The sequence below is a fragment of the Crotalus tigris genome, unplaced genomic scaffold (assembly GCF_016545835.1).
Source record: "Crotalus tigris isolate CLP2741 ecotype Arizona unplaced genomic scaffold, ASM1654583v1 scf7180000017600.4437325, whole genome shotgun sequence".
NCBI classification, from domain to species: domain Eukaryota; kingdom Metazoa; phylum Chordata; class Lepidosauria; order Squamata; family Viperidae; genus Crotalus; species Crotalus tigris.
Window position 1 is genome coordinate 294,566 of NW_024096504.1, and position 72,089 is coordinate 366,654.

Genomic DNA, 72,089 nt, shown 5'->3' on the forward strand with positions numbered 1-72,089 from the left:
AAAATATTATTTGTTCATGGTTTCAGTATAGACAATTATTGGAAAGGTGGAAGATAGATTGTAAGGTGGGTTTGCTTAGAGAGGATGAGAATTTGTTAAAACAAATAAAAGATCAAAGACAAACCCATATCAAAAGAATTTATGGGGTGTTAGTGGAACTGGATTCAAAAGCAGAACTAGTTAAAGATTGTATGGTTAAATGGGCACAAAACTTTAATGAATCGGTTCCATTAGATACTTGGGAGATTATTTGGGTGAGGAATGTCAAATTTACACAAGCCCAAAACTTACGGGAAAATTTTTATAAAATGTTTTACAGATGGCACCTTGATCCACAAAAAATGTCTCGTATGTATTCAAACTTGCAGCCTAAATGTTGGAGATGTGGTTGTTGGATGCTACTTATTATCATATTTGGTGGTTATGCAAAAATATAAAAGCTTTTTGGATTAAGATATGGTGGAATATTCAAAGAATTTTTAAAAGAAGGATAAAATTTACTCCACAATTGTTTTTGTTGGGTATTGTTTCTGATTGTGACAGTAAAGAAACTATATTAATGTTAAATTTAATTACAGCGGCTAGGTTGTTAGTAGGGCAATGTTGGAAGAAGGAATCTTTGCCTACTTTGCAAGAATGGTTTCTTAAAGTTTCCTATTTAGCGGAAATGGCAAAGATTTCGGCTTTTTTGAAAGATCAATCACAAGAGAAGTACCTTTTGGTATGGAAAAGATGGATAAATTTTATACAATATAAGTATGATATAAAAAAATATTACTTAGCTTTTGAATAATTTACATTTAAAGTTTAAGATATTTTTTAGATATTCTTTTTTTTAATTTTTTTTCTTTTTTCCTCTTCTTCTTGTTTCTTTTCTTTTCCTCTTTCTGTTTTTTAAGTATTGGTGTTAAAGTATTTTATGATTTGTTTAATTATTGTAACCAAATTTGTATATGGTTCATTTGTGTTTAAAAATTTTAATTAAGCCTGTATTCAGCTCTGGGGAGGTTGGGGGAGGGTTGGGGTGGGTTGGGAGGGTTTGGAGAAGGGAACTTTTTTTTGTAAAATTTTAAAAATTTTCAATTAAAAAAAAGAAAGAAAAAGTATTCAGAACATACCATGGTATTTGGGTAATCAGACATTCCAAAGTAAAAACAGAAATAAACAACTCAACTCAATACATTCACTGTCTCCTCTCTATTTCCCTCAAATAACATAATATGTTTAAAATATTCCATTTCTAAATTAAATTTCTATTACTACTAAACCTGTTTTAAAACTTTATCAGTTTACAATTACTAAAATCAAATTTCACTTTAACTCAACAAGTTATCACTTCAGGTATCCCTTCCAGATATATTCTAGTTCTTAATTTCTCTCATCCCTCCTTTTATCACCAATCTCATTTATTTCTTCTTCCATTACACAATAGCTATCTTAATTTAAAAATAGTGTTAATTCACTTCAGTTCATTACAGAAACTTCAAATTTCATCCAATTGATTGTCATACCTTATCACATCTATGTTATTGTACAAAAAAATCATCTAAGTTAAAACACTCCATTAATTATTAAAACCATCCCAATCTAAAAAATCAACATATTTTCAATTCCAATACATAATTTTCATCAAATAAATCTGTTATTCCAAAAAGTATTCTTAATCTATTTAAAATATCTTTTCTAAAAATCACATATCTATATCTAGATCTAGATCTAGATCTAGATCTAGATCTATATGCTGGAAAATTTGCATAAAAATACGACTCCTGGGCATGTCTATGGTACGAATAAAATACGATCATCAGGAGAATATAAATATAAAAATATACTTTACTAAAAGCTGCCAAGCTTTCGTTTGGAAACTCCAAACATCATCAGGGCTAAAGAGCCAGTAAACAATGATGGCTTAAATGGGTTTGGCTGGCATTTGCACCTGGCTCATGGACCGCATCACCGGTCCCGGCCGGTTAATTAGTGTTCCAGATGTTTCTTTATTACTCTCCTTGCACTTCCTTCTATGGTTCTTCTGGATCATTCCCCCCACCATTCCATTACTAACATTCATCTCCTCCACCACCCCTTTATCCTTATTTCCTTCCATAGTACTGACCCTCATCTCCTTTTTGTTTTCGTTTTCCACCCTGGGGGCATCCGTTTCTCCTCTATCAGTATTACAAGCCTCTCTGGGATCACAGACGCTCCCCCCCATGCTTTTCTCAATCCCTGCTCCACATCCTCTCTTCTCACCCCTCCACTTTCATGAGTAACCTTCATACGGGTGTTGCATGTTTGGGGGTCTATGCCCTTCTCCTCCGTCCTATCGTGTTGACAGTTCTCCACCATTCCATTTGTTTGCTGCGTGATCGGGTGCTTACTCCGCCTCTAAATTCATCATCCCCCCTCCTCCCTATCACATGCTCTTCCCCATTGCTAGTAGGAGCGGCATTCAGGCAGACGCCAGGTCTCCAGATCTCTGCATTCTGATTCCCTGCATTCTCACTCTCCTCTCTTGTGCTCATTTTTGGGGGGATTTCAAAGTGTTTGTCCCGGGGGGGGTATTCCTTGTCTGCAGAGGGTCAAGGCAGAACACCGTGTCTCTCCCTTTCACCGTATGCCTGGGCAATCGAGCCATGCTTTCATTCTTCTCCTCCCCCCCTTTTTTCTTTTGATCTCCATCGACGTTCTTCACAGTGTCGGGCTGTAAACTCCTCATGCTGGATCTTCTACACTCTCCATAGTTGTTGTTAAGTTCCAGGGGTGGGGGTTTATCGTAGTGATATTGGGGAAGGGGGAGGTCTTCCATCGGTGGATGATTACATGTGTTTAGCAGTGGTGGCCTCCCCAGACGTTCATTAGAATGGTATTGGTGTTAATCGGGCAAAACGGGGGTGCCCCTGGAGTGTCGAGGGTTAGCCAAAGTTCCATCTATCTGTTCAGGATGGAGGCCAGGTATCCCGTCACATTTACAGCTATACAAGCATTGTTCAGACCGCTTATAACAATTGGCATGGTGTTTAAAATCCCATTTCCTCAATGCTTGTTGCGCTGGATGTAAGTCAATGTGACGATTAAACCGTGTCTTTGTTGGAATACCACGCCTCTTTCAGTAGCCGGCCTCCCTTAGTGGCATCCTCAGACATAACGCGAACATTCACAAAGTCAAACTGGTGGCCATGTTGTGCCATATGCATCCACAATTGAGAATGCTGTTTGCCCCTTCTTATAGCTAACTGATGTTCATGCAGGCGAGATCTTAAACGCTTAGCTGTTTCACCCACATAATTGCCATCGCAGTTCTTGCAATTGATTTTGTAGATTACTGCTGATCTATCCATGGCAAGGAGTGGGTCCTTGGGGCGAATGACTTTGGACCGTAATGTCTGATTGGGTCTGTGGGCCACTTCTATTCCATGGGGGGCCAGCAGTCTGGCTGTTGCTTTCGAAACGTTATTAATATATGGTAAAGAGACATGCATTTTTTGTAATGATGGTTCCTCTCTCTTTTGGTTGTTCCGGGACTGGGGTGTAAGACCCTTCCTCTGTTTCAAAATGTTCTCAGGTTTCTAACTATCCTGTCCAATGTAAAGTTCTGAATTCTGAATTTGCATTTCATAAGACTTCAGGCTTTTTTTAAAAAAAAGCATTGTAGCTAAGAAAATAATGTAGAACCAAAGTCTTGCCATCCCCGCTTGGCATCCCCTTGTGGCTTATTAGTGGCAAAGTAATTAGCATCCAGGTCCATGTTCAATTGAGAGGAAGAAATAACTCAACTCTCATCTGCTCAAATCTTTTCTATGCTATACAGTTTACCAGACTCTTATACAAAGATGATCTCATAGCCATAAATGCAATACTGAATAATTAATAGATATGGCAAAGAAAGTAAACTATGTATTTTTTCCTACTGTTTGCCCACACTCAATAATGATGTCAGTTTCTCATTTTAAATTCAAGTTTATATAATATATATTTCTCAGTTGTTTTCATTCCTAGGAAATTAAAATGCACTTAATCTGATTTGTCTCAAAGTTAAATTAATAGATATTTTTGTGAAGGAGGGAAGAAGTATGAAAACTAATTTAGCCAAGACAGAAGCAAACAAGCTGGAACAAAACTATATAATATGGTAACAAAGAGACAGATGGCAATTCTTCTTCCCAAAAGGTGGGAGACTTGTTGTTCCCTGTGGGCAGATGAAAAAAGAATTCACTTGGAATTTACTATAAACAGTGCTTGCATTTTATACTTCAATCAAATGAAGCCTGATATCAGATTGGGTTGTGCACACTTTAAAAATAATCTACAAGTGTTTGGGGCATTAAGTGAATTTAAGCACAAAACATCATCAGCATTCATTCGTGGTGTTTTTTTTTCAAATTTGCATGCAATCTTGGAAAAAAGTTGAAGCCGATTTAATAAAGCTGTGATTAGCTTTACTAAATTGATTCCTTTGGTGAACAGCATGTTTTTTCAGCTTTAGTTAACTTTAGTAAATGCTTTCATAAATATGAAAGAACAATTGCACTTGTGCAAGGCCAAAAGGTTTTGTTCTGAATCATTTTCAAAGCATATAGTGTACATCTCTAGTAACAATCTATCTTCCAGTCATTATTTTTCAATATATCTACAGTTACTATAACAGTGGTTCTCAACCTTTTTAATGCCACGACCCCCAACCGGTCATAAGTCGAGGACTACTCAACCGGTCGTAAGTCGAGGACTACTCAACTGGTGCAGCACCATTTGCAAAATGGGACTTTTGGCGGGCTCAGCAGGGCAGAGACAGCCTGGACAATTCCTACTGGCTTTTGAAAAGCCAATAGAATTAGAATCTATTCAAGAGAGTCTATTCTATTAGCTTTCAAAAGCCAATAGAATAAAAGGGAGTAGCACAGCTAAGGAAAAGGGGGAAAAAATGGTGGACTGCATTGTTTGGCGACCCCCGTGAAATGGTCATTCGGCCCCAAATGGGGTCCCGACCCACAGGTTGAGAACCACTATACTATAAGGTGGTATCTCATTGATGATTGCTACTTGCTGTAGAACAAATTAGATGCTTACAAACTACATTATTTAGCCATTTTTCTTTAGATTATATCTTTACTTCATGACAGTGATACAGCACCAAAGGAACAAAAGTGATATTTTTAGAAAGCAAAAAAAAAAAAAATGTTTCATATCCAAAAATGACATTTACTGTAAGGTATTAAAACTCTGTAAAGATCTCAACTTTATTTCCACACATAATAATAAAAGGGATATTATGGTTCCGGCTAATGAAACACTTCAAAGAACTTCCAGGCATTGATTTTCCTAAAAGTCATTTATTGTTACAAAATGTCAGCACAAGCATAACAGAGGTATGCCAAGATCTAAATTCTCTTCCCCTGAGCAATTAAATTATCAACATGTTCCCTCCCTAAATTAGCTGTCATATATCAAGTTATCCAATTAGTGTGAAGGTCAAAGGTTTCCTTCCTCTCTCTTTCCTGGGCTTTTCCCTCCACCCTCTTCTGCTCTGCATTAACTCTAAAAATACCAGACAGTTCTGCATATTGTCAAAGCAAGAATATACAGTATTTGCAGTGTTGACAAGGGAAGCTTTGTTCATGTTTCACAGTAAATTTGCTTTGTAATTCTAACAGACAATTTTTTCCTGTTTTGCATTAGAAAACTTTATTTTTGGAATATACTTTTTCAAGATTGGTAATTTAGCTGAATAAAAAAATTCTGGAATTAACTAGGTAAGACACATCCTCAGTTTATTGGATTAACACTTGTAAAATATAATTACCACATTTATTGAAAAATTTCATTGAATTGAATGGAGCTACTTGGAAGTAGTTACCCTGCATGATAGCAATTGATAAATATGTGCTTACAGCGCTATCAAATAGAGAGTATGTTGAGTATGTTATTATTCTAATGCAATATTTTAATGATTTCTTTTATTACAATAATTGGAAAGGTCAACTTTTGTTTGAATATTTAGTCTCATGCCTCAATCAACTTAGCCTCAACCAATGAAAATATTTATAAACAAGCAAGAGTTCCTGAAGAAAAGGGTTTAGTACTTCCATTTAAATACAATGCCAAATATCTTCCTGAAATGATTGTTAGAAAGGAGAAATAATTTACAAAATATTTTTCCAGGCAATCTCGTACACTATATTTATCATCTAGGAAGATTTTTAATATACAATAATTAGGATGCTAGGAAATGTTGATTGCTAGAGATGCTTACCAGCATCAAATTCCTGGGTATGCAGTTAACAAATAGACTGACTTGGTTGCTCAACAGCGAGACACTGGTGAAGTGGGCGCAGTAGCGCCTGCATTTTCTGCATCACATGAGAAAAGCACATCTTTCCCCTGTCCTTACCACTTTCTACAAAAGGACAGTCAGGATCCAGTTATATTTCCTTTCTTTCTATCTCCTCTGATCTAAAACCAATTCTTACCCTTTCCTGGGTCTTGCCATACTTCCAAGGGGGAAGGGTTAATTACTTTCACTTCCTCTATTCACTACAAAATAACCTTTTGTTTATTCGCTTCTACTAATCATTACAATGTAACTATTTCCCTCTTATCTTATGCACTTCTGAACTTTTCCTCCTTACTGGGCAACTAGGAAAGGGGGGGGGGTTTGAAAAGGTACAGCCTCCGGAATCTGGTTTATTTATCCGTCATCAAGTAAGGAGCTGTTGCATGATTATGTACAATGGAGCTGGATTAATGTTATCTTTCCTGGATTTAACACCTAGAAATCTGCCAGTATGAATTGCCCGGAAGAACTGCGGAATGGGGGTTGCTTAGGGACACTTTAAAACATCAATTTGTGAGGGAATCCCTCAGATCCTGTCTATCATGCCTACTATCAATTTTTCTTAATAAAAGTTCCTGTTGGAAGAAACTGTTTCCAAGAGTTCTGCTTTCTTAAGATGTGGATTGAAGTGGTTCCTTACATTAGACAGTATCTGCAATAATAGTCAATCTGGAAGGAAGAATCTTGCCAGGGGACTTTGCAAAAAATACAATGTCAGACGATGAGGCAAGGAAGGGAGAAAACCCCACAGAGAGGGAGCCTTCCCCCTGACCGAAAACCTGCCAGCTGTCAGGATCTGAAATGTCATACTCCTCAGGAGAAGAAGTGGTGGAGACACATAAACACAAATCTTGGTGGTCAATGGGTGTTGGAAAGAAAGGTGAGTGGGGAAAGAGATTAAGAAAGGTGACCCTGAGAAGGGGGCCCCACCAAACAGAATGGAAGCAGGAGATGGAGAAATCCCTGCACATTAGTGAAGAGGAAGGAAGTTGGGCACAGCACTCGAACTGGATCCTAGAGAAAGTTATCGACCTGATGAAAAGAATCCTCGGCTCTCTGGGGAGGAGAATTCTGAGCACCACGGCTGTATCAGCACCTGGAGCTGCAGCTGAAAAGACACTGAGGGGGAATTGGAACCTGTAGTCCTGGAGATGTCCGCTGATCCAGTAGCAACCATTTCAGCAACCCCACTCCCCACTGACCCACAGATGGAAGACAATACCACTGGCAGTGAAGGCACCGATCCATTCAAAGACTCCTGCCGCTGGATGCGAAATTCAACGGGGAACCGACATGCTTGGGGTTTTTCCTAAACCAAGTCCTCAGCTACATGGAGGAATATGGGCGGCACATCCACAGCGACAAAGCCCACATCCATATCGTGCAATCCGCTCTGGACAGACCAGCCGCAGATTGGGTGGTGAATTTGCATGATTCCGATGCCCCAGAGCTCAACGATTTGAACTGTTTCATGTCCTCTTTGAGAAGGTGATTTGAGGACCCCCTACCTGATCACAAAGCCCACGAAAGATTCAAAATGGTGAGGCAGACGCCCGGTAGCTGAATATATGCAAGAATTCCGGCCATTGTCAACAAGCTGAACTGGCCGGAACACATCCTCCTTAGCCACTTCAAAGATGGGCTAAACTACGACGTGTATGACACTTGCCTGCCCTGGGGGGACCCACACCAACTCGATGAATAGTACATCCTGGCAGAGGAAGCAGAGATCGACCTACTGAAGAGGCACCACTGAGGAAAACCATGGGGCTGCTCACCGCCTGAGCCAACGCACGAGCCAGCGAAGCCACCAGCTATGGCCAAGAAGCCAATGGGCTGTTTCAAATGTGGGAGAGAGGGGCATTGGGCTATAAAATGCAACTTTACCAGTCCACCTATCCCTGGGAAACCATGAGGAATTCATGACGTTTGTAGTGACTCCAGGCATGAAATACCCAGTGATCCTAGGACTGGAATGGTTAAGGAAATGGAACCCCTGGGTAAATTGGAAGGACGGCAGAAATCAATTTCCCGAAGGGGGAACCTACTGACTTAAAACCCCAAGGGGATCTACAAAAATTAAGAAAGAAAAAAAGCATTCATTGGAGAAGAAAGCGGTCTACCTGAAATACCAGAGGAATACAGAGATCTTGCTGAAGTTTTCAGTGAGGAGAGGGCGGATCAGCTCCGCCCTCACCGACCCACGGATTGTGCCATAGAATTCAAGCCCAGGGCAAAACCTCTGAAGCCCAGATTATACTCCATGAGCCCTAAGGAGAAGGAGGAAATGGAAAGATTCATAAATAAAAACCTAGAAAGGGGATTCATTGAACCTACCAAGGCTAAAGTGGCCACCTGGTCCTCTTTAGCGAGAAGAAGGATGGCACTTTACACTTGTGCGTGGTCTACCGCCTATACCCCCTACCCCTCATGAAGGACATGTTATCCCACCTCTTGAAAGAAAGAATTTTCCACTTCCGGTTTCAGTTCGCGGCATCTCTAGTCGCACGGGGAGACTCCTTGTCAGCTAGCATTCCCTCCACCGACAGACCCTTATGCGGTCCAAAGTCGCCATGGAGGATGCGACTTCTGTCGAGGAGGCTTTGCTCAGCTGCTGAGGAGTGACGGCTCTCTCTGCTGTCTGAGCCATCTCTGAGGGCCGACGGAGAAGAAGATTGGCCAGTAAAATGGCCGATCATCCTGCTGCTTCAAATCGCAAGTCAAAGAACATCTAAGCTGTAAGAACCCCCATGGTGAATCTGGGTGAGACTTTTCTTTGTTATTCTCTCTATTCTATTTTCTTTTTGCTACCTGAAAGAGCCTTTTTGGAATTACTCCCCTGGCTTGAAAAGGCAGCTTCTACATTTTTTGGGGGAAGAAAGGTGTTCTATAAAAATAGGACAAAATTTTAAAGACTATATTTACTTCTATATTTTTTGGGGTACAGAAAAAAAAATTCTGTTCTTTTCCTCTTTTTCTAAGAACTGTACTATCATCCTATGGTGGAAGATTATTTCTTTTTCACATTATACTTTAAAAGATAGAAAAAGGGAAATGGCATTTGGAAAAGATCTTTTTTAACTTACTGAGGACATCTAGTGGCAAAAATTTAATACTGCAGCCTCTGGTTACTTGGTTTGAAGACAGCTGACCTTCAAAATACTTTTGAAGAGGAAAGATAAGCTGGGTAACTGTGGGGGTGGATATTGCCTAAATTACATTAAATATAGCCTCAACCAAAAAGAAAAAAGAGACTCTTTTTAATTAATATCAAAATGGAGAAACCTCAGTCACATTTAAACTGTATACTTATATTGGAAAAAAATCTATGAGGCTACTGCAGAAATATGTGCTACAATGAAGAAGTTTACTACAGAACTAAGATCTAGGGATTTCACTTCAAATGTTCAAATGGACGTCCAAGCTATATCTGACTACGGTATAAATCAAAATATATTAGAGGAGGAATCAACAGAGATAAAAGAGGAACTTATTCTATTTTTCAAACCTTCCATCTGCAACTTTGAGGAACAGAAGAAGCAAAGACTGAGACTTCAAACTACAAAGCAATGACCCTTCAAGGAGGAGAGATACAGACATCTAATGCAGAGGATGGGATTGCTATTATTGCAAAGGCTACTGCAAGCAACATAGACAATCTACTGGCTGAAAGGGAAGCATCCCTATGGAAACCGGCAGTTGAGGTGAGGGAACCGGTTGCGAAGCTAGTCGGGGAGACTTTTCCCTGGGCTCATTGAAGAGAAAGGCTGGCGGAAAAGAAACCTGCGCGCCAGAGTCGCGGGACACTTCGGTGAAGGAACCACACGCCCGCCCGGTCAAAAGCAGTCAAGAGAGCCAGTGGGCAATGGCGGCCCGGGGTAGAAATAGCTCGGTTGGCTCTCCCTAGCCGAGAACCAGACTTCCAATTGGGGAGGCAGTGTGTGTCTGGGGGGGAAGCAGCCGGACCGGCGCTGGGGTCACCGACTTTCGAAAGCAGCTGCGGTCGAGCTGAGTTCCCCCGAACTGTGGCCAGACTGCCTTCGTCCACTGAGGTGCGTGGCGGTTAGCAGGACTGGCCCAGGCCATGGAGGCACCGGTGGAGAACCCGAGCAAGGCAGCAGAGTATCTCAAGTAACTCAACAAGATCATTGAGACGCAGCAGGAGCTGCTGGAGAAGCAAAAGCTCCGGATAGACGAGCTCGAGCAGCAAGTGGCCAAGCTGTGCCACGAGAACACCCGGCTCCAGGAGGAGCACCGGCGGCACCTGGCCACTTGCAGGCTGTTGCTTCTGCAGCAGCGTGCCCTATCCGCACCACCGGGGAAGGGGCAAGAAATCACCCAGAATGAAAAATCTGAAAGTGAAAATTCAAGAAGCATCAGGTTGGACTGTTTTTTCTCTTTGTGTAAAGACGGATGCAAAAAACAAAAATAAGAAACAGCTTTCATTTTCACTGTCCAGTGATTCGAAATATTAAGGACTTCCTTGGAAACAAGAAAAAGCCTTTCAACTGATCCACGCAGATATCTGCTGCGGCTGGAGAGCGCCTTCGAGAAGAACTACTATGTGGTGGGCGCCGAGCACAAGCAGCTGGCCGGCAGCCTCAGCCTCTCCAAGACCCAGCGTTTTCCAATACAGCTTTGGCCTGTTGCCCTTCTGGAGCCCTATCTACACAATAATTGGAGCTCCGATTATGGTGCTCAAGACGCTCCACCTGTCCGGAGAAGCCATTGATGAGCTGCATGAGAGGTACCTGGAGAAGTTGACTCAGCTCTTTGAGGAGCATAAGGCCAAGTACGGACTGCCCCAAGACAAGCACCTAATGATCACCTAGCCGGCCACACTGGGCCAGCCTGGGACACGGAGGGGCAATATTTCTTAGAGAATGTTTGTTGTGGGTATGTGTATGTATGTAGATGAATGGTGGTCCTGTTAGGTATAAATTTTATTATTGTATTTAGGGCGTATGAATGTGAATTTTTTATGTACATTAATTGAGTGTGAATGTGTATTGAGTGTTTGTGGTAGGAGAATGGTGGAGTCAGGGGTGGAGCCTGGTGCCCCCTCTGCTGAGTGCAATAGCAAAAGCGGGGGGCAGGACTTACCCTTGGGCTTGGTGTGCATGGAAAGCTAGTCCGGTCGGGAAGGGAGAAGGTTGGTGAGGGTGGGGGTACTCCGGGGAGGGGAGAAGGTCGGAGCATCCCGGTTATGACTGGGATGGGCAGATATGTCAGGAGCCGAGGGGCAGGCCATTTTCGGGGAACGAGGACTCTCTATATTAGAGCGATTCCTTGTTCCGGCCCCTCAAATGGTCCATCCTGTAGTACTGGTGACAGGGGAGTACAGGGCCCTAGTTGTAGGCTGCTGTTGCTTAATGCCAGGTCCATGGTCAACAAAGCCCCCCCTTGTCTGTGATTTAATATTGGACAGCGGGGCGGACCTGGCATGTATAACCGAAACCTGGCTGGGCCCTGAGGGGGGGGGGTTTCCCTCTCGGAGATGTGCCCTGATGGGTTTGTGGTGCTTCATCAGCCTCGACATCAGGGCAGGGGTGAGGGAGTGGCAGTCATCGCTCGGAGGTCCCTGAGTCCTCGTGGGATTCCTGCCCTGGAGGTTGTTGGGTGTGAGTCCCTCCTATTGAAGTTGGGTTCACGGGTTCAGTTGGGCTTGTTGCTGACGTACCTACCTCCCAGCTGCGTTGCAACAGCCCTGCCTGTGCTGCTGGAGTCAGTAGCCGGGTTGGCGGTTGAGTTCCCCAGACTTATGGTACTGGGGGACTTTAACCTGCCATCACTCGGCGAACGCTCAGAGGCGGCGCAAGAGTTCATGGCTTCCAAGACAACCATGGACCTGACCCAGGTAATCCAGGATCCGACTCATAGGGGTGGTCACACACTCGACCTTGTGTTTCTCTCGGGGCAATGGAGACATGATATGGAATTAAGGGGAATAGAGATCTCTCCCTTGTCATGGACAGATCATTTCCTATTGAGGCTGGACTTCAGAGCATCACTCCCCCACCGCAGGGAGATGGAGCCGACTTGGTGGTTCCACCCCAGGCGCCTAATGGACCCAGATCAGTTCCAGGAGGAGCTTGGGGAAATACCTGACTCCCTTGTCCACAACTTGTCCGGGTCCCTGGTTGCGGCCTGGAATGAGGCGGCGTCTGGGGCCCTGGATCAAATTGCGCCTTTGCGACCTCTCTGTGGAGGGCGCCTTGGTTTACTGATGAGCTCCGGGAGATGAAGCGCCACAAGAGACGTCTAGAGCGACGTTGGAGGGCCAATAACTCTGAATCTGACCAATCACTATTAAGAGCCTATCTTAGGACTTATTTAGTGGCAATAAGGGCGGCAAAGCGTGTTCACTTTTCCGCACTTATTGCGTCCGCAGAATCTCGCCCGGCTGTCTTGTTTAGGGTGACCTGCTCCCTTCTTAAAGTGGAGGAGGCGGAGGAACCCTTGTAGGGGAGAGCTGAGGAGTTTGTTCAGTTTCTCTTGGACAAAATTGCTCAGATTCAGAGAGACCTGGACTCCGACTGGGCAGTGCCAGCCGAGTTGCAAGGGGCTGGTCTTAGTCATGTTATCTGGAGCGAGTTTGAGCCTGTGACCCCTGATGAAGTGGACAAGGCCGTGAGGGCAATGAATGCCACCACCTGCTTATTGGACCCATGCCCCTCCTGGCTGGTTTCTGCCAGTAGGGAGGTGACATGAGGTTGGCTCCAGGCGATAATCAACGCCTCCTTGATGGAGGGGTCTTTCCCGCAACCTTTAAAGGAACCGGTGGTGAGGCCCCTCCTCAAGACGCCTTCCCTGGACCCAGCTGTTTTGAAGAACTTTCGTCCTGTCTCCAACCTCCCCTTTGTGGGGAAGGTTGTAGAGAAGGTGGTGGCGTCCCAACTCTTGCGATCCTTGGATGAAACTAATTATCTGGACCCTTTTCAATCTGGTTTCAGGCCCGGCTACAGCACTGAGACTGCTTTGGTCGCACTGACCGATGACCTCTGGCGAGCCCGGGATAGGGGTCATTCCTCTATCTTGGTGCTTCTTGACCTCTCAGCGGCTTTCGATACCATCGACCATGTATCCTTCTGTGTCGTCTCGGAGAGGTGGGGGTGGGCGGCACAGTATTGAGGTGGTTCTCCTCCTACCTCTCTGACAGGTCGCAGTCGGTGTTGGCGGGAAGACAGAGATTGACCCCTAGGCGCCTCGATTATGGGGTGCCTCAGGGCTCGGTCCTGTCCCCCCTCCTTTTTAACATCTACATGAAACCGCTGGGTGAGATCATTCGGCGACACGGGGTGAGGTATCATCAGTACGCGGATGATACCCAATTGTATATCTCCACCCCGTGTCCTTTCAGTGAAGCAGTCGACGTGATGTGCCTGTGCCTGGAAGATGTGAGGGTCTGGATGGGGGTGAACAGGCTTAGACTCAACCCTGACAAGACCAAGTGGCTCTGGATCTTGCCTCCCAAAGGTCAACCTGATGGTCCATCATTTGTCCTGCGGGGGGGGGGGTAAATTTACCTCCCTCAGTGCAGGCACGCAACTTGGGTGTCCTCCTGGACTCACAGCTAAATTTGGAACAACATCTATCAGCTGTGGCCAGGGGGACCTTTGCCCAGGTTCGCCTGGTGCACCAGTTGCGGCCTTATTTGGACCGGGAGGCTTTACTCATGGTCACTCATGACCTTGTCACCTCAAGACTGGATTACTGTAATGCGCCCTACATGGGGCTACCCTTGAAGAGCGTTCGGAGGCTGCATTTGGTTCAGAATGCAGCCGCGAGAGCGATTGTGGACGCGCCAAGGTATGCCCACGTGTCACCTATCCTCCGTGAGCTGCACTGGCTTCCTGTGGGTCTCCGGACACAATTCAAGGTGTTGGTTATCACCTTTAAAGCCCTTCATGGCATAGGACCAGGTTACTTACAGGACCGCATACTGCCGCACAGTTCCCAGAGACCGGTGAGGTCCCACAGATTGGGCCTCCTTCAGGTCTCGTCGGCCAGACAATGTCGGCTGGCGGGCCCTCAGGGAAGGGCCTTTTCTGTGGTGGCTCCGACCTGGTGGAAACAACTTCCCCCCGAGATTCGAACTACTCCCACCTTGCCGGCCTTTAAGAAAGCCATTAAAACTTTCCTGTTCCGGCAGGCCTGGGGCTGATGTCCCCGGGGGGGGGGGGCGGGATACGATCGGACATGCTGTATGAATGTATTTATTTTACTGTTTTATCGTTATATTATTGTTTTAATTTTGTACACTGCCCTGAGTCCCTCGGGATTGGGCGGCATATAAATTTTAGAAATAAATAAATAAACCTGTTTGGCACAGGAAAAAAGCCAAAATTAGACTGAAAAGAGAAATTTAAAATTGTGTAATGGATTTAAAGGCAATTTTGGATTTATGGTTTGTTTTAAGGATTATGATTTAGAGTTAGAAGCAAGAAAAAATATAAACATATATATATATATGAGGGTGATTTTTAGAAAAGATATTTTAAATAGATTAAGAATACTTTTTGGAATAACAGATTTATTTGATGAAAATTATGTATTGGAATTGAAAAAATGTTGATTTTTTTAGATTGGGATGGTTTTAATAATTAATGGAGTGTTTTAACTTAGATGATTTTTTTGTACAATAACATAGATGTGATAAGGTATGACAATCAATTGGATGAAATTTGAAGTTTCTGTAATGAACTGAAGTGAATTAACACTATTTTTTAATTAAGATAGCTATTGTGTAATGGAAGAAGAAATAAATGAGATTGGTGATAAAAGGAGGGATGAGAGAAATTAAGAACTAGAATATACCTGGAAGGGATACCTGAAGTGATAACTTGTTGAGTTAAAGTGAAATTTGATTTTGGTAATTGTAAACTGATAAAGTTTTAAAACAGGTTTAGTAGTAATAGAAATTTAATTTAGAAATGGAATATTTTAAATGTATTATGTTATTTGAGGGAAATAGAGAGGAGACAGTGAATGTATTGAATTGAGTTGTTTATTTCTGTTTTTACTTTGGAATGTCTGATTACCCAAACACCATGGTGTGTCCTGAGTACTTTTTCTTAAAAATTAAAAAACCAATAAAAGATTTTCAAAAAAAAAAAGAAAGAATTTTTACTAAACTAGATCTAAGGGAAGCGTATTACCGCGTTAAAATTAAGGAAGGGGATGAATGGAAAACCGCATTTAATTGCCCAATAGGGTGCTACCAATTCAAACTTTTGCCATTTGGACTACAAGGGGGCCCTGCAGTATTTATGCAATTAATCAACAAGGTACTAAGGGAACACCTCTTCAAGGGTGTTCTGGTTTACTTAGATGACATCCTTATCTTCACTGAATCCAAAGAGGAACATGTCAATCTAGTCAGAGCAGTTTCAAAGAAACTGTGAGCTGCTCAACTATATGCCAAATTATCAAAATGCGAATTCCACCAGGAAAGAATAGATTACCTGGGTTATTGCATATCCCCATAGGGCATTGAAATGGACCCAGAAAAGGTCAGAGCAGTATTAGAATGGGCACCACCTCGCACAAGAAAGCAACTGCAAAGTTTCCTGGGTTTTGCAAACTTTTACCGCCAATTCATTCCCTCATTTTCCCAGATAGCCCTGCCCCTCACAAACTTACTAAAAATGAAGGGAGAATCCTCAGTGAAACCTAGCCAGCCACTAAAATGGACAATGGAATGCCAAACGGCATTTGAGAGATTAAAGAGACTCTTTTCTGCCGAACCCATACTGAGGCATCCAGACATGGATAAGCCCTTCATAATAGAGGTGGATGCAAGTGATGTGGCAGTGGGGGCTGTACTATTACAAGAAAATGATGAAGGGGTATTGCAACCCTGCCCGTATAGGTCCAAAAAACTCACCAAAACGGAACAGTGCTTTCTCCTGTGTAGGAGAAAGAAGCATACGGAATACGTTGGTCATTACTTACGTGACACCAGTTCCTTTAAGGGAATAAAATCCCTTTTCAGGTGTGGACAGATCACAAAAATCTGGAAGCCTTGAAAACACCCAGGAAGCTCAACCCCAAGCAAGCCCGCTGGTCCCAGCATTTTCACCAATTCCACTTTATGCTCAAGCACTTGCCGGGGACGGGGAGAACTTCTTGGTAGAAGCACTTTCTCACATGCCCCAATATAACAGCACGCGAGCCACTGATTCTAAACCACTTATGGAGAAACCACAACTGGCAGCACCAGTAACTACCAGAGCCCAGGCTAAATTAAAACCGCAGCTGGGTAGCCAAACTGGAATCGAATTCCGGAAAACTTTGGAAACAGATGAATGGTTCCATAAAAATAGGCATGCGTGCATAATTAAAAGCGGATTGCCTTGGGTGGGGAAAAATTATATATACCAACCACCCAGAGGGGCACATTCATGCAGCTGTGCCATGACACAAAATCAGCAGGGCATTTTGCATTTGTAAAAACATTACACTTAATTAAAAGGCAATTTTGGTGGCCATCCATGAAAAAGGACGTAGAAAATTAGGTGGCCAGCTGCCCAACATGTGCGACTGCTAAGAGATTGCAAGGGAAATCACCAGGACTGTTACAACCAGTGGTGACTCCCTCAGCCCCCTGGAGGGAAATAGCCATGGATTTTATAGTGGAATTACCAAAAAGCAATGGGAATACTGTCATCTGGACAGTCACGGACTTGTTTTCCAAACAAGTGCACTTTATCCCTTGCCAAAAAATTCCCACCGCAAAAGCCTTAGCAAAACTTTTCGTGCAGCATATTTACAGATTGCATGGGGCACCCCAATGCATCATATGTGATAGGGGAGTGAAATTTATGACTGCATTTTGGAAGGAATTTTTATCCCTTTTAGGGACCACCCAGGGACTGACATCTAGTTATCATCCTCAAGGGAACAGCCAATCAGAGAAAACTAACTCAGTATTTGAGCAATACTTAAGATGCTTCATTAATTTCCAGCAATCAAATTGGACGGACCTACTCCCCTTCACAGAACTTGTGTACAATAACACAGTCCACTCCAGCACAGGCTATACTCCTTTCCAAATAGCCAACAGTCAAAGTTTCAACCCCATGCCAGAATTAATCCCAAACAGACCAGCAATCCCATCACTGAAAGAATGGATAGAACAATTACAAAACACCTGGCCAATAGTTAGAAAACCCTTAGACGAAGCTAGGCAAGTACACAAAGCACAAGCAGATAAAAAAAAAAGAGTTGAACCTACACGATTCATTGTAGGAGAAATGGTATATTTGTCTACAAAATACCTAAAATCCCTACAACCTTGTAAAAAACTTGGACCAAAATATATAGGACATTTTCCAATTAAAAGAATCATAAACCCAGTAACAGTAGAATTAGAATTACCCCAAACTCTCAGGCAAATACACCCAATTTTTCACTGCAATTTACTTAAAAGAGAATCACCCTTATGGCCAAAAATCCCCCCCCACCACCTCCAATCATGGTGGAAGGAGAACAACACTTTGAAATAAAAGAAATCCTAGACTGTAGGATTTATCATGGGACAACTCAATATCTAGTAGTATGGAAACAGCTCCCCTCCTCATAAAACGAGTGGATCCATAAACGTCATTTAAGAGCCCCAAAACTGTTAAAGAAGTTTCATACATAATATACTAACAAGCCAGACTAACTTTTATACCTGTTTTGTTTTCTCTACAGGTGGATCTCTCCTATTTTTTTTCCAAAAAAGTTTTTATTTTTCAATTATCAATTACATAAACAAAAAAGAAAAAATTTCACATTTGACAAGATAGAATGAATACACCTAGATGTCGCTTGCCCACCCCCCAAAACTGCATCCGCCCCTCTTATACTCTCCCTTACTTCCCTCCACCTTCTCCCTCCCCTCACCTCTCTCTCCCTTCCCCCTCTCCTCTCACCATCCTACTTCCTCCCCAACCTTTCTCCTCCTCTCTCTCTCCCCTCCCCCTCTCCTCTCACCATCCTATTTCCTCCCTAACCTTTCTCCTCCTCTCTTATCCCTCTTTGGATACAGTACCGGGGAAATGCCCAAGCAACATCTCTCTCATAAGTTATCCCTTATTATCTTACTTTGATCCTATCATCTAACCTACCTACCCCCCACCCCAACCCCCCTCCCTCCCAGTCCCAAAGACCCACCCACCCTGACCTCCCCTCCCCCCCACTTCCCAGAGCTTGGCACAGAGTTTTCAAACATATTAAACAAAATCTACTTAACTTTAACTAATACAAACTAAATGTAACTAAACCTATCCAACTATACCAGGAGTAGGCAACCCAAAACACTCAAAGAGCCACTTGGACCCGTTTCCCACCAAAAACAAAACACTGGGAGCCGCAAAACCCTTTTGATATCTAAAATGAAGATAACACTGCATATATCCTTTTTTACCTTTATTATAGGTGTGTGTATGTGTATGTGTGTGTGTGTGTATGTGTATATGTGTGTATACACACACACACACACACACACAGACACACACACACATATACACATTAAAAATAAAAGTAAAAATATGACTCTTGGGAATATCCATACTATTAAAACAATGATCACCAAGAGAATGCTTTAAGAGAATAAAATTACATACACACACAGGTAAAAAAAGGATATATGCAGTGTTATCTTCATTTTAGATGTCAAAAGGGTCTCTCTCTCCCTCCCTCTCTATCTGCCCTTGGTCTGCCACTCCTCTTCCCCCACTCTCTCTCTCTCCCTCTCTCTCTCTTTCTCTCTCTCTCTTTCTCCCCCCCTTCCTATCTGCTGCTCACCTGGCAAGCTTCAAGCTGTTGTCCAACAACCTCCGGGGTAGGCAACCTCGTCTCTTTTATGACTCATGGACTTCAACTCCCAGAATTCCTGAGTCAGCCTAGCTGGGCTAGCTAGCTCTCTCCTGCCCTTCCTGCTTCCTGCTTCCTTCAGAGACGCAGCAAAGGGAGGAGCTCCGCCCAGAAAGCTTTTCAGCTCCTCGGAGAACACTGTGAGTGCACTCTCTTTTACACATACACACACACACACACACACACACAAAAAAAAAAACACACACACACCCAGACACACACACACCCAGACACACACACACACACAGAGAGAGAGAGAAGCAGGGAAGTGCAATTGCCTCTCTGTGTCTCTGTCTCTCTCTGCAACGGCAGAGGAGGCTGGGAGCCACAGGGGGAGGCTCAAAGAGCCGCATGCGGCTCCGGAGCCACAGGTTGCCAACCTGTGAACTATACAAATAACAAAATCAATAAGTTACTTTAACTCAAATACAAAACAAATTTAAACAAATTAAAGAAAATCAACTATCAAAATCAAATAATGCCAAATTTAAAACAAAAATTGTTCATAATCAAAACAATACTTTTAATCATCTCTACTCTAATCAAAGTTTACCCATTAAATCCCATATTTATTTTAACTTTAACTAATACAAACTAAATCACAATAAATAAAACGAAAATTATTCATAATCCAAACAATACTTTTAATCATATCTACTCTAATCGTAATTTACCCATTAAATCCCATATTTATTCTTCATATAATTTATCCACCTTCTCCACACCGAGATGTGTATTTCTTTTGAACAATATAAACTTAGCTCTTAACTCTTTCCCCCCCAGACCCAAATAAATTTTGTAATAACCTTTTCTCCCAAATTAAAACCTTACAACATTCTTATCCACTTTTAATATATCATAATATATCATAAGTACTCTCAAATATTAAATCACCAAAATTAAAACCTATCAACTATTCTCTCGAGCAGAAATCATAATTTTAAGCTTTTAAACTTTCCCCTAAAGAACAAAAATTTAACTTTATACGTTTATTAAAAATTATAGTAAATATTCTCAGATATTAAATCCCTAGATTAAAGCCTATCAAGTCTTCTCCCAGGCAAAGATCATAAATTTAAACACACACACAAAGATCATAAATTTAAACACACATAAATAACAAAGATTTAACAAAACTCCTTATAACTAGCCGGCTGATATTCCAACTTCTCCTTCTATTATCTATTGCTTAGAAGATGACGAAGAACCTTCTGCTGTTCCATTATTTTACTTCTAAAAACTGCACGAGTCATGCCCAATTTCTTTGATGAATCTTCTGTTAAGGAGGACTGCTGCAAAGGTACAACCTGCATATTTTCTTCAATCAGCTGCTCTTCCAGCTTTTCTTCCACCTTTGTCTTACTTCTAAAAGCTCCACAAGTACTCAATTTCATTAATGAATCTTCTGTCAAAAGAGATTGTTGCAAAGGTTTAACCTGCAAATCTTCTATCAGTTGCTCTTCCAACTTTTCTTCTAATACCTCAATTCTAAAAGCTGCGCGAGTCATGCCCAATTTCTTTGATGAATCTTCTGTTAAGGAGGACTGCTGCAAAGGTTCAACCTGCATATTTTCTTCAATCAGCTGCTCTTCCAGCTTTTCTTCCACCTTTATTTTACTTCTAAAAGCTCCACAAGTACTCAATTTCATTAATGAATCTTCTGTCAAGAGAGATTGTTGCAAAGGTTTAACCTGCATATCTTCTATCAATTGCTCTTCCAACTTTTCTTCTAATATCTCAGCTGTAGGTAATAAAGAGCCCGCCTTCAAAACAGAAGTATAAAAATCTTTCGCTTTTAAAATTGTATCAAGTCTGTAGCGTGTCCCCGCATAATTCACCACTATTCCAGCTGGTATCTCCCATCTGAAACGAATCTGTCGCCTCTTAAGCTCATCAGTCAGAAAAGCAAAATGCTTTCTTACTTTGAGAATTCTTGAAGGTAGTTCTTTCAGAAGTATAACATCCTGGGCTGCAATTTGAAATCTCTGCTTGTAAAAGGCTTGTAAAATTTTATTACGAAGTGATCTACTAAAAAAATAAATAACCACATCTCATGGCAGATTCCTCTGTCTTGCAACCCTTGAATTAACCCTAAAAACTTTTTCTGTCTCTCTCAATTTCTTCAGGCTCGGATTCCAAAATAAGAGCTATATCCTTTGCAACTACTTGTCTCAAATCTTCTTGATTATTTTCCTGCATTCCCCTTATTCTTAAAGCAGACTCCATACTTCTGTATTGTAACATAGTAATTTCATCCTGAATTATTTCCACCTTATTTTCTATTTTATCTTCCAATTTTTCAGAATTTTCTACAGCAACATCAATACGCTGATCCAAACGATATATGTGATCAGCAAACTTCTGAAGCACAGACGCTATATCTTTTCTCAATTTCCTAAATTTATTTTCAATAATTTCACTTATCTCTTTTTCAATCCGTCGTACACTATCTTCCAAAGCGTCCTGTAAGTCTTTAAGTAAAACTGCTGGTAAAGCTGAGAAAAGTGGTGGAAATTTAGACTCGACTTGCTGAGCTGTCTGCATTACCGAAGAGGAGATTGAGGCTTTAGAAACAAAAGCTCCAAAATGCTTTGAAGCCATATTAAAAAAAAAAAAACTCTTAAAATCTTATAAAACCTTTAACAAAGAGAGAGAGAAAAAAAAAGAAGACAAAAGGAGGGGAAAAAAGACAAAAGCCCCCTGTGTATATAAAAAAAAGAAGAAAAAAGAAAGCTGTTACATTGTTTCAAATTGAAGTTCCGGTCCTTTCACTCTTAAAAACAACATCTCAGTGCCATTTTTCACCCCTCTCAAATAAGAAAAGAGAGAAGATGAAATCTTTTCCAGAGTTAAAGTCTCAAAATAATCACAGATATAATCTCCCTGGTCAGCTCTGTCTGCTTTAAATTTTACTCACAAGTTCATTTTGAAAGCAGATGTGTAAGCAGTGTCTAGCTTTGCCCCCCCAAAAAAAATTAGAGCAAAGGCATCCTGGAATGTGGAGAACACCTCAGACTCCATGGGAGCTCTCACCCTCCGACCACCAAAGAAAAAAAACTTTGGGGTCTCTCAGGGAGCCCTGCCACTATCCGAGGGAAACTCATCTCCTCCCCTTCACCCAGGGAGAGAGATTCCAAGCCGCGGGACGGCTGTTGCTTGCTGTCTCAGCTGGCTTTGACACATTCCAGGGCGAACGGCTGAAAACAGCCGCCATCGGCCGGATCTCTCCTATTTTTAAGGGGGACAGGATGTCAGGATCCAGTTATATTTTCTTTCTATCTATCTCCTCTGATCTAAAACCAATTCTTACCCTTTTCTGGGTCCTGCCATACTCCCAAGCGGGAGGTTTTTTTTATTACTTTCACTTCCTCTATTCACTACAAAGTAACCTTTTGCTTATTTGCCCCTGCTAACCATTACAATGTAACCATTTGCCTCTTATCCTATGCACCTTTGAACTTTTCCTCCTTATTGGGCAACTAGGAAAGGGGGGGCTTTTGAAAAGATACAGCCTCTGGAATCTGGTTTATTTATCCATCATCAAATGAGGAGCTGTTGCATGATTGTGTACAATGGAGCCGGATTGATGTTATCTTTCCTGGATTTAACACCTAGAAATCTGCCAGTCTGAATTGCCTGGAAGAACTGCAGAATGGGGGTTACTTAGGGACATTTTAAAACATCGATTTTACCATTTCCAAGAGTTCTGCTTTCTTAAGATGTGGATTGAAGTGGTTCCTTACAGGGATGATTGAGAGCATCCTATCATACAGCATCAGTCTGGTTTAGAAGCATCACTGCTTCAGACAGTGTTGTGAGTCCGTGACAGCCAGTGGACCCAGCAACTGAGTCTGCGGAATCAGAGGAAGAGGAGGAAGAGGGGCTTGGAGAGCCATCAGAGTCAGAGGGAGGTTCTGATGAGTTACAAGACTCACAATCTCATGAAGAGCCTGGCTCCTCCAATCGTGGTCACGATGAGTGGGGAAGATGAGTCAGACTCTGAAGACTCATAGCTGGGGGTCATTAGAGACACTCGTAAACTAAGGCAGTTAACTAGAGCAGGTCAGAGGGAGTCAATACGGCAACTCCAAGGGAGGAGGAGAAGGCATTGAGAAGCCACACCTTGGGGCTGCTAAGGGAAGGGAAGGTGTGGGCGATGCTGGTTGCTGAAGGCAACCGTTGCAAAGTACTTCATGGGATCATGTTCTGTTGATATTGCCGGTGACTAATTCCTTGTTTTGCATTTTGTTTCATGTGGACAATTTCCTCCATTTGGATTGTGTTTTGTTGCTTTTGTTTTTGGACCATTTGGCAGGTTTGTTACCAATATTAAAAGGGGTTTTGTTTTCTTCTGAGTCTCCAGGCTATTTCTCAATGCACATTTCCTTGTGCATTTAACAAGGCTGGGTTATAGGCTGGGACTATAAGATGGGACAGAACAGACAGGAAGGCAGCACAGAGAGTGGTGAAGATGGCTGAAAAGATCATTGGGAGTTCCCTCCCTTCCATCCAGGACATGGCACATAAGCAATGCTTGAGCAGGCTCCCTAAGATTCTCTGGGACACTATACATCCTCTTCATGACCTGTTTTTCTTGTTACCTTCTGGGAGGAGGCTCCATGGTATCTGAAGCAGAACATTCAGATTCAGTCACAGTTTTGCTCCATACAGTATTAATCTTGTGAACTCTAAAGCTTCCTCCTTTTGTTATGTATTCAAGATGGACAGTGATTAATATTTATTTGTTACTTATATGTAAGGGTGTAGGTCTATACATATGTTATATATAGCATGTTTTAAATGTGTTATGTACTGTATGTGTACACTTTGAAAAGAAACAACTAAACTTCATTTTTAAGGTGTACTGTTGTACCCACAGTAAAAAATGACAATTAAGGTTATCTAATTTAATCTAAATTATATTTGCACAAAAGAATGAAGTGTATTTTATCACATTAAATAAATATTGCCAAGAACACTAATTATAAATGATTGTGAATAGGTAAGCTATATTCTTCAGGTTGATCATTGGGGACCTTATTGACACTTCCATGCATTTTCCTGACAATGGTAAGGAACTGTTTTGTCAGTACCTTGTTCTCCTTTGAAGTATATTGATAATAGTCTAAGAATAATATAGTACCACATCAATGGGTAAGAAGTAAGTTTAACTTTAAAAATCATGACAATCCATAAAGTTAGCCTTGCCTTAAGTAATGAAGCCAGCTGGGTGATTTAGGGCCAGTCATTCTCTCCTAGCCATAGGAAGCAAAATCATTTCTGAAATGATAACTTTGATTTTGGGACAGTCTTATCACAATTCTCGTAATATTTCATAATTATGAGAAGCATAATTAAATCTGACAGAACATTTTTAGATTAAGCCAGAAAGATTCTTTGAGCACATTATGAAACATGAAATAAAGCAAGAAGTAAAAAGAGTTTCTAAAACATTTCATGTAACACTTTTGTGCTTTAAAACAATTAATCTAAAATTACCCTTTGCTTTTAAATTAATTGCTGAAGGGACTTTCTAATATTTTATAAAAAACAAAACTAAAAATAGCATATAAATAATATAACAAATCCTGTTAACATTAACAAAGAATGTGAGCTATGATTTTAATTCAAACAGTATCAAAGAAAGAACTATTAAATTTATTAATTCCAAAATAAATTCAGCTTTTTTTACAACTATCTTCTCATTAATTGTCATCATATTTTATTAGGAGATAAGGGACATCTCAGAGTACCTTTTTTCTTTTCTACCTTAGTGCAAAATTAATAAGAATATACTTCAGACTGGATTTTTTTTCTTTTAAAAATGAAAGTATATAATTAATCATAGATTTGCTTGCATTGTTAAAGTTAATTGTATAGCACAGAAACTTTTTTCTGCTTATCTAGTTATTAAGACTTTATTTATGACTTTACTTTAGTTATGTGACTCAAACGAGATGACAAATGATGTCTGAAAGAAAACATTTGGTGTTTTAATGTCAGCTGAATAGATCTCAAGTATTAGAAATTTTTGATCTGGAATTAAATTAAATTACTTTGCATAAAGTTAGAGACAAAACATAGGGAAGGTTCAAATATTTGCAGTAATTTATTCTACATTTGTTGAATTTGGTTCAGGAATAGTCATGCTTTGAATTACTGGAATCCAGTGGAATCAATGTGACTTGATTTAGACATGGAGTCAAAGCATGAAATAGATCCTTCCAGTTGTTCTGACTACAAATACTTTATTGAAAGGCACATCTCATTTCAGCCCAGCCATAGATGGTTCACTGCATTCTAGTGCAAATTCTGGACACTTTTAAATTACAAGAAAACAACTCTCTTCAGTTATTCTGTTGATGTTCTGTTTGGGAACTGGAGTTAACAATTTGATAACAATTGCTTCTAAGTGCCCATCCTAATGTGCTTCAAACAATAATAGTCTCAAGGATCAACTATAATAGCTAAAGTACTCAGCTGGAATTTAGTAGAAGGATCAACAAGCATCTTAATTTTCTTTTTCAAACTGTGAAGTGGTTGCTTCTGCCACTTCTTCCCTGAGTTTGATCACAGAAACATCCATGGCTTGTTGTGAAGTTTCTCATTCTTTTTTTTTAAGCTAATAAATCTCTCACATTGAGGCTCGTATATATGCCACCATTGACCCAGAATCAATAAATGAGTAGTTCATTAATTTCCCGTGGATACCAGATTGGGTCACTTGCAATTTATGCTACCAATCATGTTGATAGGATATTTAGAGAAGATGTTCCACCATTTGTTTCCTTAATTCTTGCCCAAAAAGCTTATATTGTCTACCAAATGCATTATTAATGAAATCTTACTACACATCCTAAGTGCTTCTCTTAGGGATAGCAGAATGCTCCTTTTTAAAAAGGGGCTAAAGTAGTCTGCATTGGTTCCTGTGGAGATACAATAACTGTGAGAGGGACCTTAGAATCCTAGTAGACAATCACTTAAATATGAGCCAGCAGTGTAGGGCAGCAGTTAAAAAAGCTAACACAATCCTTGGTTGTATAAACAGAGGCATAGAATCAAAATTGCATTAAGTACCGCTTTATAAAACCTTAGTAAAGCCACACCTGGAATACTGCATCCAGTTTTGGTCACCATGTTACAAAAAAGATGTTGAGACTTTGGAAAAAGTGCAGAGAAAAGCAAGATGATTAAGAGCCTGGAGACAAAAACATATGGTATGAAGAACAGTTGCAGGGATTGGGTATGGCTAATCTAGTGAAAAGAAGGACTGGGGGGGGGGACTCTCTCTTTGATTAGTTTCCATCCATTCCTTCTTGTCCTGTTTTCAGGCGCTTTGGAGAATAGCTTGACTCCCTCTTCTTTGTGGCAACCCCTGAGATATTGAAACACTGCTATCATGTCATCCCTAATCCTTCTCTTCATCAAACTAGACATACCCAAATTGTCATCACTAACTTAATCACCACTGGTCTTTAAGTGAAAATGTCACCTAGTTGTCATTTGCAACCTCCTGCCAGCTTTTCTATTGAAGGCAGCAAATGGTAATTACATGTCTATAGTGTAGAGGTGAGAGACAGGCAAAGGTCGTGTGTGGAAAACTGCCCCTCCAATGCTTGTGTTTTCTCTGCATCTATCTCCCCCCGCTCACATCACCATAGCAATGTGAAAGTACACAGGTCTATGTGACCTTACTTGTCTGATAACAGCTTGCTCGCAAACAACAAGATTCTATTAACTATTCCCTGTTTTTGGCCTCTGGCTTTTATATTCTTGAGGATTGGTTAGGAGCTTAACCAATGAAATGCTATTGTCATGTATAAACTTTTGCTTCCTGTAATCTCTATTTAAGCAATAAAAACTGCGTAGAGGGCAGCCATTTTTTGCACCCTTCAATGACTGAGCACTGATTACTACACTATAGGACATGTAGGTTTTTAAGAAAAGACTGGACAGCCATCTATCTGAAATGGTATAGGGTCTCCTGCTTGAGCAGGAGATTGGACTAGAAGACCTTCAAGGTCCCTTCCAGCTCTATTCTGATTAATTGATTGATTGAGATGGACAATTATAGAATTGTTTTTAAAATCTCATAGTTGGATATGATGGCTCCTGAATGAAGCAGATTTTCATCTCCACTTTTTAAAAGACTACGGGATTCAAAATGCCAAGATCTATTATAATCCCTTAAGGGAGAATAAGCAACTCTCAATTATTGTGTCCAGGTAGATTTCCGGAGCACCAAGATCATCTTTCCTAACTTTAAGCTTCCCTATTTATTTGTTTGTTTTTTTAATTATTTATATCCTCCATTACTATTTTTACAAATAACTCTAATTGGCGAATATATCCAATCCATTTCCTCCACCTATTTTCCCCACAACAACAATTCTGAAGTGAGTTGGGCTGAGAGGAATGACTGGTCCAAAGTTACCCAGCCAGCTTGCATGGCTGAGGTGGGACTAGAACTCACAGTCTGCCACTTTCTAGTCTGGTGCTTAACCACTAGACCCAACTGGCTCTCATTGTTTAGTTTAACATGCCCCCTGCCAGAAGAAAAGAAAAAAGCTAAATTGGGTAACAGTTGGGAGGAATTTCACCAGTTTTCCTTCTTTAAATAGGTATTCCATAACCAGTAATTGCAACTATTTGTGAATACAGTCACTTCACTAAAAACATAATTTAATAGTTGGAAGGTATTTCACCAGTTTTCCTTCCTTAAATAGGTATTCCATAATCAGTAATTGCAACTATTTGTGAATACAGTCACTTCACTAAAAACATAATTTTAAAAAGAGCATTCCTTTTCACATTTTCAAAATTCCAATGTAAATTGGATGTATATCCAATGTAAATCTTTCTGTAATGCTTAATTTGATGTCTCAAAAACAGCTGAATCATAGTTCTATTATCTGCTAGAGATTTATAACTGGTTTATAAAATCAAGTTTATAAGTAATTGGCTTCTAAAGACAATTTATTTTATTTTAAAATATATACTATTTTTAATTATCAAATCTGCTTTATCTATGTAGTTATTTTTTATTATTTATGCATTTATAGTACAAAACTGATTTTCCTCGCATATGTTCTAATGCAATAAAAATAGAAGAGGGGAGTGGAGGGGAGGGGAGGGAGGGGAGAGGAGAGGAGAGGAGAGGAGAGGAGAGGAGAGGAGAGGAGAGGAGAGGAGAGGAGAGGAGAGAAGAGAAGAGAAGAAAAGAGAAGATTGACTTCTGAAGGCCATCCTTTCTACTGATTAATTGTTCTCACTGTCAGGAAATTTCTCCGTATTTCTAGCTTAAATCTTTCCTTGATAAGTTTCCATCCATTTTTTCTTGTCCTGCATTCAACTGCTTTGAGGAATAAGTTGATCCCTTAGATAATGGAAGACTTTTATTATGCCACCCCAAGTCCTTCTTTTCATTAGACTAATCTAATCTAATATCCAGTTCTTGCAACCATTCTTCATATGTTTTAGGTGATGTCTTGCACATAGACCTTCAAAGTTTGGTATAGTTCAGAACCTCTTCAGAAGTTGCCATCAAAGCATAATTGTACTAGAACTGAAAACAATGAAACACCTGGATAAATAACTGAGTTTTCATCCTGGCTTATCTTTATTCTTATTCAATTCACTTTTTTTAAAAGTAAAGACCTCTGAATGCTAAACAGTGATTTTTTTCAAAGAGGCATTGTATGTCTAAACTAAACAACACTGAACTACATCCTCTGTTGTCAACTCTAGCATTAGCCACCCTCAAAGCTGGCTTGTCACAAAGAGTTTGAAGAAGAAATATGTTTGTGATGGGTTGTCAAAATTAGAAGCATTGCCCTTAAGAGTGTTTTTTATTCCAGTTGCTTATTGTTGCTGAGCTGAAGGATAGTGTCAGAATCCAATTATATTTCATCTTTAATTATCAAACATAGAAAATCCCAATTCTGCCTTCTCTGGATTCTGCCATAAGAGGGAGAGAAGGGGGAGAACAAAGGGGCTTTAAGGCCCTCACTTCCTTCAGTAGACTTCTAAGGAGCTGAATGTGTTTATTGCAACCTCAAAGAGTTTGAACCTTACCATAACAAAGGGGGCTATTTACCTTTCATGTAGTTTATCTGAAGTCTCCATCCAGACGGAAGAAAGGAGTAGAGGGGTGGATTTGTGATGCCTGAAACTATCACTGGAAGGGGGGGTGATTGGGTGCGACTACTGGGGAACCCCTTAAAACCTTGAATGGGAGAGCTTGGACCCCAAGTCCTGTCTAGCACGCCTGCAACCACTTCTTCTTAATAAAGGATTCCTGTTGGAAGAATTATTCCAAGAGTTCTGTCTTCTTAAGATGCAAAGTGGGGTGGGTCCTTACATTAGACAGGACTTGCAAAATTAATCCACCTGGAAGGGAGACCCTTGCCGGGGGATTTTGCAAAAAATTACTATGTCAGACAATGGAGCAAGAGAGGGGGAAAACTCCCTGGAAAGCGAGCCGCTGACCAAATTGGAACCTTGTCAGATGTTGGGATCCGAGAGGTCAGATTCCTCAGGAGAAGAAGTGGTGGAGACATGGGACCACAAGCCTTGCTGGTCAATGGGCATTGGAAAGAAAGGTGAGTGGGGAAAGGAATCAAGAAAGGTGACCCTGAGACGGGGGACCAAGAAACCAGAATGGAAGCAGGAGATGGAGAAATCCCTGCACGCAAGTGAAGAGGGAGGAAGCTGGGCACCGTACTCAGACTGGATCCTAGAGAAAGCTATTGACCTGATGAAGAGAACTCTCAGCTCCCTAGGAGAGGAGAATCCTGAGCCCTACGGCCGCCCCAGCTCCTGGAGCCGCAAAGGGAAAGACACCGAGGGGGACGTGGAACCTGCAACCCCGGGGACATCTACTGATCCAGTAGCCCCCACCCCCTACCGGACCACAGATGGCAATCTGGACAGAAGACACTACCACCAACAACGGAGGCACCGATCCATTCCAAGACGTCCACCGTTGGAGGTGAAATTCAAAGGGGAGCCAACACGCTTGGGGTTTTTCCTAACCCAAGTCCTCAGCTACATGGAGGAATACGGGCAGGACATTCCCAGTGACAAAGCCCGCATCCGGATCATGCAATCTGTCCTGGATGGACCGGCTGCAGATTGGGTGGTGAACTTGCATGACTCCAATGCCCTAGAACTCAGTAACTTCAACCGTTTCATGTCCTCTTTGAGAAGACGATTTGAAGACCCCCTGGCTGATCGCAAAGCCGTGAAAGGATAAAAACGATGAGGCAAGGAAAACGCCCGGTGGCTGAATATACACAAGAATTCCGGGCCATTGCCAGCAAATTGAATTGGCCAGAAGACATCCTCCTTAGCCATTTCAAAGACGGACTAAACTATGATCTATATGACACTTGCCTGCCCCGAGGGGACCCACATCGACTTGAGGAATGGTACGTCTTGGCAGAGGAAGCAGAGATCGACATATTGAAGAGGCACCACCGAGGAAAACAATGGAGCCGCCCCCCGCCTGAGCTGACACACGAACTGGTGAAATCATCGGCTACAGCCAAGAAGCAAATGGGGTGTTTCAACTGCGGAAGAGAAGGGCATCGAGCTGTAGAATGCCGCTCAAAGGCCCCCCAGCACAACCCAGACAGATCCCCAATCAACAAATCCGGAAAGTCTTCAGCTAAGCCAAAAGAAACGGCCATGAGAATGATGGAAATTGCAGAACCCCCCACTTCTGCTCACCAAGGGGAAAGAACTCCAGCCTACACCACAGGGCCGATGGATGCCTCAGATGACAGCTCGGAGGGCGAAACCCTGGTAAGTGGATGCATCACACCCATCTTCAAAACAGTGACTATATTAATCCCCCCCATGCCCGAAGCTGTGAAGGTGAAAGCCTTAATAGACTCTGGCTGCACCCGCTGCCTCATTAGCCCAACACTAGTGGGGAATCTGGGCATCCCATCCAGGAGACTGGAACAACCAATCTCATTTGGCCAGTTAGATGGATCCATAGCAGGGGGGGTGCCAGCTACCCTAGCCACTCTACCAATACACCTCTCCCTGGGCAAACATGAAGAGGACATAACGTTTGTGGTGACCCCAGGTATGGAATGCCCAATGATTCTAGGGATGGAATGGTTGAAAAAATGGAACCCCTGGGTAAATTGGAGGATGACAGAAATCAAATTCCCGAAGGGGGACCCTATGGACTTAAAACCCCAAGGGAGGCTACCAGAATCAAGAATAGAAAAAGCATCCATAGGAGAGGAAAAAAGATTAACAGAAATACCAGAGGAATATAGAGACCTTGCTGAAGTCTTCAGTGAGGAGAGGGCGAATGAGCTTCCCCCCCCACCGACCCACAGACTGTACCATTGAATTCAAGCCTGGGGCAAAACTCCCGAAGCCCAGATTATACTCCATGAGCCCAAAGGAGAAGGAGGAAATGGAAAGATTTATAAAAAAAAACCTAGACAGAGGTTTCATTGAGCCAGCCAAGCCTAAAGTGGCTGCCCCGGTCCTTTTTAGAGAGAAGAAGGATGGCTCCTTACATTTATGCGTGGATTATAGGGCCCTGAATACAATCCGTGAAAGCAACCTATACCCTCTGCCCCTCATGAAAGACATGCTGTCACACCTATCGAAAGGGAAATTTTTTTCTAAACTAGACCTAAGGGAAGCTTACTATCGCGTGAGAATTAAGGAAGGGGACGAATGGAAGACTGCATTTAACTGCCCCATGGGGTGCTATCAATTCAAAGTCTTGCCATTTGGATTACAAGGGGGCCCTGCAGTCTTTATGCAATTAATCAATGACGTTCTAAGGGAGCACCTGTTTAAGGGGGTCCTTGTTTACTTGGACGACATTCTTATCTTTACTGAAACAAAAGAGGAACACGTTAACCTTGTCAGAGCGGTTTTAAAGAAGCTGCGAGCCGCCCACCTATATGCCAAACTCTCAAAATGCGAATTCCACCAGGAAAGGATAGACTACCTAGGCTATCGCATATCCCCCAGGGCATTGAAATGAACCCAGAGAAGGTCAAAGCAGTATTAGATTGGGCACCACCCCGCACAAGAAAGCAACTACAAAGTTTCCTGGGCTTTGCAAATTCATCCCCTCATTTGCCCAGATAGCCTTGCCCCTCACTAACTTACTCAAAACGAAGGGAGCATCCTCAGTAAAACCTAGCCAGCCACTAACATGGACAATGGAGTGCCAAGCAGCGTTTGAGAGACTAAAGAGACTTTTTTCTGCCGAACCAATACTAAGGCACCCAGACATGGACAAGCCCTTCGTAATACAGGCAGATGCAAGTGATGTGGCAGTGGGGGCTGTGCTATTACAAGAAAATGATGATGCAGTATTGCAACCCTGTGCATATACATCCAAGAAACTCACGAAACAGAACAGCGCTGGCCCGTATGGGAGAAGGAGGCTTATGGGATACGTTGGGCATTACTCACGTGGCGACAGTTCCTGGAAGGCAACAAAATCCCCTTCCAGGTGTGGACCGATCACAAAAATTTAGAAGCCCTGAAAACGTCCAGGAAACTCAATCCCAAACAAGCCCGCTGGTCTCAGCATTTTCACCAGTTCCAGTTTAAGCTCAAACATTTACCAGGGAGAAAGAACTTCCTGGCAGATGCTCTATCTCGCATGCCTCAATATAACAGCGCACGAACCACAGACTCTAGACCAATAATGGCAGAGTCACAACTGGCAGCACCAGTAACCACAAGAACCCAAGCCAAATTAAAACCACAACTGGACAGCCAAACTGGAATTGAATTCAGAAAAAGTTTGGAAACAGATGAATGGTTCCAGAAAAACAAAAATGTGTGCACAATGAGAGACGAGTTGCCTTGGGTAGGGGAAAAGTTATATATACCAACAACCCAAAGAATCACGTTCATGCAGCTTTGCCATGACACAAAATCAGCAGGGCATTTTGGATTTGTAAAAACTTTACACTTAATTAAACGGCAATTTTGGTGGCCATCAATAAAAAAGGACATAGAAAGTTATGTTGCCAGCTGCCCAACCTGTGCATCGGCAAAGAGGTTGCAAGGGAAATCGCCAGGGCTGGAGGGAAATAGCCATGGATTTCCCCTGGAGGGAAATAGCCTTCGATTTTATAGTGGAATTGTCAGAAAGCAATGGGAATACTTTTATCTGGACAGTCACAGACTTGTTTTCCAAACAGGTGCACTTTATCCCTTGCCAAAAGATTCCCATTGCAAAGGCCTTAGCAAAACTTTTCGTCCAGCACATTTACAGATTGCACGGGGCATCCCAACGCATCATCTCTGATAGGGGAGTGCAATTTATGTCTGCATTTTGGAAGGAATTTTTATCCCTCTTAGGGACCACTCAGGGACTGACATCTAGTCATCACCCTCAGACAGATGGACAAACGGAACGGTGTCATTCAGTACTTGAGCAATATTTGAGATGTTTTTTAAATTTCCAGCAGAGTGATTGGACAGACTTACTTCCTTTTGCAGAAGTTGCCTACAATAATGCAGTCCACTCCAGCACAGGCTACACTCCTTTTCAAATAGCCAATGGTCAAAGTTTCAACCCTATGCCAGAGTTAACCCCAAACGAACCAACGATCCCTTCACTGAAAGAATGGATGGAAAATCTACAAAACACCTGGCCAATAGTTAGAAAAGCACTAGATGAAGCTAGGCAGGCATAGAAAGCACAAGGTGATAAAAAAAGGGTTGAGCCTACACCATTCATTATAGGAGAAATGGTGTACTTATCTACAAAGTACCTAAAGTCCCTACAGCCCTGTAAAAAACTTGGACCAAAATACATAGGACCTTTTCCAATTAAAAGAATCATAAATCCAGTAACAGTAGAATTAGAATTACCCAAAAATCTCAGGCAAATACACCCAATTTTTCATTGCAGCTTGCTGAAAAGAGACCATCAGTCACCTCTACGGCCAAAAATCCCCCCCCACCACCTCCAATCATGGTGGAGGGTGAACAACACTTCAAAATAAAAGAGATCCTTGACTCTAGGAGATATCATGGAGCAACGCAGTACCTAGTTGCCTGGAAACACCTCCCTCCCTCACAAAATGAGTGGGTCCATAAAGTCATGTCAGAGCCCCGAAGCTATTGAAGAAGTTTCACACAGAGTACCCTAACAAGCCTGACTAAGTTGTATACCTGTTTTGTTTTCTTTCAGGTGGATCTCTCTTATTTTTAAGAGGGGCCGGATGTCAGAATCCAATTATATTTCATCTTTAATTATCAAACATAGAAAATCCCAATTCTGCCTTCTCTGGATTCTGCCATAAGAAGGAGAGAAGGGGGAGAACAAAGGGGCTTTATGGCCCTCACTTCCTTCAGTAGACTTCTAAGGAGCTGAATGTGTTTATTGCAACCTCAAAGAGTTTGAACCTTACCATAACAAAGGGGGCTATTTACCTTTCATGTAGTTTATCTGAAGTCTGCATCCAGATGGAAGAAAGGAGTAGAGGGGTGGATTTGTGATGCCTGAAACTGTCACTGGAAGTGGGGGTGATTGGGTGGGACTACTGGGGAACCCCTTAAAACCTTGAATGGGAGAGCTTGGACCCCAAGTCCTGTCTAGCACGCCTGCAGCCACTTCTTCTTAATAAAGGATTCCTGTTGAAAGAATTATTCCAAGAGTTCTGTCTTCTTAAGATGCAAAGTGGGGTGGGTCCTTACAGATAGCAGCTTATGGTCTGCAATGCAAAGCAGAAAGGGATCAGAAGTAAATAAGCAGGCTGTCAGGCTCTAATAGGCAAGTTTGGACACAAAGATATGAGAGGAAAGAAACATTTCTGCCTTAATGTTGCTCTAATTTCCTGCCAAATGAGTTCTTTAAAATGCTCAGAGAATAGTTCACAATGCAGCATCAACTACTTATTGCAATATAATAAAACACAGAACAGCCTGAAAATTCTGTTGCAATAAAATAAAAAATGTGTTAAACTTGTATCCATGCAAAATAATGGAAACCTTGTGTTAAACCCTTTCATTTTTTTTTAATCACAGTATCTTAAGAATAGTTGGTGTGCCTTCCTTGCTAACTTCTACTGGCCATGCAATGTAGCAAGATCAGCCAAATATATTCAGTTTTTTTTTAAAAAAAAAACAAACAAGCATGCACAAAAGTTAGCTGTAACTGACAGAATAGAAAACTTTTTATTCTAAGACTAAGGCTCTAGATCAAATAAGTAAGAAAAGCAAGCGCCAATTCTCTCACATTCTTTATTGGAAATTAGTACATCCTAGTATAAAGTTCCATCCATTTCTCTTTAAAGGTTTCTTTTTAAAAGTGCAATGCACCCATTGCATACAGGTGACTGAATTGGCTGAATAATAGAAATAGAAAGGGCTATTGCTGTTCAGCTACATAAATAGGTTTTGTTTATGTATTACAACAGCATAAAACATAACACAACTCCTGTTACTATTTTGCTAAGCTCTTCAAACCCATTTAAAGCTCATAAGCAAAATAGAAGGGCAATGCTTTCTATGACCGTTACTCAAACAATGATACAGTATATTATTACTTTTTCTTAAGCTCAACACCATTAAAACACACATTTGTGCAGAGTGCATACACATTTTTTTTTTAAAAAAATAACTAAAATATAATATTTCCTGGACTTTTAAGGTAACGATCCAAATAAAGAATTAAAATAAATCTTGTTTCATTTTTGAAATGTAGTCTTGAAATATATTTTGTTGCAAGAAGAAATCATTCCAAATAGTTGTCTTGAGTTTGAGACCTGAGCAGTTTTGCATATCTGTAGTTTCAACCCAGGTTTACAGCCTTTGTGTTCTTTTGTTATTTCTAGGGCATCCAAAGCTTGTAAAAATATCTGGGATTGAATGTAGATAAGTTTCTGGAGATGATGCTTTTAGTTATATTAAATTTTTATTATGGCATTAACTTTTCTCTTTAACTATGTTTAACAATTTTGCAGGAAATCATACCCCCATCACTTGGCAATCTGCTTCTGAACAGAAGCTGTGCAACTTTAGGAGAGATCTGGAGTCTCCTAAAAATAGAAACTAAACTGTATACATTTGTCTTCTGCATATACACATACACATTCCTCATTCACTGTCACAAAATATCACTAATCAGGGAAACAATAGTGAAGTTCTAAATGGCTGCAAATATTTCATCCTATACTATTATCAATGACTGAAATTGTTCTGTTCTGAGTGTTGGTAAGGCATTGAGACAAGGCAGGAGTAACAACAGTTGCTTCTTTATTCAATCTTCAACAGAACAACACAAAATGGCACGGATCCCTTTTATACCCTTCTGCAGGGAGCAGCATCAACCAATAAATGCAACCTATTTTTCCTGCCTTGCGCATGTGCAATAGGTTGGAGACAGCCTGTCTGGCCCGGGCAGCCTCGTGGTGTGCCCAGGACTCTCTGCAGCTTCCTGCACCTGCTGTGTCAATCACAGCCCAGGACATAACACCCCTCCCCTCTTAGTTCAAAAACATAGCCCTTACTATTTTCAATACTACAAATCTAACATGTGTTCGATTCTTTTTTTTTTTTAGTGTGTTCTGATTTCTAAGGAACACTTAAGCCTGTCCACGTACTGATAAAAACTTCACATAGTTCTGTAAATACTTTGGTGGGCCTCTGGCCCACTCTGACCATCTTGGAGCAGTTGCAAGTGCCCGGTCCACAAGCTTGCCTGCCAGGCTCAGCAGACCGGGACTTTGATGCCAACTAGGTACAGGCAAACCCACATCATGCTGACTGGCCAGGTCCTGTAAACCCAGACCAGAGTTCCTTGGTGGGGTGGAATTCCCCAGATCCATGACAGACCCCTCTTGGGAGCACTGTCCCGTAGGCACAAGGCCAGCAGATGAAGTGGCCTGAACAGCCAGTTGCGTGCAATGTCCCATGGACCCAGTGCCAGAGTCAGGAGCCGCCTCATTGGCAAAACCCCTATGTGCATCGTGGTCTTTCTCCCCCTCGAGAGCAGAGTCAGGAGCAGAAGGGTGACTGGGTAGCCTTCAGCACAGCTGGTCAATGTGCCGATGCAACACATGACCATCTTCCAGGGCCACTTCGAATGACAGTGGCCCAATGACTATGCAGACCACTGCTGTCACCCAGAGATGTCCAGGTCCATAGTTCCTTGCCCAAACCAGATCGCCCACCTGTAGTCTCCTAGGTGGCCGCGGTTGTGACACCTATGAAGCCACCCAGTCTGGGTGCAATCTGTCCAGTTTGGTAATGAGATGGCAACCCCAATGGAGTTCAGCTGGGCATTTGCCAGTAGCTGTGCAAGGTGTAGTGCAGTGGCAAAGGATAAAATCAGCTAACCTGTGATGCCGGCTCCCATGAGCCGCTTCAAGGTGTTTTTGGTTGTGCTCATCATGCGATCAGTTTGGCTGTTGGAAGCCGGATGAAAGGGTGCTGAAGTAGCATGGCAGATCATGTTGGCCTGTAGGAAAGGCTGAAACTCAGAAGAAATGAATTGAGGGCCATTGTTGGAGACAAGAACATCTGAGAGCCCATGGGAGGTGAAGATTCCCCTCAACACTTGGATGGTCCTGGTAGTCATGGTAGTGGACACTGGAACGAGTCTAGCCATTTAGAGTGACTGTCCACAACAATGAGGAAGAATTACCCCTGAAAGGGGCCAGCGTAGTCAATATGAACCCGTGACCAAGGAGCATGTGTGTCCTCCCACCTGTGTACAGGAGCCTGTGGCATTTCAGGCCTGGACTGTTGGCAGACATGGCAACCCTGAACCTGGGTCTCAATCTTATCGAGCCCCGGCCACCAGAGATAGCTGCACACAAGCCCCTTCATCCAGCCTATTCCCGGATGTCCCTCATGCAGAGAGTGCAAGACTCTAGTCTTCAATGAGGTTTGGATTACTACCCTGCTACCTCACAAGACACAACATTTAAAGGTGGATAGCTCATGCTTCCTTTTCCAGAAACTCTGGAAATTAGTGCCAGGACACGTGTCAGGCCATCCTGACAGCACCCATGTCAACACACGTGTTAGCGTGTGATCATTGTTTCTGCAGCCACATCCCCTGCATTGAGGGGAGACTCAGGCAAATCCTGGATAGCCAGAATGTGGTTAGCTGGAGCAGGATCTGATTCTACAAACTGTAGAGGCAACCTACTAAGGCCATCAGCATGGCCCATTTCTTTGCCTGATTTGTGAACCAGGCAGTGGTCATATGCAGAAAGGAAAATTGACCGCCTCAACATTCTAGGAGAAATTATGTGTGGGGTTTGCTTGTTTGTTGTAAACAACCCCAGCAGTGGCTTATGATCTGTGAAGACCGTGAAGTGGCGACCATACAAAAAGTCATGGAACTTTTTTATGCCAGCCACTATGGCCAAGGCTTCTCTGTCTATCTGTGTGTAATTATGCTCAGCAGATGACAGAGTCCTTGAATAGTAGGCTACAGGAACTTGTGTCCCATCAGCCTTCAGATGACTTAAGACAGCCCCGATCCCATAAGGGGGTGCATCGCAGGTGTACACACTGGCAACTGCTCATTGAAATGAGAACAGCATTTGAAGACAACAATGCCTTGACCTCAGCAAAACTCCTTTCGTGGACTTGTGTCCACTTCCATGGAGCCTGTTTGTCCAAGAGCCGGTGTAACGGCTCTGTCACTGCATCCTTGTGAGGGAGGAAAGAATGATAGAAATTTATAAGCCCAAGGAAGACTTGAAGCTCGCTCTTCGACTTGGGGCTTGGGGCCTGCTGAATTGCTTTGAGCTTAGATTCAGCAGGATGGATGCCTTCTGCATCTATACGAAACCCCAGGAATTCAGTGGAAATGACTCCAATTTTGCATTTGTCTTGCTTAAGCTTCAGCTCCGCTTCGCAGAAACACAGCAAAATGGACAAAAGCCTCTCAGCCAAGTTTTCGGGTGGATGAAGACATCATCAAAATATGGACAAACTCCCAGAATGTTACGGAGCATTCGCTCCATAACGCTTTGGAAAATGCCAGGGGCTACGTTAACCCCAAACTGCAGTCTTCTGACTTTGAAAGCTCCCTAGTGCGTTACGATCGTCTGGGCCTCTGCCATTGCCTCATCAACTGGTACTGTTGATAGGCTGAGCCAAGTCAAGTTTGACAAAAACTCAGCCTCCTTTAAGCAAGGCCAAAATGTGGCTTACCACAGGCATTGGATAAGAGTGTTGCTGTAATGCTTTGTTTAACATGCATTTATAGTCAGCACAAATGCGGACTTTCCCATTGGCCTTAAGTGGCGTGACTATGGGTGTTTCCCATGGACTGCTATCCACAGGTTCCAAAATAGTTTGTCCAGCTCGGCATTAATCTTTTGCTTCAGTGCAAAGGGCACCCAACGAGGCTTAATTCTAATCGGGGCAATGGATGGGTCCAACTGAAATGCATTGGAGGCCCCTTGTACGACCCTAGTTCTGGGCTAAACACATCAGCAAACTCCTTGCAAACTTCCACAAGACCTGCCGTTTGCAAGCTGTGTAGCCCAGTCACTTGAATCCCAAGTGCCGCGAACCAATTGAGTCCAATTAGACTCGTGTGGTTGCCCTCAACCACAACAATGTCCAGGAACTCTTCGAATTGCCTATGCTGCACTCTGAGAGTGGCCTCCCCTTTCACCCTGACTTGGAAATTCTGAAAATCTGTTAAGATCAGATTTGACGGCCTGAGTTTAACTCGCTGGCTGCTTCTACAGCAGATTTGCTTGAGGGTGTCCTAGGATATGATTGACAGAGCTGAACCTGTGTCCAACACCATCATTAAGGGGACCCCCTGCAATTTGACATCAATGTGCAGCTTTTTCTTCAATGGTCGGGTGGCCCCAGTTCTCCAAACACTTCTACGGGATGCAAAGAAACCCACCCTATTCTGGCTGGGGACCCTGATACCTTTCTGAGGCAATTTTTCCGATGGACAGTCTTTCTTGTGACCAAACAGACGGCAGCTATGTGGCCTTGCCGGCCACACACCAGGCAAATAGTACAGCAGAATCGGCAATTGGAGTGCTTGTGGTGTCCTCCACATCTGAAACACCGAGGGAATGGATCTGCCTTATCAGTTCTCTTGTCAGTTCTCTCTTGGAGCCTTCTCTCTGCTGGCTGCTGCAGACAGTCGACCTCATTTTCGGAATCCGGCTCAGCTACCTCTCGAGCAACCTCCTGATGGATGGAGCCCGAACTCGTAGGGTGCTTGGAAAGCTGCAAGGACTTGACTGTTCCTCCTGCTGCTTCATCGGCCATAATTTCCCTTAGTGCATCATGGAAGGAAACGTCTTCCTTTGCAAAAATCTTTTGATGCAACTTACGGCTCCTCAAACCACAAACTAGATGATCTCGAAGTCTTTCCTCCAGGTCTTTGAACTCACAGCAGCTTGTCTTTGAACCTAGCAGCTTGTCGTAGCACAGCAATAAAGTCCGCAGCAGACTCTCCTGGACGCTGGTCCTGCTGTTCGAATGCGTGATGCCATTGAATCACTGATAGCTTCGGTTCAAAATGTTCCCTTAACATTTTCTTCAGTTCAGTATAAGCGATGGATTCCAAAGGTGCTGGAGCAACCAGATTTTCGGCAATATCAAATGTCTCTTGCCCACAGACACACAGTAACGTTGTGGCTTTGAGCCTGTCTTCTCGAACTTGGTTTACTTGAAAGTAGTTTTCTATTCTGGCCACGTATGAGCTCCAACATTCAGAATGAGCATTGAATTCGGACAAATGCTCTATCTTAGACATCATTACTTCTTGGCAGCCTCATCAATGTCTTGTGCTGCTCCGGCTTGTGAAGGGGTTCCAGGACGAATCTTGCCGAGTACTCCTCCAACGTCTTCGTACTGGCAGGCAGAGTTGCACGAGTTTGGAACGCCACACTTCCAAGAACTTCGGGCCTTCCGTGGTAAGTCAGCCTACTTTCTTTCGTTGTTTTCTTGCAGCACGATCCCACCTTCGTCGCCAATGTTCTGTTCTGAGCATTGGTAAGGCATTGAGTTGCTTCTTTATTCAATCTTCAACAGAACAACACAAAATGGCATGGATCCCTTTTATACCCTTCTGCAGGGAGCAGTATCAACCAATAAATGCAACGTATTTTTCCTGCCTTGCGCATGCGCAATAGGCTGGAGACAGCCTGTGTGCCCTGGGCAGCCTTGTGGTCTGCCCGGGACTCTCTGCAGCTTCCTGCACCTGCTGTGTCAATCACAGCCCAGGACATAACAAGAAATATTTTTAATAATTTTTTATTAGTGGATATTGGTTAAAATATCAACTACTAATTTAACTCCCTATTAGTTGACAAAAACATTAAAAAGGAACAATGTAATGTGTTTGAGGCAAGTGGAATGCCTTTTCTGGAAGTGAAGTGTTAAAATTGTTACATCTTCAAAAGGTTTGGTGCAATTATTACAATATTCTTTCCCTAACTCTCTTTAACTTGTGTATCAATTTTATAGTGAACCCTTTTCATATTCCAGATTTTCACTTCCAAATTTACAGGTTGTAAAATTCCCATATAACACCATACGGATAATGTCACCATAATATCACAAACCTTTATCAGATTAAAAGGAGCAATAGTTTTGGACTTCCGGTGGATCAAGCAGCGACGATGGCGGCTTTTTAAGAAGCCGCCCATTCCTAGATCATGTAAAAGCCGGCGGGACTTTAACAATCAGCTGTCCCGCGGCTTGAATCTCTTCCCTGGGAGAAAGGGAAGAGAAGAGCCATTCAGGTAGAGGAAGAGCTCCCCTGGATCTCTATATTTTGGGGATCGGAGGGTAGAGCTCCCTCGGAGCCTGAGCCATCTCCACGCTCCAGGACGTCTTTGTCCCAAAGTTCTGGGATGAAGCAAGATGCCGTTCCCACATCTGCTTTTTTTCAGTGGTTTTGTGAGTATTTAAAAACAGATGGAGCAGACCAGGAGAAAGTGGATTTAAGATTGATTGTGACTTTAACTCCTGCAAATATCTTCTCCCCTTTTTATTGTTTACTTTCCCTTTTGAAGAAAGGGAAAGTGAAAGGCAAAATGGCTATTGTCTTTCTTGTTTGATTTTGCAACAAAGTTAAAAGTGGGATATAGTTCATGTTTCAAATATAGAGGCAGGAATCTTGTTCTTTTTTCCCTCCTTTTTCTTTTATTATTATTATTTAAAGAACTGTGATATTATTGATGCAAGAATTTTTTGCTCCTTTGAATTTAAAAGAATGGCTTCAAAACATTTTGTCTCAGTTCCTAAAGCTTCTATCTCTTCCTCAATGACTCAACCTGCTTCTCAGTCTAAACCAAAGTCACCCCCACCCTCCCCTCCTCCTGCAATTTATCTTAAAGACTTACAAGGTGCTTTAAAAATGAATGCTTTGGATATTAAAGAGGAGGTAAAAGATCTTATAACTGCAGAGAGAGCTATTACAGAAGAATTATTGGAGAAAAAAAATCAGCAAGTCAGAGATGATATATTATTTGCGTTTCAAGGTCTTGCTTTGCACGTTGAAAGGATTGATGATAAAATGGAGGAGATTACTGAAAATGCAACAAGACTGGAATCTAGAATGGAGGAAGTGGAGAATAAGATAGAATCTACACAGGATGAACAAACTATATCACAATACAGAGAAATGGAGTTTGCATTGCATATCAAGGGATTGAAAGAAAATTTGCAGGAAGATTTAAAGATGCTTATTGTTAAAGATATTGCTTTTAATCTTGGATGGAGACCAGAAGTAGTTGGGAATGAGATAGAAAAAATTTTTAGAGTCAACTCACGGGTTGCTAGACAGAGAAATCTACCAAGAGATGTGGTTATTTATTTTTCCAGAAGATCTATTCGCAATGAAATTATACAGGCTTTTATAAACAGAGGTTTCAAATTGCAGCCCAAGATGTGATAATTTTAAAAGAAATACCTCCAAAAATTCTAAGAGGCAGAAAAGACTTCATCTTTTTGTCTGATGAGTTAAAACGTCGCCAAATCCAGTTTAGATGAGAGATTCCAAGAGGAATAGTAGTGAATTATGATGGAATACATTACAGATTAACTACAGTTTCAAAGGCAAGAGATTTTTATTATTCTATCTTAAAGGCTGGACCGTCCTCACCCACACAAACAAGGGAAATTGAAGAGCATGTTATGGCAGGAGCCTCTTCACAGATGGTTATGGAACAAGTGGTGTTGCCTGCACAGGATTTTGAGATAAAAGAACAAAGAATGACACGAGCTGCCCATAAACGTAAAGAAAAACAGCAGCAGCAGAAGAGTGGTGATAAAGTAGAAGGAACAGTTACTACAGAGCCTGTGGGAGGGGCAAGACCTAAAAGATCTTCGACAATTGATCTTCAGGCCGTGCTTCAGAGGCTTCAGGCCGGTGCAGATGGCAAAGTTCCTGACCTGGAATGTTAATGGCTTAAATTCACCACAGAAACGGAGAAAAGTTTTCCATTATTTGAAACAACATAATAGTGACTTAATATGTTTACAAGAGACTCATATAACTTCAAAGGACTCAAAATATCTGATAAATTTTTGTTTGGGATCACATTTTACAGCTCCAGCTCCAGGGGAAAAAGGGGGTGTTGTGATTTATGTGAAGAAAAACTTATCGGCTAAATTAATAAAGGCTGATTCTGAAGGTAGATATGTTTTTGTGGAATTATTATTACAAGGCAAGAAAGTTCTTATTGTTGGTTTATATGCCCCTAATCAACAACAGAAGCAATTTTATCAGCTTTTGCACGGCAAGATAGCTCAGTTGGATTACAAATCTGTAATTTTGATGGGTGACTGGAATGGAGTTTTGGACTTAACCATAGATAAAAAGAGCTCTTCTAAAACTTTTACTCAAACTAAATTACCCAAAAGTTGTTTTGATTTGAAAGAAGAGTTGGAACTTATTGACATTTGGCAAGAAAGGAATACAAGTGATAGAGATTTTACTTTTTATTCAGATAGACATCAGTCATTTTCAAGGATTGACTTCTTTTTGATTACTAGTGATTTTGTTTCTAGGGCGAGGAAGGTAAAAATCTTTCCCAGGACTTGGTCAGACCGTGGTCCAGTGTGGATGGAGTTACATTTGGAAGATTCATTTAAATAAAGTTTCTAGGGATAAAAGGTCACAAAGATATAGAAAAATAGAAGAAGAGATTAAATTAAAAGAAGAAGTGCTTGTTCTTAATCCAACTGATAATAACTTAAAGGTTTCTATAAAAATGCTTAGGGAACAATTTAATATGTTGATGGCAGATCAGGTGGCTACCAATCTGCATTATATGAGGCATAATACTTTTTCTAATGCGAATAAGCCTGGGAGGTGGTTAGTTTATCAGTTACGAAAGAAACAGAAGGCTAGGATTATAGAGAAAGTAAAATATAAAGATACTGAAGTTTTTCAGGACTTCTGGTGGCTGCGTTGGTGTCGTTAGCAGCTGTTTTACAGCTGCCTCTCCCGGGAGTTCGTAAAAGCCAGTTAAACAGTGACGACCAGCTGTTTTATGGCTTGAAACCTTCTTCCCGGGTGAAGGGAAGAAGGTGAGCTTTCTCCTGGATAGGAGTTGAACCTCACCAATCTCCCAGGGATTTTTTCTCGGGAGGTGAAGTGTGAGAGATCCTCCAAAGTCCGGATGTTGCTCCGTTTCCTGGGATGCCTTTGTTCTCCGAGAACAAAGCCAGACGCTGCCTCCACTGCTGCTCTCCTAATGAAAACTGTAAGTGACTTTTAAAGCAGACAGAGCTCTCAGGAGAACAATGACTGGATTTTACTTCTAACTTAACTCGGGGAGAACTAACATCTTCTCCTGTTATTATCTGAACAAATTGCTGGAGCAAGAAATATGGCGGAGGAATATTGTTTCTTTGTTACTCTTCTTGTTTGAACACTTTCATTTTCTACTTTTTATTGATTGAGCTTTATCAACGTAATGGACTTGATTTGTTTAAGAGAATTCTTTTTTTTAAGGAGTAAACTTCTTTTTTTGCTGTTCTTGCTCTTTTTTACTTTTACTAGTTTTTAATTCTTATTTTCAAAAAAAAACCCTTTTTTTTCCTTTGTTAAAATGGCCTCAAAACGTCCTGGACCTGCTTCTCTTCCTAAAGTTGCAACTCCTTCTTCAGTAACTCAGACTGTACAACAACAACTGAGACCTAAACTTTCTCCACCCTCACCACCACCGCAGTCAATAACAGTTAAAGATTTGCAAGATGCTTTGGAGAACATTTATGAGAAAACTATACAAAAGACAGCAGAACTTATAGAGAAAAAAATGATCAGATGAGAGTAGATATTATTTCTGCACTTCTGAAGGGGCTTGCTGGACTTGTAGAAAAAATTGATGACAGGGTGGATGAAGTGGTGGGGAAGGTTGAAATACTACAAGATAGAGTTGATAAGATAGAAGATAATGCAGACAATGTTCAGGATGAGATTTTAATGTCATAATATAGAGAAATGGAGTTCGCTTTGAGAATAAGGGGCTTGAAGGAGAATGTTCAGGAGAATTTGAAGGAAGAAATTGCAATTGAATTGGCTTCTATTTTGGAATGCGACCCTGAAGCAATATTGAGAGATATAGAAAAGATTTTTAGAGTTAATTCATGGGTCGCAAAACAGAGGAAGCTACCAAGAGATGTGGTGGTTTATTTTGCTAGAAGATCTTTGCGGAATGAAATTATTCAGGCTTTTTATAAGCACAGATTCCAGATTGCAACTCAAGATGTGATAATCTTAAAAGAAATACCTTCAAAAATCCTTAGGAGAAGGAGAGATTTTGCTTTTTTGGCGGATGAACTTAAGAAACAACAAATTCAGTTCAGATGGATATTCCTGTGGGGATAGTGGTGACTTATCTTGGATTACGTTATCGTCTTAATACAATTTCTAAAGCAAAAGTTTTTTATATGACTGTGTTAAAAGCAGAGTCACCACCATCTCCAAGATCAAAAAAAGATGAGAGCAAGGCAGAAACACAATCTGATGTAGGCTTAAAGCCATGCCCAGGAGAAGAGTTATTGGTTCAATCTATTCAATTAATTGATGACCCAAAACAACAGAGAATTACACGTGCTGCCTATAAACGTAGAGAAAGAGAACAACAACAGCAACAGCAACAGCAACAAAAGGTTGATGATGGATTACACTTTACTTCGGAGCCAGTGGGAGGAGCAAGGCCAAAGAAGTCATCGACTGCAAGTCTAGAGGTTTTGTTCCAAAGGCTTCAACCTGCCAAGAATTTCAAAGCTTCTAACCTGGAATGTTAACAGGCTAAACACCCCACAAAAAAGGAAGAAAGTTTTTTACTATTTGAAACAACATAAAAATGATATTATATGTTTGCAAGAGACTCATATTATTTCCAAAGATCAAAAATACTTGTTTAACCCTCAGCTTGGGGTACATTTTATAGCTCCTGCATTGCAGAAAAAAGGAGGTGTAGTTATATATGTAAGAAAAGAGCTTTCACCAAAATTAATTGACTTGGACTTACAAGGCAGGTATGTTATTATTGATCTTTTGATAAATGATAATAGAACTCTTCTTTTTGGATTATATGCTCCCAATCAACAACAAAAACATTTTTACAAGATGATTCATCAGAAACTAATTTCTTTGGATTATAAATCGGTTATTATGATGGGGGATTGGAATGGTGTTTTGGATCCAAGCAAAGATAAGAAAGGTTCTTTTAAAGTGTGTAACCAGGCTAGACTTCCGAAAACTTTTTTGATTTAAAGGAAGATTTGGAACTCAGAGATATTTGGAGAGAACGTAACCCTCAGGAAAAAGATTTCACCTTTTTTTCAGACAGGCATCAATCTTATTCTAGAATTGATTTTTTTCTAGTTACTAATGACTTTTCTTTCAGAAGTGAAGAATACTAAGATATTTTCTAGAATTTTTTCAGATCATAGTCCTGTATGGTTGCAAATTTCTTTGGATAAAGGGTCTAGAAGGTCTTGGAGGTTAAATGAGAATTTATTTAGATATGAAGAGAATATACAGAAATGTAGAGGTTATTTAAAAGAATTTTTCTCTTGGAATATGAATAAGGGCACCTCGATGCCAATGGTTTGGGATTCCAGTAAAGCATACATGCGAGGGATTTTGATCTCTATGAATAATGCTCATAGACGTAAACAAACTGAGAAGCGTAAAGAGTTGGAAGATGAGATTAAATGTAAGGAAAAGATTTTATTATCAAATCCAATGGATTATAATTTGAAAGCTTCTATAACTTTGCTTAAGGAACAATTTAATATGTTAATAGCAGATCAGATGGCAATTAATTTGAGGTACATGAAGTATAATACATTTTGTAATGCAAATAAACCTGGTTGGCTTATCAATTACGTAAGAAGCAGAAATCAAGGATTATAAACAAAATATGTTATAAAGGCAAAGAGGTGTATCAACAAAATTTGATTAAAAAGGCTTTTTTAGATTTTTATTCTAAGTTATATACTAGTGAAGCTATACAAATCTCAGATGTAGAAAATTATTTACAACAAGCCAATTTTCCCAGACTTACGACTGATCAGCGTGATGGAATTAATGCTGCAATTACTGCTGAAGAGATTACCTCTGCAATTAAACAATTAAAGGTTGGTAAGACGCCAGGTACTGATGGATTAATTGCAATTTATTACAAGATGCTATTGGAAAAAATGATAGAACCATTGAAGGATCTTTTTAATGACATTTTGCTGGGAGCAGAGTTAACTCTATCCTGGAAAAAGGCCTTCATATCATTGATTCCAAAGGATGATCTGGACTTGTCCCAGCCTAGAAATTATAGGTCTATATCTTTGTTAAATACGGACTATAAGATTTTTGCAAAGATTTTGGCAAATAGATTAATGCAGGTTTTGAAACAACTGATTCATACTGATCAATCGGGATTTATAACAGGAAGATACATGAAAAATAATGTAAGACAATTGGTTAATATAATAGAATATTTGGATAAGAATAATCAAATTCCTGCTCCTTAATATTTATAGATGTGGAGAAAGCTTTTGATCAATTAGATTGGAAATTTTTATTGAAAGTGGTAGAGGAAATGAATTTTGGAGATAAATTTTTGTGTGCTCTTAAAGCTGCTCTTATCAGCAACAATCAGCACAAATTATAATTAATGGGGGATTAACAGAGCAATTTAAAATATAAAAAGGTACTAGGCAAGATTGTCCTTTATCCCCTTTGTTATTTGTATTAACTATGGAAATCTTACTTATTAAAATTCGAGAATCCTCTAGATTAAAAGGAATAAAAATAAATAAGATTGATTATAGGTTGAAAGCTTTTGCTGATGATTTGGTGGTGACATTATCTTATCCAATTGTTGTTGTTAATTGCGAAGTCGTGTCCGACCCGTCGCGACCCCATGGACAATGTTCCTCCAGGTCTTCCTGTCCTCTACCATCTTCTGGAGTCCATTTAAATTCACACCTACTGCTTCAGTGACTCCATCCAGCCATCTCATTCTCTGTCGTCCCTTCTTCTATTGCCCTCAATCTTTCCCAGCATTAGGCTCTTCTCCAGTGAATCCTTCCTTCTCATTAGGTGGCCAAAGTACTTGAGTTTCAACTTCAGGATCTGGCCTTCTAAAGAGCAGTCGGGGTTGATCTCTTCTAGGACTGACCGGTTTGAACGCCTTGCAGTCCAAGGGACTCGCAGGAGTCTTCTCCAGCACCATAGTTCAAAGGCCTCAATTCTTTTGCGCTCAGCCTTTCTTATGGTCCAACTTTCACAGCCATACATTGCAACTGGGAAAACCATGGCCTGGACTATACGCACTTTTGTTGGCAGGGTGATGTCTCTGCTTTTTAGAATGCTGTCTAGATTTGCCATAGCTTTCCTCCCAGGAGCAAGCGTCTTTTAATTTCTTGGCTGCAGTCCCCATCTGAGGTGATCTTGGAGCCCAGAAAAATAAAATCTGTCACTACCTCCATTTCTTCCCCATCTATTTGCCAGGAATTGAGAGGGCCGGATGCCATGATTTTGGTTTTCTTAATGTTGAGTTTCAAGCCAACTTTTGCACTCTCCTTCTTCACCCGCATCAAGAGGCTCTTTAGTTCCTCTTCACTTTCCACTTCACTTTATCTTTATCTTATCTTATCCAATAGATTCGGTTAATGAATTGGTTGAAATTTTAGCGCAGTATGGACAGGTCTCTGGTTTTAAGGTGAATAAGAATAAAACTAAAATTTTACTTAAAAATGTGTCTATGAAGGGAAAAGATACTATAGCTGAAGCAACAGGTTATGATGTAGTTAATAAGGTTAAGTATTTAGGAGTATATATCACAACATCTAATGGGAAATTGTATAAGAATAATTATGAACAATTGTGGATAAAGGTACAAAAAGACCTAAATGACTGGCAAAAACTACAATTATCTTTGTGGGGGAGAATTTCAGTAGTAAAGATGAATGTTCTACCAAAGTTTCTTTTTTTATTTCAGATGTTACCCATTTTGAAAAAGGATGCAAATTTGGAAAAGTGGCAGAGGGGTATCAATAAATTTATATGGGGTGGCAAGAAACCAAGGGTTAAATTTAAGATTTTACAAGATGCTAGAGAAAGGGGTGGACTTAAACCACCTAATCTGAAATTATATTATGATGCGGCCATTTTAACTTTAGTAAGTGATTGGCTCAATTTAAAAAACAAAAATATTTTGGTTCTTGAAGGCTGGGATTTATTATTTGGTTGGCACGCATATTTAGTTTTTGATAAGAAAGTAGATTGGGTGTTTAAGTCACATATTTTAAGAAATGCCATACTCCGTGTCTGGAGGAAGTATTATTATAAATTGAACTATAAAATACCCATTTGGGGGATTCCTGGACAGGCAATTCAAGGGGTTTCTAAAGGGGTGAATTTTGACAATATTTCCTATAAAGAGTTGCTCATTTGGTCAGGTACAGATTGGCAATTAAAGTCTTTTGATTTGTTAAGGCAAGAAAATATTTTACAATCATGGTTTCAATATTTACAAATAATGGAGAGATGGAGGGTAGATAAGAAGGTGGGAATTACTTTAACAGATGAAAACTTGGTAATTCAGATTAAAGATCAGAAATTTGCTCATATCAAAAGAATTTATAATGAGTTGATAAAATTGGATTCAGAAACAGAGTTAGTAAAAGATTATATGATCAAATGGGCCCAGAATATACAGGAACCGAACTTAATGGATTCTTGGGAGATAATCTGGGTTAGAAATGTTAAATTTACTCAAGCACAAAATTTGAAGGAAAACTTTTATAAAATGTTTTATAGATGGCATTTGGATCCTAAAAAGTTATCTTGTATGTATCCGAATTTGCAACCCAAATGTTGGAGATGTGGTTCCTTGAATGCAACTTATTTTCATGTTTGGTGGACTTGCAAAAATATTAAAGCTTTTTGGATTATGATTTGGTGGAACATTCAAAAGGTTTTTAAAAGGAAAATTAAATTTACTCCCCAATTATTTCTTTTGGGTATTTTTGTGGATTTTGATGTTAAAGAAACTATTTTAATGCTGAATTTAATAACAGCAGCAAGACTATTGGTGGGTCAGTATTGGAAAAAAGATTCTCTGCCTTCTTTGGAAGAATGGGTGTTCAAGGTTTCTAACTTAGCAGAAATGGCTAAAATTTCTGCTTACTTAAAGGACCATTCACAAAAGAGATATGTTTCTGTATGGAGAAGATGGATAGAATATATTCAGAAGAAGTATGGAACAACAAAGTTTCATTTATTTTATGAATAATGGATTTTTGATAAATTATGAATTCAAGTTTGCAGAGAGTTAAGGGTTATTAGGATTCCAGTTATTGTATAAGTAGTAAATTTAAGTTGACTATGTTTAGTTTTCTTTTTTTTTTCTTTTCTTCTTTTTTTTTTTTGTAACCCTGAACTGAGCTCTGGGAAGTCGGGGGAGAAAAGGGGTTGGGGGGACGGGGAGGGGAGAGTATGGGTAGTATGTTCAATAGTAATGAAAATAAAATAATAAAAATTGAAAATAAAAAAAATATGAATAAGGGTACATCGATGCCCATGGTCTGGGATGCCAGTAAGGTGTATATGAGGGGAATTTTGATTCATTTAAATAAAGTTTCTAGGGATAAAAGGTCACAAAGACATAGAGAAATAGAAGAAGAGATTAAATTAAAAGAAGAAGCACTTGTTCTTAATCCAACTGATAATAACTTAAAGGTTTCTATAAAAATGCTTAGGGAACAATTTAATATGTTGATGGCAGACCAGGTGGCTCCCAATTTGCGTTATATGAGACATAATACTTTTTGTAATGCGAATAAGCCTGGGAGGAGACTGGCTTATCAGTTATGAAAGAAACAGAAGGCTAGGATTATAGAGAAAGTAAAATATAAAGGTACCGAGGTCTTTCAGCAAAATTTGATTAAAAAGAGTTTTTTAGATTTTTATACAAAATTATACTCAAGTGATAATATAAAGGGAATGGATATAGATAAATATTTACAATCAGCACATTTTCCTAAACTTTCTGAGGAACAGCAAAATGGGATGAATTGTTTAATTACTGTGGAGGAAATTGGTTTAGCTATTAAGCAGTTAAAGGTGGGAAAGTCTCCAGGAACAGATGGATTGACGTTGACGTATTATAAAATCTTATCTGAAGAAATGATGGAGCCATTAAAGGAGCTCTTTAATAGTATTTTGTTGGGAGCACAAGTCCCCCCTTCTTGGAAAAGAGTGTTTATATCATTGATTCCGAAGGAGGACCAAGATCTTACAGAGCCTAAGAATTATAGGCCAATATCTTTGTTAAATGTAGATTATAAGATTTTCACTAAAATTTTGGCAAATAGATTAATGCAGGTTATGAAGGATTTGATCCACAGTGATCAATCAGGATTTATAACAGGGCGATATATGAAATATAATGTAAGACAAATTATTAATTTAATTGAGTATCTGGATAAGAACAGTCAGATTCCTGTGGCTTTTATATTTTTGGATGCTGAAAAAGCTTTTGATCAATTAGACTGGCAATTTTTATTCTCATTGGTAGAGAAAATTAATTTTGGGGATAAGTTTTTACATGCGCTTAAAGCTATATATCAGCAACAATCTGCTCAAATTGTTATTAATGGGGGACTGACTGAGACTTTTAATATTGAAAAAGGGACAAGACAAGGATGTCCATTATTTCCATTGTTATTTGTTTTAACATTGGAGATTTTGTTGATCCAGATTCGAGAATCAACAATACTCAAGGGTATAAAGATAAGAAAGAATGAGTATAAATTGCGGGCTTTTGCGCATGATTTGGTTTTAATTTTGGAACAACTGACTTGAGCGGTTGATTGTCTATTAGAACTTATAACACAGTATGGGAAAGTTTCTGGTTTTAAAGTCAATAATCATAAGACAAAGATATTATCTAAGAATATGTCAGTTAATGATAAGGAAAGTTTAGTCAAAGCTACAGGTTTTCAGATGGTGAAAAAGGTTAAATATTTGGGAGTATATTTAACTGCTTCAAATGGAAAATTGTATAAGAATAATTATGAACTATTATGAGCAAAAGTACAAAAGGACTTAAATGATTGGAAAAAAATTGCAATTGTCACTGTTGGGGAGAATTTCAGCTGTAAAAATGAATGTTCTACCAAAGTTTCTTTTCTTGTTTCAGATGATACCTATTTTAAAAAAAGATGTAAATTTGGAGGAATGGCAGAAGGGTATCAATAAATTCATTTGGGCTGGGAAGAAACCAAGGGTTAAGTTTAAGATTTTGCAAGATGCCCGAGAAAGAGGAGGACTTAAAGCACCTAATTTGAAATTATATTATGATGCAGCCACCTTAACTTGGATAAGTGATTGGCTTAATTTATCAAATAAGGATATTCTTTTTCTTTCTTTTTTTTTAATTAAAATTTTTATAAACTTTTACAATAAAATCCCTCTCCCCTTCCCTCCCCATCCCCCCTTAACCCTCCCCCCCTTCCCAGAGCTGAATACAGAGCTAAAAAAAACAGGAAAAAAACAGAAATTAAATAAACATCAATCAACTATACATAAATCCTAAAAAATTAAAAAAACACTTTAACTCCAATACAATAAAATCAGCAAATCTAACCATAACAACTTTAACTATAAATTATTCAAAAGCTAAATAATACTTTCTAATCCCATATTTGTTCTGAACAAAATTTACCCATCTTTTCCACACAGAATTATATCTCTCTTGTGAATGGTCTTTCAGATAAGCCGAAATTTTAGCCATTTCTGATAAATAAGAAACTTTAAGAAACCATTCCTCTAAGGTAGGCAAGGAATCTTTCTTCCAATATTGCCCAATCAATAACCTTGCCGCCGTAATAAAGTTCAACATTAAAATAATCTCTTTACTATCACAATCTTCAATAATACCTAACAAAAATAATTGTGGTGTAAATTTTATCCTTCTATTAAAAACTTTTTGAATGTTCCATGAAATCTTAATCCAAAAAGCCTTTATATTTCTACATGACCACAAAATATGATAATACGTTACATCCAAACTACCACATCTCCAACATTTGGGCTGTAAATTAGGATACATGCGAGACATCTTTTGTGGATCAAGGTGCCATCTATAAAACATTTTATAAAAATTTTCTCACAAATTTTGAGCTTGGATAAACTTAACATTCCTCACCCAAATTATCGCCCATGTGTCTAATGGAATCGGCTCTTCAAAATTTTGAGCCCACTTAACCATACAATCCTTAACTAATTCTGTTTCTGAATCCAATTCCACTAAAACATTATAAACTCTTTTTATATGGGTTCGATTTTGATCTTTAATTTGTTTCATCAAATTCACATCTTCCGTAATAAAACCCACTTTTTGATCTATACTCCATCTTTCTAATAACTGCCTATACTGAAACCAATAATAGAAAATATTTTCTTGCATTAATTCCTCCATTGATTTTAATTGCCACTTATTCCGTTCCCACTTAAGTAATTGCTTGTAAGAAATCCTATCCATTTTCACTCCTTTCCTTATCCCTTCTATAGCATGCCCAGGAATTCCCCACAATGGTATTCTAAAATTTAATCTATAATATTTCTTCCAGACACGCAGTAAAGCAATTCTTAAGACATGGGATTTAAAAACCCTATCCACCTTTTTATTATAAATTAAATACGCATGCCATCCAAATAATAAATCCCATCCTTTCAAAAGAAGTATATCTGAATTTGTTAAGTTAACCCAATCACTAATCAAAGTTAAAACCATCGCATCATAATACAATTTTAAATTCGGCACCTTGAGTCCACCTTTCTCTCGAACATCTTGAATAATTTTAAGCTTAACTTTTGGTTTTTTCCCAGCCCAGATGAATCTATTAATACCCCTCTGCCATTCTTCTAAATTTACCTCTTTCTTTAAATTTACCTCTTTCTTTGAAACAAGAAAAGAAATTTTGGCAGAACATTCATTTTAACTGCAGCAATTCTTCCTAACAAAGATAATTGCAATTTTTTCCAATCATTCAAATCCTTCTGCATTTTAAGCCATAACATTTCATAATTATTTTTATAAAGTTTTGCATTAAAAACAGATATATAAACACCTAATTTGAAATTATATTATGATGCAGCCACCTTAACTTGGATAAGAGATTGGCTTAATTTATCAAATAAGGATATTCTTTTTCTTGAAGGGTGGGATTTAATGTATGGTTGGCATGCATATTTAATTTTTAATAAGAAAGTGGACCGGGTTTTCAAATCACACATTTTGAGAAATCCCTTATTCGAGTTTGGAAAAAGTATTATCATAGGTTAAATTATAAAATACCTATCTGGGGGATTCCTAGACACACAATTGAGGGAATTTCTAAGGGGATGAATTTTGACAAAATTTCGTATAAAGAATTATTAATTTGGTCAGGTTTGGATTGGCATTTAAAATCCTTAGATGTATTAAGGCAAGAAAATAGATCATACACAAGAAAGATATATTATTGTATGGAGAAGATGGATAGATTATATTCAGAAAAAGTATGGGATTACAAAGTTTCATTTATTTTATGAGTAAATTTTATAGTAAATGTTGTAGAAGATTTGTTTATGATGATATAATTTAAGGGGAGTTAAGGGCTAAGTATGATTTTTTCTTTTTTTCCCTTTCCTTTTCTTTTTTCTTTTTTTTATTGTATATATTTTTTATTAATAACCCTATACTCTGCTCTGGGAAGTGAGGGGGGGAGGGTCAAGGGTGGGTGGGTGGGTGAATGCATGGGTAAGGATAATATAGAAATGGTAGTTTATGAGAGAGGTGCTGCTTGGGCATTTCCCCTATGCTGCGTTCCTGTGTTTGGAGGGATGAGAGGGGAGGAAGGTGTAGGGAGGAAGTAGGATGGTAAGAGGAGAAGGGGAGGGGAAGAGAGTTGGAGGGGAGGAGAGAAAGAGGAGGGAAGTAGGGAAGTATTAGAGAGGGTGGACGCAGCCTGGGGGGAATGGTCAAGCGGCACCAATGGTTATGAATTCATCTTATTTTGTAAATTGTATTATGTTGGATAAATGGAAAATAAAAACTTTTTATTAAAAAAAAGGAGCAATAGTTTCAATGTTTTAGTATTGTAGATAAAACCAATAGGTACTTAATTTTGAATTTTCCTTAGAGAGCCAATTAGCAATTCTGGAAAGTAGAAGAGCACAAAATAGAACAAATAACTACCTTTAAATATCTCTCTGTTGTTTTTCATGGTAAGAGAACCTGAAATGCACAGCATAATCACACAGTGCAGTTTTAGCCCTAAGATCCTCAACATTAACAAGCACTTTTTTTTTATAGAGAATTTGAGGTCACTAATTGAGGCAGAAAGTCCCCATGGAGAGATCGCAGGAAGTTGGTGGCTGGAGAGAGACATCACTTTCTATAGGCCAATGGAGAGGGCAGGTGCCAGTTCCTGGCCTCAAAAAGAGAACAAGGTAAAAAAGCTGGTAGCTTTCCTAGGAGAAGTAAAAATCAAAACACAGGGATATGTTTCACTCCATACCCAAGAAAGGTAGGGAGAGAGGTAGACACAGGTGGCAACAGATGCCTAGAGCTTTTGAAACAGCTCAGATGGGAAGCAGCAGGCAGAAGACCCAGAGGGAAGTGCAGTACACAATATCTATACAGAGGGATAAAAATGCACCAAGAAAGATCTTTAGCACACTCCAAAGTAACTCAGAAAGACTACTTTTCTCACTTAGTGAAACACTGGAAAGTTAGCTAATTCCTGCATGAATCTGAAGATACAAAAGCCACCCTAACTTGCCCAAATCCAAGCACTGGTGTATCAGTCAGATCCCAACCATTCATTTATTGTTCAACTGAGAACTGTTGCTTTGTGTCTTTTATTCCAAAGTTCTTAAACAAAGTGAATGGAACCATGATGTCTTCAACAAAGTTCCGTTAGCCATAAAAGATGTTTTCCAGCACCAGAGACAACTACTGGATGATTCAGCAAATCCCACCCAAAAAGGGACTCAGTAGAAGAACTTAGAACAGGCATGTCAAACTTGCACCGTCACATGACGTCGTGCAATGTATCAGTCTGGTTTTGCCATTGCCGGCAATGGGGTGGGCGTGGCTTCCACATGACGTGTCCAGCCCATGGGCCAGCAGTTTGACACCCCTGACATAGAACATGTACTGTTGTTATTCTGTGCCAGCCTGTGATCCTGGCAGCTGAGTCCGGGGAATCAGAGGAGGAGGAGGAGGGGCCTGGGGAGCCATCAGAGTCAGAGGAGGTCTCTGATGAATTACAAGACTTATGAAGTGAGGAAGAAACTGGCCCCTCTACTCGTGATCAAGCTGAAAGCCAGCTGTTTTGGGAGGATGAGTCAGACTTGGAGGAAACACACCTGGAAGAACTCAGGGATGCTCATAAATGTAGGCAGGCCACACGAGTAAATCAGAGGAAGGCAATGATCGACTCCAGGGGAGGAGAAGGAAGCAGTGAGAAGCCATGCCTTGGGGGCTGCATAGCAAAAAGGGAATGTGTGGGCAGGGCTAGTTGCTGGAGGCAATCGTTTGCAAAGAACTCAGTGTCAAGGGATCATGATCTGTTTGTTTTAGAGTTGTTTCTTGTTTAACTCCTGCTCTATTTTGCTTTTGAACCAATTAACCATTTGAAAAGTATTCTGTTGTTTTTGTTTTGAGAGAAAATTATCTGAACTGTAAATCAAATAAAAAGAGTTGGTTTTCCCAGCCTACTGTTAAAAGAGGGGTTGTCCTGTGAAGTAACAAAGATAGATGTAGGCTGGGACAGAACAGTTTGCCTCCAGCCTCGCACCCCCTACTATTATAGAGCAGCTACGTGCAGAGAATGCCCAGCTCTCCCAGCAGCTGGCTTTGTTATCAGCTCAAGTGGCCCAGCTGCAAGCACACGTTCCTGCTGCTACACAACCCAGGAAAAAATGCCCAGTTGCAATGCCAGACAAATTTGATGGCAATCCGGATATGTTTCCTGCTTTTCTGGGACAATGCCAGCTATTTATCAGCCTGAGAGCAGCTGATTTCCCCACTGACCAGGATAAAGTGGGGTTTATGATAAGCCTTCTCTCTGGTGCTGCAGCTCGTTGGGGCACCCCCTGCTAGCCAACCTAGTCCATTGTTGAACAACTTTGTGGGGTTTTGTGATTACTTGCAGATGATATATGAGGACCCCATTAAGACACAGACTGCTACCCAACACTTGAAAGCTCTGAGGCAGGGCTGACGCCCTCTACAGGCCTATATCAGCAATTTTCGGTTGCTGAGCCGGAATTCAGCCTGGAATGAGGCTGCACTTGTGGACGCTTTCCAGGATGGCTTGTCGGAGGAGATGTTGGATGAGCTGTCCCATGTTGATGTTCCCCTGGACCTCAATGGGCTGATCCATCTCTGTCTGCGGATCGATGCTCGGCTGCAGCAGCGTAGGAGTTGCTGTACCACCCCAGAGACCCATGCGGCCCCCGTTGTGTGTGAGACTCCGGTTCAGCGGGAGGAGCCTTTGGAGTTAGGTGCTGCCAGATCTCGCCTATCGGTGGCTGAAATGAACAGATGGTGTTCAGAGAGCTTGTGTTTTTACTGTGGGGACCCTGGGCATTTGGCCGCCTTCTGCTCCAAGAAGCGATGAAGGGCGTCAGTCACTGAGTCTGCCCCAAGAAAGCCACCTACTCCTCTGTTGGGAAACGCCCCAAGCCCGATCTAAAAGTCGTTTTAGGTCAGGCATCCCACAACACCGAGTGACATCCTTCAGATGCTGTCCATGGACCTCCACAGCATCTGATACTGGAGACATGCCTGATCCTCCCAGGGATGCCGAAGAGGATTCCAGTCCATGCTTTGATTGACTCTGGAGCCACCACAAACTTTATGGATGCTGCATTTGTGGCCAAATGGGCTGTTCCCCAGTGCCCAGTGGAACCACCGATGTTAGTGGAGACTATTGATGGTTGAGTGCTCCTGTCTGGGCCAATTAAGGCCACCACGCAATCATTATGTATGGCCATCAGTTTGCATGAGGAGGCTATTCAGTTCTCTATAGCCTCCGACCTGCATTTCCCCATGGTCTTGGAACTGGTGTGGCTCTGGATGCATGACCCGCAGATTTATTGATCCCAGAATTTGGTCACCTTCCCAAGCTTACAGTGCGTGGACCACACCCACCATGTCTGTGCTGGCCAGGTGGAGGGTCCCCCAGCGGTCTCCTTGCCCTCTGAACTGACGAATTAAGCTGATGTGTTCACGAGACTGAGGCAGATCAATTGCCCCCACACAGGCCATACGACTGCCCCATCGATTTAGTCCTTGATGCGCCTCTTCCAATGGGACGTTTGTATTCCATGTTAGACCCTGAGTTGGCCACGTTGTGGGACTTTCTGGACAAGAATTTGGCTTGGGGTTTTATTCGGCTCTTGTCCTCACCAGTATTTGCATCCGTACTCTTCGTAAAAAAGAAGTCCAGCGAATTGAGGCTTTGTTGTGACTACTGGAAACTAAATGCCATCACAATGCATAATCAATACCCACTGGCCCTCATCCCTGAACTCCTGGATCGGCTCCGTGAGGCAAAGATTTTCATGAAGTTGGACCTGAGAGGAGTCTACAACCTGGTCAGGGCTTTGGTCGGGTGATGAGTGGAAGACAGTGTTTGGTACCTGGTATGGGCATTTCGAGTACACCGTGATGCTGTTTGGACTGACCAACGCCCCTGCAGTATTTCAGCATTTTATGAATGACATCTTCTGAGACTTGTTAGATCAGTTTCTCGTGATCTACTTGGACGACATCCTGATCTACTCCCCATCACGAGAGGCGCACCCTCAGCATCTCCGTCTGGTCCTACAACAGCTCCGAGAACACCAGTTGTATGCCAAACTGGAGAAGTGTCAGTTCCACCAGAGGACTATTGACTTCCTGGGTCACTGCATTTCTCCCGAGGGCATCACCCTGGAGCTGAGTAAGGTCGAGTCTTTGTGGAGTTGGCAACCCCCACATCATGTTAAAAATATCCAGTGACTTCTTGGGTTCGCCAACTACTATCGGACTTTCATCCATGGTTTTGCTACCATGACGGCCCCCCTCACTTGGCTTCTGCAGAAAAAGACCTGGTTACAGTGAGATGCCCCAGAACAATGGGCTTTCAAGGCTTCAAAGGAAGCCTTCATGAAGGAGCCCATCTTGAACCATCCTGATCAGCAACGGCCGTTTGGAGTGGTGTTACTCCAGGCTACATCGCCCGGCAGTGCCTTCTTCCCTTGTGCGTACTCCTCGCGGAAACTGAACCCAGTGTAGCGCAACTATACCATCTGGGAGAAGGAGTTACTGGCCATCAAAATGGCACTCGAGGCATGGAGACATCATCTGGAAGGGGCGCAGCATCAAATCGATGTCCAGATGGACCATAAGAATTTGGAACACTTGCAGATCGCTCAGAAATTGAACCAATGCCAGATTCAGTGGTCTCTCTTCTTAGCGAGGTTCAATTTCTGTGTAACATACATACCTAGCAGTTGCAGCCAAAGAGCGGATGCTCTGTCCAGGAAGCCCGAATATTCCTGAGCAGAAGACAAGTTTGTGCCCGGGACAGTGCTCCCCATTGAGTTTTTTGCTGTGCTGCGGGAGCCTATAGATGTACAGGCTCGGATTCAGGAGGCCCAGCAACAGGATGCATGGGTGGCTCAGCAAAAGGAGGAGGTGGGGCTAGATTCCCCATGGACAGTCACAGATGGACTCTTACACTATCATGACCAGCTCTATGTTCCAGGAGGGCCACTTAGGGGACTCATCCTCAGCCAGTGTCATGATAATCCGGCAGTGGGGCATTTTGGCCTGTTCAAGACCCTAAACAAGGTCTCCTGTACCTTCTGGTGGCCCGAGTCAGACACGATATCCAGGCTTATGTCACGTCCTGTACCCTGTGTTGGCAGGCCAAGTCAGCGATGGGGCCCCCACCTGGACTTCTGCAGCCCTTGCCGATACCCAAAAGACCCTGGAGGGCTGTGTCCATAGACTTCCTGATGGACTTACTCCCATCTTCTGGATTTATGACAGTGTTCGTGGTGGTGGATATGTTGACCAAGATGGTGCACTTCTTCCCATGCAGTGGCTTCCTGTCAGCCCCTGCCACCTGTTGTATGTTCATCCAGGAGGTGTTCCAGCTGCCCGGCCTCCCTGATAGGATCGTGTCTGATAGAGGGTCCCAATTTACAGCCCGTTTCTGGCAGGGGTTGATGAAGGCGTTGGATGTCAAGATCTGCCTCTTGTCCGTGCATCATTCATAAACTGACGGCGGGACTGAGACGGTCATCAGGATCCTCGAGCAATATCTGTGCTACTATGTAAATCAGCAGCAGAACAATTGGGCAGTGGCCAATTCTGCATTCAACAACTCGCAGCACACCTCCACGCAGATGACCCCATTCTTGGCTAATGTGGGATATCATCCCCAGTTTTTCCCTCTTTTGCCGCTAGATTCACCGGTTCCAGCAGTGAATGATTTCATAGCAGAATTACAAGCAATCCATGAATTGGTACGATGACAGTTGGAGAAGGCCAAGGCTGATTACAAAAAAGTAGCTGATCGGTCAAGGCAGGATACGCCTCCCCTAATGGTGGGAGACCGTGTATGGCTGTCCACCAGGAACCTACCATCCACCCGGCCAGCCAAGAAGTTAGACCACTGATATCTAGCACCGTTCCCAATTGAGGCAGTTATAATCCGGTCGCCTATCAATTAACTCTGCCACATTCGCTGCGGATGCATCCAGTCTTTCACTGGTCACTGTTGGTCCCCGAGCAACTGCCATGTCCACTCCACTGAGCAGAACCTCCCCCACTGGAATGTGACGGAGACAGCACTCCCGAGTACGAGGTTGCCAGCATTCGGGACTCTTGTTGGCTGAAAGGGTGCTTTCAGTACCTGGTCGAGTGGAAGGGCTATGGACCGTAGGAGTTCACCTGGGAGGATGCGACCATTTATGCTCCTGCCTTGGTGACTGCCTGCCATGAACAGTTCCCATCATGACTGCATATTAACCAGCAGATCCGGGGGGAAGGGTCCTGTGGTGCGAGATAATGTTGTGATTCTGTGCCAGCTTGTGATCCTGGCAGCTGAGTCTGGAGAATCAGAGGAGGAGGAGGAGGGGCCTGGGGAGCCATCAGAGGAGGAGGAGGGCTCTGATGACTTATGAAGTGAGGAAGAGCCTGGCCCCTCCACTCATGATCAAGCTGAAAGCCAGTGTGCTGGGAGGATGAGTCAGACTCGGAGGAAGCACAGAGATGCTCGTAAACGTAGGCAGGCCACATGAGTAAATCAGAGGGAGGCAATGGGTCGACTCCAGGGGGGGAGGAGAAAGCAGTGAGAAGCCATGCCTTGGGGGCTGCATAACAAAAAGGGAATGTGTGGGCAGGGCCGATTGCTGGAGGCAACCGTTTGCAAAGAACTTCAGTGTCAAGGGATCATGGTCTGTTTGTTTTACCAGTGAATTATTTCTTGTTTAACTCCTACTCTGTTTTGCTTTTGAACCAATTATCCATTTGAAAAGTATTCTGTTGTTTTTGTTTTGAGGGAAAATTATCTGAACTGTAAATCAAATAAAAAGGGTTGGTTTTCCAAGCCTACTGTTAAAAGAAGGTTTGTCCTATGAAGTAACAAGGACAGACGTAGGCTGGGACAGAACATGTACAGACTGCATGCAACTTTTTTTCAATGTCAAATTGATTAAGCACATTTTGGGGGTTTCTAAATTTTTACATTACCAGTGCTGCTAACCTGATCACTATATTCCTTATGATTCTCCAGCTACTATCTTGAAACCAGAAAATAGTTTCACACTTACAACATCATCTTCAAAGATTTTGGAACAGAAAAGGATCATCATAAGAACTTGCAACAACAAGAGCCACATATTCAGTTTTAGATTAATGTTTTTCAAAGAATTCACTTAAGCTTTCTCTTACTTTTCTTGGGTTGAGGGACAAGTATTCTACTGTAAATATATGTTATTTCACCCCCTTTCAAGAACATTTGAAAGATTTGTCATGCACTTTGACATCTTCAAAATCTTACTTTTGTTTTTACTTTAGGATTTGGGTGGCCTTGTGCAAGAGCAGATGCCAAAACATACGTTTCATTTTGTCTTCTTGCCAAGTCTTTAACAGTTAAGCTAGCCAGGGTGTTGCATCCCCTCCCCTCTCTTGCCAGGCTGGGGAAACTGTCTCTTTGGATTTTATTACTGACCTTTCCTCGGCAACAGCAACTGCAAAACTGTTCATTGAGCATATCTTCTGATACAGAGGGATGAGTAATATTATTATTATGGATTGTGACATTTAATTTATATAATGTTTCTGAAAAGCTGCGTTCTTAAGGATCAGATTCATTTATCCTCTGCCCATCATTCTCAGTAGGCTGGTGAAATAAAATGAACTATTGCAACTCTAGAGCAGTATGTGTGCTTCTAAGTCAACTAAAAAGGACAACTGGCCTCTTTTGTGACCTCTAGCTGAACTTGCATAAAACAAGCCCATGAATTCTATTGGCAAGTCCCCATTCCAGGTTGCTTATGGCTTAAGTCCTACGACCCCTTATATTCTTCAGACATCTAACTTCCTACAAGATCTACAAGCAACATAAATCCTCCTTAAGAAACTGGAACTTCTTAAATGAGCTCATCAGCATGCTCAAACATATTGGATAATTCTTCCTATTACAAAACAGATTATGTCAGGTTTTCTATTAAGCGTCTCCCTTCTTCACATGTCTCTAAGGAACTGGATTCTAGATCAAGGCTTTTCAACCAGTGGTACAGGTACCATCTGTGGTACATTGGCACCTGGCAGGTGGTACGGGACCATCTTAGAAAAGTGGTAGCAGGGGAGGGGAATGAGCTGAACTGGTGGCAGCACCGCACAAGCCTGAGCGAGAGATGGCCGGAGCTGCAGGACTGTCAGGGCTCAGTGGAAGTGCCAGGATCAGCGCCAGGCTCCAGCTGATCCTGGTGCTTCTGCTGAGCCCAGAAGAAATGCCAATCAGCTGGAATGTTGCAGCATCTCCAGGGTCTTGTGATTTACATTCAGATGCTTGGCAACTGATTCATATTTATGATGGTCATAGTGTCCCAGGGTCATGTGAAGTGATCAAAACCTGCTACAACCACCCAGCAGATGGGGAGAATAAAAACCAAACACCCTCCCATCCCACCCCCACTGCCAATCCTCAACAGAAATGCTCACAGCAATGAAAACCTCGGACAGGAGGAAGAGCGCCGCCGGGTGAGCAGGCAGGTGTCTTGCCCCGCTGTGGCTTGGGGGGCACTTTTTTCAGTGCCATTGTAACTTTGAACAGTTACTAAGCGAACTGTTGTAAGTCGACTATCTGTACTTCATTACTTTTTTTTTCTTTTTTTATGGGTCATCAAGTTTTTGACACCTTGCTAGGCGACTGGTGGTACTCGGATATTGCCATATCCTAAAAGTGGTACAATGGGTGAAAAGGTTGAAAAGCCCTGTTCTAGATTTATTGGTCCAGCTGAAATTAGCCCAAAGCCCTTTTCTTTACAGAGGCTGGATTTCCAGAAAATCCCTACAATGTTCCATTGTTCTCTTGAAAGTCTTTCTGTAACATCTTACTATCTGCTATGGGGTAGGGTGGAGGAATTTGAGGAAGAAGTTATTTTAGATTCCAGATGAGAAATGGACAGATTGGGGTATTTTATTCACTGGAAAGGCTATCCTGATACAGAAAATTCCTGGAAAGTGCCTCAGATAGATTTTCGACAGTACCATTTCTGATGTCCTTACAACTACCTCCCTCAATTCTGCCTCTGATTTCAGAGTTTGGAGAACTCTTACTTTGGAGGGCAAAGAATTGGACTATCCTGATGATGCTCTTCTGTGGAAATTTCAGCATCATGCACCAGTCATAGGGAGAGAGGGTATTTGTCTCAATCTCTCTCTTGGATTCTGCTTTGTTGCCTTCCTTCACAACAGTGGTGATATGAGAGTCCCTTCTCCTGATCTTTCTTCTTCTGACTTTGGGGAGCAAAGATCTGATTTAGACAAACTGTCTGGCTCTCCATTCCTGAAAAGGAAGGGGCTCCTGTATTTTCCAAGTAAGTGGGAGTAGAGAGGGGCAGCGATGTAACGGAATGATCTGATCTTGGGATGAAAATCAACAAAGGGACATTTTTGTGGTATCAAATAAACAATTAGCATCCTTTGTATTGAACCAAAATTCAGTTACAGTTCCCTCAACTTAAACTAATTCACTCCAGCTGAGAATCCTTCCTCATTCTATCACATATAATATCTGACATATCTGTATAGATATATTCATATCTTCCTGTCATTCTTTTTTCTCTTTTAGCTTCTAGCCCATTGTCAATTGCTTGTATGTGATTTATGTTAGCCTTTCTTTTTCTTTTTATTGTTTTTGGGATCTATAACTGTACAACAAATAAATAAAAGATAAATAAGTTAGAAACAAGATAAAATCAATGGGGAGTTTAAGCCTTAAAATGCTTGCTGATAAATTGACCAATATAGATAGATATAGTTTCCATGATTGTGTAACATATCCTCCTTGCTCACTGCAATAAACCTATCTACCCTGAATCAATGTAACTCTTGCATTTTGGTTATAAACTGCAGGCAAAGAGACAAACTTGGTGCGGAAACGTCATTTTTAGACACATTTCAAAAATGGCATCAGAAGAATTTCAGAAAAGCATAGTAATAAGCAGAATTCACCATAAATACATACATCACATATTAGTTACCTATTTTGTATGAAAATTAAATGAATAGGGTTAGAGTTAAGAATTGGATAAATCTATTTCAATATAAATAGAATCATATAATAAAATAAACAGAAATAATATTTTATTGACTAAAAATCACTGTAACAACACAATTTGAGTTGTTCAAATAGAAATAAATCACAACTAATTAAATTCAACAAAAACTACACATCTGGCATTTTTGTAAAGTTTTGTTTACAATGTTTTATATAAATAAAATGGCTAGAGCTGCTAGTAGACATTTTTAATTCTTCCAATTAATTTAAATTGGAATCATATCCATGGCTATTAACTACTAATAGCCATGAATCAAATCCTATTGAATGTGCTGTTGAATATTGCCACAGTTACTGAAAGTTCCCTGATGCAAGTTATCAAAAAATTTTAGCTCAGTGTCATGTAAGGAGATCATGCTGCTCATCTGCAGATACCGTATATGCCGGCGTACAAGGCGACCCGGCGTATAAGACGACCCCCATCTTTGTCACCAAGCCGCATTCCTAGAACATCATCTTATACGCCGGAAACTACCAGTATTTCCAGCGTATAAGACGACTCAGCGTATAAGACGACCCCCGTCTTTGGCACTATTTTAACGCTTGCGGAAGTCGCCTTATACACCGGCATATACGGTAATTTCCTGCAGTGGATGTCTGGCCATCTGAAATAATTTTCAGTTGAAAATAGCAATTTGAATAGTATTAATAATAAAAAAAATAGTGATCCAGGATGGATTTTAAGGCATTGCTATAACATAGTTAGATATGAGCTATTTCCCATCTCACATTGCTCTCCATAAAGCTCAAAGGTCAAGGAACCCTGCAACTTGTAAAATGATGGATACATAGGTCACACAGATGCAAATTGTGTTGTGAATAGCATTGCTAAGTATTCCTTTTTAATGTTTTTGAAATAAAGTATATTTTAATCTACTGAAGGTCTATCTATTCATCCATCCATCCATCCATCCATCCATATGTCTCCATGTTAATGTGAGTCCGTGCCAGCCAGTGGACCTGGCAGCTGAGTCTGGGAAATCAGAGGAGGAGGAGGAAGAGGGGTTTGGAGAGCCATGCATTGATTGACTCTGGGGCTACGACAAACTTTATGGATGCAGAAAAAGACTCGGTTTCAGTGGGATGCTCCAGAACAACGGGCTTTCCAGGCTTTGAAGGAAGCCTTCATGAAGGAGCCCATCTTGAAGCATCCTGATCTGCAATGGCCGTTTGTCGTGGAGGCGGATGCCTCCGACATTGCCATTGGGGCAGTGTTACTCCAGGTGATGACACCTGGCGGTGTCCTCTTCCCTTGCGCATACTACTCACGGAAACTGAATCAGGCGGAGCGCAACTATACCATCTGGGAGGAGTTACTGGCCAGTGGCATTTGAGGCCTGGAGGCATTATCTGGAAGGGGTGTGGCATCAAATTGAGATCCGGATGAACCATAAGAATTTGGAAAGCCTGCAAACCGCTCGGAAATTGAACCAATGCCAGATTCGGTGGTCTCTCTTCTTTCCAAGGTTCAATTTCTGTATAACATACATACCCAGCAGTTGCAACCAAAGAGTGGATGCTCTGTCCAGGAAGCCTGAATATTCCCGAGCAGAAGACAAGTCAGGGGACTCATCCTCAGCCAGTGTCACGATAACATGGTCTCCCGTACCTTCTGGTGGCCCGAGTCAGACACGACGTCCAGGCCTATGTCATGTTCTGTACTCCGTGTAGGCAGGCCAAGTCAGCGACGGGGCCCCCACCCGGACTATTGCAGCCCTTGCTGACACCCAAAAGACCCTGGGGGGCTGTGTCCATGGACTTCCTGATGGACTTACCCATCTTCTGGATTTACGATAGTGTTTGTGGTGGTAGATATGCTGACCAAGATGGTGCATTTCATCCCGTGCCGTGGCTTGATGTCAGCCCGTGCCACCTGTCATATGTTCATCCAGCAGGTGTTCCGGCTGCACGGCCTCCCTGATAGGGTCGTGTCCGATAGAGGGGCCCAATTCACAGCCTGTTTCTGGCAGGGGTTGATGAAGGCATTGGATGTCAAGATCTGCCTCTCGTCCGCGCATCATCCCCAAACTGATGGTGGGACCGAGAAGGTCATTGGAACTCTCGAGCAATATCTGCGCTGCTATATAAATCAGCAGCAGAACAATTGGGCAGATTATCTTGCAGTAGCTGAGTTCGCATTCAACAACTCACAGCACACCTCCACACAGATTACCCTGTTCTTGGCCAATATGGGATATCACCCCCGGTTTTTTCCTCTTTTGCCGCTAGACTCACCGGTTCCAGCAGCAAACAATTTCATGGCAGAGTTACAGGTGATCCATCAATTGGTACGACAACAGTTGGAGAAGGCCAAGGCCGATTACAAAAAGGTGGCCAATTGGTCGAGGCGGGATACACCTCCACTAACGGTGGGAGACCGGGTATAGCTGTCCACCAGGAACCTACCATCAACCCCGCCCAGCCAAGAAGTTAGACCACAGATATCTAGGACCATTCCCAATCGAGGTGGTCATCAATCAAGTCGCCTATTGACTAACTCTGCCACGTTTACTGCGGGTGCATCCGGTTTTTCACCAGTCGCTGTTGGTCCCCGAGCAACCAGCATGTCCACTCTGCCGAGCAGAACTTCCCCCACTGGAACAACGTGACAGAGACAGCACTCCCGAGTACGAGGTCACCAGCTTCCAGGACTCTCGGTGGCTGAAAGGGCGCTTTTAGTATCTGGTTGAGTGGAAGGGTTACAGACCGGAGGATTTCACCTGGGAGGATGTGACCACCATTCATGCTCTTACCTTGGTGACCGCGTTTCATGAACAGTTTCCATCCCGATCACACCCAGCCCTGCAGACCCGGGGGAAGGGTCCTGCGGTACAGGATAGTGTTGTGAGTCTGTGCCAGCCAGTGGACCCAGCATCTGAGTCTGGGAAATCAGAGGAGGAGAAGTAAGAGGGGTTTGGAGAGCCAACAGAGTCAGAGGGAAGCCCTGATGAGTTACAAGACTCACAATCTGATAAAGAGCCTGGCCCCCTCCAATCGTGATCAGGATGAGACACAGCTGTGTGGGAAAGATGAGTCAGACTCTCTGAGGACTCACATCTGGAGGTCATTAGAGATGCTCGTAAACAAAGGCAGTTAACTAGAGCAGGTCAGAGGGAGTCAATACGGCAATTCCAAGGTAGGAGGAGAAGATATTGAGAAGCCACACTTTGGGGCTGCTAAGGGAAGGGAAGGTGTGGGTGGTGCTGGTTGCTGAAGGCAACCGTTGCAAAGTCTTCATGGGATCATGTTCTGTTGGTATTGCCGGTGACTAATTCCTTGTTTTGCATTGTGTTTCATGTGGACAATTTCCTCCATTTGGATTGTGTTTTGTTGCTTTTGTTTTTGGACCATTTGGCAGGTTTGTTACCAATATTAAAAGGGATTTTGTTTTCTTCTGAGTCTCCAGCCTATTTCTCAAAAGAGGTTTTGTCATTGTGCATTTAACAAGGACAGCTATAGGCTGGGACAGAACAGTTAAAATACTTCTCTGAGCTAATACTTGTTTGGGCTAACAATGGGCTAACAACATTTTCAATAGTGAAAACACACAAACACTTTAAAGTGGCTGGAAAATGTAACTGAATGATAATTCTGCACCAATCTACCAATTGTTCTGGTTGGCTCTAACCACAGAGCAGTGTTAGATAGTGGAGAAAACATTATCTGTTTTCAGGAGCCCATATGTGAGTTTAGAATATAAAACTCACATGTGAGTTTTATATTCTAAATCTGCTCAATAGACTTTGTAGCGGGCATATTTGATTTATTAAATAAATAAATAATAACATTACTGATTGTAACAGTTAAAGGTAAAAAAATAAGTTATTGTAAAAATATTAATTTTATATTTTGTTGTAATACAAAGTGTAACAAAATGTACATGAACTGACAACTATTAATATTACAAACTCTATATATTATAGTGGCACAACTTCTTAACATATTAAAAATCAAATTTTCAAGAGCTGGCTACTGTGACATGTGGATGTAAGCATGGAAAAGAGCAGCAATCAAGCTTATAATCATATTTATATAGATTTTTATATTTTCATATAATAAAATTAAAGATAGAAGGATGCAAAAGACTGACAATAATGCAAGTTCCCAAGGTTTTAAAATGTCAGCACACACAGAATACAATGATGTAGTCATATTTTTTAAAACAATAATTATGAATAAATAATATTATGTTTATAGTATTTTCTTTAACAAACTTTTCAAATTAACTGTGACTTGGGAAATCTGCAGAAGGCTCATGTAATTGTTCTATACTCATTTGCACGATTGGTATGAAGAATGGATTGCAATCCAAAGCATATTATCCCCTTGCTTTTTAATCATGCTATACAAGTCATAGGACACATAATCTAGGGACTTGGAAAAAAATAATCAGTGTTTCCATGAAACTCATATTTTATTTGTCCTTGTCATCTGCTTGAAATGGTTTTTTTTGGGGTGATAATTTGGATTATTTAACCATTTTACCATATCATTTATGTAAAAATTGAAGAGCAAGGGGGCCAAAATGCACCCGTTTAACCCCCTTTTGAGTTTCAACTGACCTCGAGAGAGACCCTTGCATATTACACCTCACCTTGAGAGATGTTTTGATATGTAAGGCAGGTAACAGATGGAAGAGACTGTGATCAATTGAGGCAGCTTCCAGCTTCTCCAATAGCTTAGTCCTTATAACCGTGTCAAAAGCTGCCTTAAGATCTATAAAGGCAGCATATAATGATACAGGTCTATCTGATGCATATTTTTCAATCAAATGATGAAGAACTACTCCCCTCTCTAAACCCGGATTGTTCTTTGGCAATCAGGTTCGCAAGATCCAGCCACTCCTTTAATTTATCTTGAAGGTGTTTGGCATAGAGTTTGCTGATTATATTTAGCAGACTTATTGGTCTGTAATTGGTAGGGTCATCTCTCTTTCCCTTTTTATAAATTGGGACCACAATTGCCAAGCGCCAATCCTCTGAGACATGCCCGGTGGAGTCAATACAGGGGAATAGCACTGCCAGGATGGGTATCCACCACTCCATATTATTCTTTAGTAATTTGGCCGAAATGAAATCTGCTCCTGGAGCCTTCCTGATCCTGAATTGGTCAATGAGGGATTGAATTTCAGACTCTGAAACTGGAGGCCACTCAGGTAAATCCTTCATTATAGACCTTGTACTCTTGCTGGAGGGGTCTTCATACATTCTCCGAAAATGAAGTTCCCAGGTTACAGGAGATATATGACAATCTAATGGGGTATAGATTCTTTCAGAGTGGCAAGTTATTAAGATGCCAAAATAAGGAGTTCTTTTGCTTTGCTGCCAAGATGAGCTGTTCCCAGGAAGACCTTGTGTCTTGTCTCTTCTTGAATGCAATCAATTGCTTAAATTGTTTTTTGAGTGTAAGTAACTGTTTAAGAATTGCGTTAATGCCTTATCCAGTCTCGCTTTTGTACTCCTTATATGCCAAGTTAAGGGATTTCTTTGCTTCTATGCAATCCTTATCAAACCATGGTTTGGAGGCGGTACAGGACCTCTTAACTGAGAAATTTCAGTCATGTGCTCATAAACTAAACTTTTATATAGTTCTAATAAGTCTTGAGTTGGATTGGCTGATATAAAGGCTGCACAGATTTTTTGAAAATTATCCTCTGTTAGGGCTCTCCTTACCTTCTGATCAAGTTGTTGGGTCCATTTGACCTGACATCTTGTTAGGATTGCTGGAAGCCACACCAACCCCATTGCCGGCAATAGCAAAACCATTCCGATACGTTGCACGACATCACGTGACGTCGCGAGTTTGACATGTCTGCCATAACTGAATGGTTTAAAGGGGTAATAAGTGTGGACTCTGCTCTCAAGAGTCTCCCTGGACCTCTGCCTGGCCTTGCTTCCAGCTTATATGAATAATAGCCATTAAGCAGGAGATCATCAAGAGTCCAAGTCTCTTGCACCAATATAATATCCTTACCTTTCAGAGGATCAGAGTGATTAAGGCCTCTAAATCGATACCACCCGGCTACATTCCATGACATGACATTTAAAGTGTTTTTCTTGCACTGGCCTTCATATAGTCAGTACAAGTTCTCCATAGGGGCATTTGTTGGAGGATAGTTATAATAATTGTTATTTGATGCATTAGATTGAGTAATTGTTGTCAATGTTTCTTTTAAACCATCCAGTCTCTGTGTATTATTAGCTTGCTCAGGTTCTGGCAATACATCATTAAACTGTACTATAAAGAGAATTGAATAAAAACCTCGCCCCCTCTGATCAGGAAGGACCGGTTCTACCGCTTTTATTTTGATAAGATGAGAAATGGCCTCCTTCATGAGAGCCCATTTTGATGGGTTTGAAGGTGTTGGACAAGAAATGAATCGGTTTGCCAGTTTTGAGAAAAACTCCAAGGTCAGGCCATTGGTGATGGTGGACAAAACCCAGGCATCGGTGGTAATGTCCCCCCAGTTCTGAGGGAACAGGGAGAGCTGACCACCTATGGGAGGTCCCTCCCTGGAGTCACTTATTCC